Source organism: Sorghum bicolor, chromosome 8 (genome assembly GCF_000003195.3).
Source record: "Sorghum bicolor cultivar BTx623 chromosome 8, Sorghum_bicolor_NCBIv3, whole genome shotgun sequence".
In the NCBI taxonomy this organism is placed as follows: Eukaryota; Viridiplantae; Streptophyta; class Magnoliopsida; order Poales; family Poaceae; genus Sorghum; species Sorghum bicolor.
The window spans coordinates 61,353,201-61,415,918 of NC_012877.2; the positions used below are offsets into that span (position 1 = coordinate 61,353,201).

The 62,718-nt window shown below is 43.2% G+C and overlaps 3 protein-coding genes and 1 long non-coding RNA gene across 5 annotated transcripts; 1 reads left to right on the plus strand and 3 right to left on the minus strand.

The window, feature by feature from the left end:
* Positions 16,228-22,370, minus strand: LOC8071500. 2 transcript variants are annotated; one of them, XM_021445879.1, is made up of 2 exons: positions 21,250-22,370; positions 16,228-16,753 (listed from the first exon to the last, which is right to left on the minus strand). In XM_021445879.1, the coding sequence occupies exons 1-2, from the start codon at positions 21,692-21,694 to the stop codon at positions 16,698-16,700; spliced, it is 501 nt and encodes a 166-aa protein (XP_021301554.1). In that variant the 5' UTR covers positions 21,695-22,370; the 3' UTR covers positions 16,228-16,697. The 2 variants fall into 2 exon arrangements, with proteins under 2 accessions (XP_021301554.1, XP_021301553.1); XM_021445878.1 differs by lacking the exon at positions 16,228-16,753 and adding an exon at positions 16,760-17,284.
* Positions 30,520-32,949, plus strand: LOC8086108 (protein NRT1/ PTR FAMILY 2.9). The gene is made up of 2 exons (XM_002442531.2): positions 30,520-30,813; positions 30,901-32,949. The coding sequence occupies exons 1-2, from the start codon at positions 30,660-30,662 to the stop codon at positions 32,538-32,540; spliced, it is 1,794 nt and encodes a 597-aa protein (XP_002442576.1). The 5' UTR covers positions 30,520-30,659; the 3' UTR covers positions 32,541-32,949.
* LOC110429634 lies at positions 32,747-34,358 on the minus strand. The gene is made up of 2 exons (XR_002446735.1): positions 33,998-34,358; positions 32,747-33,318 (listed from the first exon to the last, which is right to left on the minus strand). It is a non-coding gene; the product is annotated as an uncharacterized LOC110429634 (long non-coding RNA).
* LOC8071501 (E3 ubiquitin ligase PQT3-like) lies at positions 34,974-40,139 on the minus strand. Its single transcript, XM_021445907.1, has 7 exons — positions 39,479-40,139; positions 38,597-38,717; positions 37,930-38,070; positions 37,760-37,815; positions 37,013-37,441; positions 36,147-36,888; positions 34,974-35,925 (listed from the first exon to the last, which is right to left on the minus strand). The coding sequence occupies exons 1-7, from the start codon at positions 39,663-39,665 to the stop codon at positions 35,451-35,453; spliced, it is 2,151 nt and encodes a 716-aa protein (XP_021301582.1). The 5' UTR covers positions 39,666-40,139; the 3' UTR covers positions 34,974-35,450.

Here is a 62,718-nt window from a genome sequence, read left to right on the forward strand (position 1 = left end):
AGGTATTCAGGCTCGATGTGTTGACGTATATCATTAATTATTAACGGGTAAGGATGTGCTACCCAATAAGCAAACGGCAAATTCTGTAGTCGAGCGCCACCGTCTGCATGTCATTTGGCTGTTTGGCTCCGTTAGGCTACATCTGCGCACGGCAGTGGCACACTCGCGAGCGCAAGCCGGAGTAGGTACACGTACGTGTACAAAGGATTTTCCATATATATATATATATATCGATCACATCATGCACTTTTGATTTATGAACAGACAACTGAGTTCTTTTAAAAGAAAGAACCTGCGTTCAGTCTGTCAAGGCAATTCCTCAAGATTTTCCAAAAGGTTTGCAAGATTCAGTTCCGCCGAGTGATTAGAAGCCATCACCAGCATCCGTTGCTCTTCCACCGAACCAAATTCATTTGTCAGGCTAGGCCGCTTAGGAAAAAGCGGCTCCATGGACCTCTTCAAGCCTGGTATCTTTTTTTTTACCTGTTGCTATGTCAATTGTATTTCCATTTGTTAAAGACAATATCTTATTTATAGATCTTTCTCAACAAAAAAGGACTAAGAAACTAAGGGGCACTTTTTTTTAGGCCCAAGGAAAATTCTCTCTATGACAAATAACCTGAGATCAAGGGAGTAGGGGGCAGAGGGTAATGGTGGCGAATTGGGTCTCTACCTCTCCGCGTTTAAGTAATTCAAAGGCCCATAGATCCCTAGCAGGATTAACTGAATGTCTAGCTAACATCTTACTATGGTTTTTATGTTGAAATAAGCAATTTGTCCCCATCGTGCTCCTTGACATGCTCCAATGCTTGGGTGGAGCAAAGGGCATGGTGATGAGATGCTTGTCCTTGATGATTATTATTTCCTTGGGCTATTACTAGGGTTTTATTTTATATGTCATGTTACGTTGCAGTTTAGACTCACCGATTGGGAAGAACTTAGTGATGGCCATGGCCTGCCAAGTTTTGGACATCTATAGACCTTTGTCCAGATCTCACCATCTATGAGCGAAAAAACAAGCATGCTGCAGCCACCACCAAACTCATAGGAAAAAGAAACAAACTGATATTAATTGCTGCCATCGGCTATAGAAAATGCTCTAAGCTTAACTAAGCAAGGATTCAACAACTGAGAGTACTCCATGTATCTAGAGCTACTGGAAAACTCGAATCTCAATCAGTGCCTAGCATCTAAGGGCTTCACCGAGTCACTATAAGGCATGCACAGTTGGGAGCACACTTTCCAATTCCCACGCAACACAAACTGCACAGTGCATGACATCACCGACCAACACAATCACCAAATTCAAATAATCTAAGTGCATATCCACCAAGTCAATAAACCACACAAGTAGCCAAAATCAAGCACACACCATGTCCGCTGATACACATAGATCAGATAAAATATACAACGTGGGACAACAACGAGTAGAACATGGTGGTGTCGTGGCAGATTGGGCTCTCCCAACAGCTGATTGCTCTTCGTAGCATGGTTTCTTGGTTTCCTTCAGTATTTTAGAGTTTCTAACTCAGTTTCTTACAAAAGAAACAAAATCATCCTATCTCTTGCAACATTTTTCAATGGCTTTCTAGATATGGGCGGGCGTAGGACTATATATATAATAGACATTAGTATTGATTTAGCTTAAAAGTTAGTAATCATGCAAACCGTTGGTGCAAGGCATACAAAAGAAGAAAACTGATCATGCATATCATTTATTTATCATGACTGCACTCCAATCTGATCCAAAAGTACCAGTGTGCAAGCCAGCAAACATTTCCATTGCCGTGGTGCTATGTCATGTGTGCTGAAGGAAATGTATTGAAGAGGGGGCTGAACCCCAATCGCACTATGTGGTTCTCTACTTTTGAGTCTCTTCACGTTTTTGCCGTGTCAGCATCAAGCACGTGGTGTGTATGATTGCTACGACAGCATCAAACTCTCCTTTAGGGTTGCTATCAAGTATGAACAACTGAATAGGAACATGCATTTGGTACGGTGTTTCCTCTTCGGTTGTGTTAGATGGGCTATACAGCCATTTGGACCTGCTAACGAGCCCAGTGACCGCATGGCTCACTGTTGAGGAATGAGAAACACACAGACCAAATTCTTGCTGACAAGCCCAACTGCCGCATCATCATGGAGGGATCCAATTCAGTCGTGGCCTCTTAATTGATTCAACCTGGCGAGCTAAACTAGAGAGCTTAACGGGAGCGAATTCACCCAAATGGTTGGCCCAGCCAATGCTAGGCGTGCCGCCACGATAGCACAGCTAGAGCACGAGGAAACTCGTGTGTTGGTGGCCATGTTCCGGCATGCACACGCGCGGACTAGTTCCCCTTCATCATTTTTTTTATTCATGAGCAGTCATCATCATTATTCAGGGGGTGTTTAGTTCCCCTTCTATTTCAAAAAAAATTTGTATTTTGGTTCATCATTTTGTAAAATGGAACTAAACATCATGCAAAATTTTTAGCAAAAATGTGATTATTCTCCATTTTAGATTTTTGGCCTCAAGAGGCCAACAAAAACCCAAAAGAGCCTCAACAAGAGGCCCTTATGAGGGCAATAAATGGAATTAATAAGACCCTGAAAAATTTGGTATTTTTTATTCCATCATTCCAAAGTAGTTGGCATTTTGCATTTTGCATTTTTTGAACTAAACACCCCCTCAGTTCCCCGGCCGATCAAAAGGCATCACGGGCGATCATTGCATCACTGCACTTGACAGAAGAAGAAGCAACTAGGGTTTCGGGGAAAAAGTGAGTAGGATGGAAACTGAAGGAGTTTTTTTAATTTTTTTTGAATTGCATCACTTCACTTGAGTCCCGAGTTACCCAAGAAATTACAAACTCTGAGAGGAGGTCAGTCCAGACATAGAATTGATCCGGGTCCCAACTCAAGCCAACACGACCAAGTTTATGAGCACAACTGTTACAAGATCATGGCGCCTAAATGAACCACATATACATGTATAAAATTCATAGAAATAAAAAAATTGCTTCTCTAATTAATGAGAACACCGGCAGCCGAGAATTGGTCTGCTCCCCTTTATTTTCATGAGGGCGGCATTGCCTTGAACTCCACTTAGACCTTAAACCAAATTTCTATTATTTTTTTTTTCAAAAAAAGTAGTTTCACTAAAAATATCATAAATGTAATTGGTTCAATCCGCAGCTAGCAAGCAACAAACGAAAATCATGCCTAAGAGATGACATATTTGTACAAAAAAATTAACAAAAAATTACAAAAAAAAACTAAAAAAACCCTTAATTTTCGGGTAACACCTAATGATTCGGTGATCCAAAAATGAAGTCACTGGATGATGCAATGATGTTTTAATCTTAGCTTAGATGCCATTCAAATCACTGATGAAGTGGTAATCCTTTGCACCGATTCATTTGACGACGCTTGAACTTCACTACTACAAAAATAATTTTGCAAGGCACCATCACCCTTTTATTAACCGAGGCGGGCATGCTGGCCGACCGTCCCTGTTAATCGGTAGCAGCTCCACCGACCGAGCACCCCCCTGCGTCAACAGTTAAGGAAGGCGGACGGATTTAAGGCGACCGCCTTCATTAATGCTTAATTAACGAAGGTGGTCAGGAAATGTTTGCCTCCAAAAATGGACTTATGGAGGCAGACATCTTAAGGCGACCTCCTCCAAAGTGCTCTATTTTTTGAGACTGTCCTCTTAAGGCGCCAGCCTCCGAAAATACTGGCTCAGCTCCAAGGTTAGGTATTGCCCATATCTATCCTTCTACCATGCTCATATATAGATAAGAGGACTTAGCGTTTCTTCTCAATTCAATCTTAGCGCTCTCTCTCTCTCTCTCTCTCTCTCAGCTCTCCATAGGTCGACACTACGCCCCTCGTTCCCCCATGCAATGGCGCCCCTCTTCCCCACATGACCGCCCCTCCCCTCTCTATCATGCAATGGCGCACGCGACGATCGTGCCCCTCCCTCTCCTCACTCTCAAATCTAGAAAAAGGCAGTAGGGCCATAGTGGCGATAGGAAAGAGGCATGCATCCCCGGTGGCAAGAGGTAGCAAGATCCCTCCCTCACTTCTCTCCCTCCCTAGCAGCAAGAGGTGCACACCCTCAGTCCAACTGCCACATGCATGGCAGTGGCTGGCTGCGCCCTAAAACCAGGAGGAGGCAATGGGCCATGCCTAGTGACTGAGGCATGCGCCTCGGGTGTAGGGGTCACGGGCACAGTGGTGGCGGGCCATGCCCCGGCTGCCAGAGGTGGTGCCCCCAACCTAGTTGGCCATGTGCCTTACAGTAGGAGATCACACCCTTCTCCAACAGAAGCGCGGCACGAGGATCTTGCCTGACCCTTCTCCAGCGACATGGGGCCTAGATCTAGCAACGTGGTAACCAGATCTAGCAACGACGACAATGACGGCCCGCAGATCCAACGAGCAGAAGTGGTGGCACATGCATGGGTTTGGCAGGACCATGGATGGGCTCGATGGGCTTGTCCACATGTTTTCTTTTTTTTATCCATTTTCGTAGACGGGCAAAGTGCCCACCACCGTAGGTCTACACTAATGTAGACATTTTTACGGAGGTGGTTGATTTCCCACCTATGAAAACCCAAAGCAACCTCCTTGCAAAAGATTATTTTGGAAGTGTTTTCTCTTGGAAATCTCTAGAATTACCAAATAAATCTGATAACCATAAATATTATTGTTGGATCGTATGCTGACACACGAGTTTTATCCAGAACCTTTTGGAAGCATAGGTTAAATCACCAAATTTATGTGCAGTACCATCAAACTTACATGAAAAAAGTACATGAGTGATGATAGTAGTTAATCAGCATTCAACACAATAGCAATACATGCATGCAAACCTTCCTAAGCCAATATTCTATGCCAACTTCATCATAATTCATTTTTTCATGATGCATGATACTATATATAAAATCTAAATGTTTATTTGAAAAATATCTATCTTTGTGGGTGACGAAGGAGGCAAGTTCACTGAAGCCCACATCACAACTTACTTTGTGAAGTTTTGTGACAATGATGGATACAACAGTTGATGATATATGATAGACTTATAAAAGAGGTAAGTTATTTTGGCTTTGTGGCCTCTGATTCTAAAGAAGATGCAAATAAGGTTTTAGAGTATAGATTTCAAGGGACTTCCTTGCCTTGTTAGGTGACTTAAGACCCGTTAGGTTTAGCCAAAATGGAATAAAAAATATTAATGTGATCATCATCATTCATCAACATGTTATGCTTAGCTGCAAACAATCTGCAGCAACAGGCACCAAAGTCTTGCTTTGGCTAGCCATCATTAGTATGGACTAAACCAGACTAAGCATGAGGCTAGCACTCAAAATGCAAATAAAAAATGTTATGTCTCCTTTTAGTTATGTTGCTAAGAACCAATAAAGTGAACTAAGTTATATGTCTGAACTGAACTAAACTCTATCGCAAGCATGTGCGCTATTGTTGTCATTGCAATTTAGAATTAGCACAATGTAGTGTTCCACAATTTGGTTTTGTAATGACTTCTCATATGACATAATTTTTTTAGAAAAGAAGAATTGTCATTTTTAGCAAACAAGAATAGTCAAACAAACAAAATAAAAAAATCAATGATGTCATATGTATATAGAAAAGTAATTGTACACAATTAATTATAGGACTAACTTCCTCACAAAATTAGTAGAATGAACCATTATCTCCTATTATTTATCTAAATTTCTCTCACAGCCATTGCAAGAACCAATCAAAGACATTAATTTCTTTGACACTCTCCCACATGTATTCCATTGTGGTGCGGGCGTAGATAGCCTTGAATAGCTTGCACTATGCCCGATGATGGTTTTGAACTCAAGCACCTTTCTTGGAAATTTTATACTGTTAAAGATCTCAAGTTTCTAAAGTTAGCACTTGGTCAAATGTAAGTATTTGTCGTTTTAACCTCATTAAGGATGCAAGTTAGCACTTGCTCAAATGTGAGTGTTTATCGTTTTGCCCTCATTAAGGATGTAACATCGTAAGGATTTAGTTGCTAGAGAATGGCATGTCAGTCAATATTTGTGGTTCACCACATTAAGGATGGAATATCATATTTAGTTAGTAAAGAATAGCATGCCACTAAATGTTTGTGGTTCACCAAGTTGGTGGCTTACAATAGTATTTTGGTTTGGCTATTGCCGCAAGAGAATGTTCAAGGCATCTGCAGATATATTCTAAAGATAGAAGACACAAAGTGATAGCCCAAATTTTTGAATATTTTATACTAACTTTGAACATTTATGAAACAAAATTTTTAGTCAAATGAGCGCAAGAAAATATTGTCAGATGATGCAGATGCTTTGGAGGAAAATGAGGATAGCTGCGGCACAATATGCTGGATATGAGAAATCTTTGGTTGCTAGATTGACCTTGAAAACAGGTAAGGTAGCGCTAGTATATATTTAGCTCTCCCTCCCAGTCTAGTATCCCAGTAATAGATCAATATTTGTGGTTCATTAAGTTAGCGGGTTGCAATATTAATAGTATTTTGGTTTCCTCCAACATTTCATAGCAAGATCCCACTCCAAGTCTGATATCCCGGTCTTCAGGCTAGGACTATATATAATAGACATAAAAGATGTAAGTTATAGGTATGGAAACTGTTGGTGCAATTCATCTAAAATTATACCTGCATCATTGATTTATCATGATTGTATGCAGTCCAAAACCTTATGCATTAAGCATCATATTTTTGTCACCACCAATGTCGTGTGAGCTGAAGAGAACGAAGAAGTGGCTGCTGAACAAATGGCACTATATATGTGCTCCCACAACCAAAATTTTCAAATTCTCCTATTAATGTAGGTTTCTCCTAGTGTTTTAGCATTCAAGATTTAGTACAAACTTTCCCTAGTAAATGTCTCCTGGTGAGGATTCTCTAGTGCTATAACTAGTGGTAATGTTTTATTACTAATTAAAAACACTAGGAGAACTCCACCAATTTGGTAGTGTCTATTCAAAATCCCGTCATATAAAATTTGCCACCCCTAGGATGAAACGGTTTGCCTCCATCTCATCATCTTGAGCAATATGGTTTATAACTTTTGAATCGCTGCAAACAACCCTGCTGCGGCAGGCAGCAAACTCCCATCTTGAATGACTAACTGAACCATAATGAACTGTATGCCACAACTCAAACTCCACCCCAACTCAGCAACACTGAAATTTGTGCTACTGCCAGCAGTCATCCAAGTAGGTAATTCAGCACATTACCAGTCTACCACCGGTGACACCCGAAAGATCCTAAAAATGATTTTTGACTTTAGAATCATCTGAGATCCCTCTGCTCATGGAACATTTATGTTGAAAGATTGATAATTCTCTCCTAGAAAGATTACTAGCTGCAAACCAGATGGATTCAGGAACTATTGAGGCATGAGGAAGCCACTGACCAAATTCGTTTGCTGACAAGCCCAGTTGCCACTTCGTCATGAAGGGACCAAACTCAATCGTGGCCTCTTAATTGATTAAACCTGGCAAGCAAATGGACACATTATCTCGATGTTTTTAGCGCTTTTTTGGATGAACTAGAACTAGTTAGTAGTTGGATTAAAAATTAGCTCAAAGTTGGTTAATAACTAGTTGACGGCTTGTCTAACAAAATAGCCTGGCTTATTAGCTCTCTTGTTTGGATACACGGCGACCAATTTTGGCTAGCTACTCCCTCCATTCCAGTATACCGGGCGGAGAGTAGTAATTAGCTCCTGTAACAAATAGGCTCTTAGTCCGGTACTGGAGAGCTTAACGGGAGCTAATTAATGCACCAAGTTGGTGGCCCAGCTAATGTTAGACGTTTCACAATGACGGCACCGGCACAACATGAAGCTGATGTGGTGGTAGCCATGTGTTCAGTGAGAAAATTGGGATTCTGCCATAAATTTGGGCTTTGCTCTTTTGCTATCCCGCAAAAGGGGATTGAGTTTTTTTGATTCATACCATTACAATTTTTGAACTATGGAGAAACACCATTACTATTCGTCTATTGTGAAACATGCCATTACAGTTATTTGTTTCCTAAAAAATACCACAGAATACGTATAGAGAACGACTTGGGCGTATACGAATACATATACTGTGCATTGCAGCCTCTTACCTGTCACTGGTATGTGGGTCCCACATGTCATCTTCTTCTTCTCATATCTCTTTGGTGAGCAGCACCGTGTATCAGTCACCGTCCATGGCGAGCAGCAGCGGCTAGCACGTGGCCGAGCAGTAAACACACGGGCGAGCAACAGCAGCAGCACGCCAGCTGCGAGACACGAGCTCGCCATCCACGAGCAACAACTGCAGTCTGCAGCACGCTGGAGCAACAGTAGCTCGCCATTGACGGGGCCACGAGCTCCACACCAGCTAGGAGCCCCGAGCCCCTAGGCTGCGAGCTCCACATGCCGTCCGGGCCGCGAGCAGCAGCAGCACGCTGCGACCTCCCTTGCTTTGCTTCCCACAAGCAGTAGCTAGCACGCTGCACACAGGCGAGCAGAAGCAGCAAGCGCCGAGCGGCCGGTGGAGGGGCGCATGTGGCTGGCGGCACGCAGCCTGCGTGGAGCTCGCCATGGACGGCGCGACCCATACGGCGCATGGAGCACGCGGCCGGCGAGGAGCTTGCGGCTTGGGTGGTGAGCGGAGCTCGCAGCCCACGCGCGCGCTCTCAGCCGGCATGCTGCTGCTGCCGCTGCTCGGCCACATGCTAGCTGCTGCTGCTCGCCATGGACAGCGACTGATGCTGCTCACCAAGGAGAGAGGAGGAAGAAGAAGATGACATGTGAGGCCTACGTGTCGGTGAGAGGGGCTGCAATGCAGTATACTTATTCGTATACGCCTGCAGCTGGGCCTAAGTCGTCTTTATACGTGTTCTGTGGCATTTTTATAGGAAACGAAGAATTGTGATGACATACTTCAAAATAGATGAATAGTAATGGTGTTTCTCCAAAGTTTGAAAATTGTAATGATATGAATCCAAAAGACCCAAAGGGATTAATTCACTACATTGCCATTATCAAACTGTGTACACCTGGTGAAATGTTTTTTGAGCTAATTTGTTCTAGAATTTAATTATTTCTTTGTTCCAAAGAGATAATGTTTATGTACAGGTAGGGGTAAAACGTAGATGAAAGTTTGGTCCTCCTTGCACATGCATGGACAAGAGTAACGTAGTCATCATTATTCAGCTCTGCCAGCGATCAGAAGCCATCAGCGACAACCAGTGCAACACTGCACTTTACAGAACAAGAAGTATAACTAGGGTTCAAGAAAATAAAAGTAGAGTAGGGTGGAAAGGAGTATTTTTGATTTGATTGTGTGTTGTCAATTATTACTCTACTCCCCTTCATTTTCATTAGGGGTCGCATGTAACACCTTAAATTTTGCTCTTTTGGAAATAGGGTTAAATTGATTTAATCTTGTATTTTTGGTACTTATAAACATAGGAAAATTAATATTTTTCATTAAATTAGAATTCATCATAGGATTAGCAACAAAGTTGTGCATACATACCGGTGCATTTGGTTTACTGTGATGAGTGGTTTGCCTAAAACTCAAAAAGATTCAAAATTCAATTTGAAAATTTATTTGGAAAAGTTTTGGAAAAAAAGAAATTCTTCACTCCCTCACTCTCTCCAGAATCTGGCTCGTTGGGCCTTTTTCCCTCATGCAGCCCAGCTGGAGGTGCAGCTTTTCCCTCCCCCTGCTTCCGGTCCGAGTGGCCCAGCTGCCCTATCACCCGCGTGGGCCTGCGGCATCACTCAGCCCAGCAGGCCGGCCCAGCCAACCGCGTGGGCGCCCTCCCTCTGCTGTTGTTGCTGACAGGCCTGCCCCACTACAGTCTCGCCAACAGGTGGGACCCACATGTCGGACTCTTCTTCGAGCAGGACTCCGCTGCGAGTTCGAACCGGCCGCGCGGATTCCTCGCGCTCGGCGTGTCCCGCACGTCGAGAGCCCCTTAAATAACAGCTGCACCTGTGCCGTCTCTCCCCTAACCCTAATCGCGAGCTCGTGTCTCCAACCAAGCTTGCAGCGCCGCCCGTAGATCTTGCCGAGCCGCCGTTGTCGTGGCCCTTGTTCTCTACTGCACCAGGGGCACTAACAACCACATACCGAGCACCCTGAAGTGGTAACGAAGTTCCCGAGCCTTTTCCCGAGCTCTCTACCGATCTCTATAGTGTTCTAACCGTCGCCAAACTTTGTAGAGCCCCGCCGTCCGCCATCCCGTGCTGCACGCCCTAACCGAGTCTTCTCCGACCCCGAAAAGTCCCTCGTGAGTTTCCCTTGCTCCCCTCTTGCTCCCTGTGCTTTTGGTTCTTTGAATCGTGCACTAAATCACCAAATTTACGAACTCTGGAGAGCTTTTCCCTCCTCCGGCCATGGCGGCACCGTGGGTGCCCTGTTCCAGCCGGCAGCCGACCGACCCTCTCCCCTGAAACCGATCTCTGTTGTCTCATCGAAAAGCGACGGTCGAGATTAGAAGATACCTCTTCAGAGGTGAATTTTGTTAAAGAGTCGAAATCCGTGTATTAACCCGCGGTCCAAAATTTGTTTTTACAAATACGCTTTTTCTTTTTGAAAACGAAGTTCACCCCGGTTTAATTGAAAATACATTTTCTGTATTTATAAAATTGCCACTGATTTTGTTTTAGTCACAAATTATTCATTTTAACTTCGATTTGACCTGTTCAAATTACGTTAGATTTGTATTTACGAGATCTACATGATAGTAATTCTATTTCACCAGTTTGAAACTATTTAATTTTTGACCTTATTTAATTAATTACTTTTCTAAAGAAAATCTTAGAAAATTCGTATCTTCTCCGTTTTAGCTCCGATTTTCGTGATCTTTACGTCTGTGTGATCGTAGTGCAACATAGATTCATTTTACAAACTTTTCATCTTTATTTGATACTGTTGGTGTATATAGATTTGTTTGCTTTGTATGATTTCCTCTGGATGATTGCTGTCTATGTGATGGTTGAATGTAGACGGTGAGCTTTACGTGGTAATCAAGAAGCAGTTCGTTGAAGGTTTGGAACTAGAAGAAGGATCCGAGTTTAAGTAAAGATTAAAGCAAGTATAGCATGAAATTATCCTTAATAACTTTAATCACACTTTATTCTTATTGCATGTGTCTCCTTGTTAAGGATTTTATAGTATTGACCTTATACCTTGTCACCTATGGTTTTGCGTTGGGTAGCTACTGCTCTACTAAACCATGATCTTGTAATTTGATTAATGGAATATGCAATAAACATTAAAAGATGACTTAACGGGGCTAGAGCATTGGGCTATCTTATGGTGCTCTAGTTTCTCTCCATAAGGACTTATCTGTATGTGATCATCCGGAGCATACAGTACAAATGTGAGGGCTACATGGATCTAGCTTTAGCTCAGTATGAGGACCTTTTCTAGCTTGTTAGAGGTTTCCCATGTGGCGCAAATGGGGGATAGTGAACCATGGATTCTCTGCGTGGTAGAATCACATGGACTGACTAATGAAACCAAGCGAGCCTAACTTGTTAGACGAACATTTGAAATGCTTCATAGTAAACCCTGCCGACCTCCCTAGGAAGGGGGTTAAGAGACTCGCGACCTCGGGCGAAAGGGTAAATCATGACTCACAGTGAAAGTGTACAACCTCTGCATAGTGTAAAATTGATATATTAGTCGTGCTCACGGTCACGAGCGGCCTTGGAACCCTTACAGAATAAATGATCGTTGATGAAAAATCATTAATATTATTGTTGTTAATATATTGTTTATGCTATTCTATTCACCTTACCTAATCATGAGTTTACTTTGGGACTTACAACTTGATGCTACTCTTACGCTAAAATTTGTGACAACTAAAAGCTACATGCAGTTAAACCAGTGTCTAGCCTTTGAGTCTCATGAACCCCACGTTACACTTGCTAAGTATGAGATGTACTTATGCTTGTTTATTTTCTTTATTTGGATAAAAATCCCGGATGGGTACCAGATTGCTAGTTTAGAGAAGAATTTAGGCTTGTGCTCAACGAGTCAGTTGTCCCTGTGGATTTGAAGTTTTCGCCTGAAGAACGGAGTGTCTTTCCACTATTTGCTATCTAAGGTTATATCTTTTATATTAAGTTTATTATACATTAAGCGTTGTCTATTGATATTACCCTTATTTGTAGCTATATGTGAGATTTGACTTTCTGGGCTCACATATGGTGTGTATCTGGTTTTGTTCTTAAAACCGAGTGCTACATCACATCGCCTTTCTCATATTGAATTTGAACTCCACTTAGACCTTGAACCAATTTTCTATTTTTTTCAAGAAAAGTAGTTTCACTAAAAAAAATCATAAATGTATGGGATTGGTTTCAATCCGCACCTAGCAAGCAACAAACAAAAATTCAACAAAAAGGACTGTTTAGTTCCCTTTTTTCCCCAAAAAATTTTGGATTTTGGTTCATTATTTTGCAAAATGGATCTAAACACCAATGCAAAATTTTTGACAAAAAGGTGGTTATTCTCTATTTTGGATTTTGATCTCATGAGGCGAAAAAACACCAAAAAGAGCCTCAAGAGGCTCTCATGAGGGCAGTAACTATATTTTTGATGAAACTAAACATGACCCTGAAAATTTTGGTATTTTGTATTTCATCACTCCAAAGTAGTTGCCATTTTGCATTTTGGATTCTATGGGGAACTAACCACCCCCTAAGAAGCCCTTAATTCAGATAACGGTGATCCAAAATGAAGTCACCGGATGATCCAATGATGTTTGATCTTAGCTTATATGCTTTTCAAACCTCTGATGAAATGGTAAAGAAAACCCACCTACTAATTCTACTTTGCACCGTATCATTTGGTGATGCTTGAATTTTCTCTTGGAAATCTGTAGAATTACCAATAAATCTAATAACCATTAATGTATGGTGAGACACCAGCTTCATCCGGAACCTTTTTTGGAAGCATAGGATAAATCACCAATTTATGTGCTACCATCAGACTTATATACATAAAAGAAGTACATGACTGTTGATAGTAATCAATCAACAAAATAGCAATACATGCATGCAAACCATCCTAAGTCATTATTCTAATCACTTTGTTATGCCAATTTCATCATAACTCATTTTATGATGCATGATATTATATAGAAAATCTAAATGTTTATTTGAAAATTATCTATCTTTGTGGGTGAAGTAGGAGGCAAGTTCACTGAAGTCCTCATCACAACTTACTTTGAAAGTTTCGAGACAATGACAGATACTGCAATTGATGGTGAATGATAGACTTATAAAAGAGTTAGTGATTTTGGCTTTGTGGCCTCTGATTCTAAAGAAGTTGCAAATAAGGTTTTAGAGTATAGATTTCAAGGGACTTCCTTGCCTTGTTAGGTGACTTAAGGCCCGTTGGGCGCTGGAGAAGGAAGAAATAACTGAGCATATTATTTAGCCTCAAGATCTTGATGCAAGAGGCTGGTTGGCCGTAGTTTTATGAAATCTTTTCAGCATGAAGACATAATTCGGGTTATTGTTACTCACAAAGATGGAAAGCAATTCACAAAGATATCTACCAAATTCCGCTTTCGACACAAAGTTTTGTTACTAATTTGTGGCTGATCTTCAATCAGTGAAACCATAAGCTAAGGAGCAACCTACAGTCCAGATAAGCTCACCCGGTGGATTCCTCCCCCATTGGGCTAATGAAGATCAACGTGTTAATGCTGCCTTGGCCAAGAGCTCAAAGTCTCCGCTGCAGCTATTTCGTGAGATTTCAATGGAAGTTTCTTAGGGGCCTCAGCAGTGGTGATGGAAGGTAACTTGGAGCCAGAAACAATGGAGGTGATGGCATGCAAGGAGGGCCTGGTTCTTGCTAGCGATTTGCTCCTACAGGACTTCAGATTGGCATGTGACAACGCTGGAGTCATCGCAAGCATTTGTGAAGGAAGTATGGGCTCTTTTGGGCCTGTTGTATAGGAAATTAGAGAAAGATCAAGTGAGTTTAGATTTGTTGACAAGTGAGTTTAGATTTGTTGAGTCAATTTATCCATGAAGGGGATTCTCAAAAAAAAATTATCCATGAAGGGAGCCAATCAAATGTGGATGTGCTCATAATTTAGCCAGGAGTTGTATCTATGCTGATTTAGGGAGACATGTTTGGTTTGTATCTCTGCCAGATGGTATTTGTACTTCCTATGAAGGTCCATAAAAGGTTCTATTCCCCTAAAGAAAGAGAAATATTTCAGATTTAGATTATCTAGAGAAACATTTTTCTAAGAAACTGTATAACTTTATGAAATTGTTTGGTTGGATATATTCTGATTCCAAAAATGTTTTTCCCCATATAAAATCATATAAATAAAAATACGCTTCAAAAAATTCTATAGTTTTTTTTGGACGAACAACTAAATACAGCCCATTTTAACTTGTCCCACTTGAAAAGGATTAATTAGAAAATACAGATGGGAGACAAGAACAAAATCCCATGATACCACTTTCTCAATGTTTTTCTACTTCACTAAAATAGCATGAAACGTTTCTCCCTTGAAACATTTCACAATTCACCCGTTTGGAACTGCATGCCAAACACACCTGCAGCACAGTACTTTGGTTTCCTCCAATATTTTATAGTTCCCTTACTAGAGAAACACAAGTTATTACTCTGTCTCTGTTACATCATTTTGGGTGACATTTGAGGCATGAGAAGGATTGTGTATATGGTAGTCATTGATTTTGATCCATCTCTGAAGCATGCAAACTGTTAGTGCGTCGTGCAAGTCATCAAAATAAATAATTCATGTACTATTCATTTATCATTAGTGGATTCAGGAACCTTTGTTCATTAGTGATCACCGATAAGTGCTTCATTTTTAGGAAATGAATTGAATAAGAGGCTAAAATGATGTCATTATATGTGATTTATCGTGAATCTTGTTAGCTTTTGCCAAAATGGAATAAAAAATTATCAGATGTAATCATCATCATTCCTCAACAATGTTATGCTTGGCAGCAACCGATCTGCAGCAGCAGGCAGCAAACTCTTGCCTTGCCTAACCATCATAAGTATGGACTAAACCAGACTAGGTGTGAGGCTGGCCATCAAAATACAAATAAAAAAATGTTATATCTCCTCTTCAGTTATGTTTCTAAGAACCAATGAAGTGAATTGTATGTCTGAACCGAAACATGAAGTGAATTGTATTTGCAAGCATGTGCTGCTAATCAAGAATGATCATTTTCAGCAAACGAGAATAGCCAAACAAACGAAATAAAAATATCAGATGTAAGAACCGATCAAAGATATTAATTTTCTTCAGAAGTTCCCAAATGTAGTCCATTGCGATGTGGATGTAGCTAGCCTTGAATAGCTTTAACCATGTTTGACTATGTTTATAAAGAATAGCATGCCACTCAATGTTTAAGGTTCACCAAGTTAGTGTCTTACAATAGCGTTTTGGTTTGGCTGTTGCTGCAAGAGAGTCTTCAAGGCGTTCGAAGGTATGTTATCAAGACAATGCTTTGTGGAAGACACAAAGTGATAACCCACTTTTTTTGAATATTTTATACTAACTTTTGACATTTATGTAATAGAATTTGTCGTGGGATGGGTGCAAAAAATATATGTTGCTAGACGTTGCATATGCTTTGGAAGAAAAATGAGGATCTGTAGATGATTTAGCCGTAGCACAAGATGTTGGATATGAGAAATCTTCGGTTGCTAAATTGGCCTTAAAGCAAAGAAAGGTAGCCCTAGTATATATTTTGGTTTCCTCCAACATTTCATAGCTCTCCCTCCCAGTCTGGTATCCTAGCCATGGGGTAGTACTATATATACAATAGACATCAAAGCTGTAAGTTATAGGTATTGTGTGATTCAACTAAAATTGTACGTGCATCATTGATTTATCATGATTGTGTGTAACCTTGATGCATTAAGCATCATAGTTTTGTTTGCTTGGTGCCACACTGCCAATGTCGTGTGAGCTGAAGGGAAAGAAGAAGGGGCTGCTGAGCTGATGGCACTATATATGTGCTCTATTGTGAATTTGATACACTGCCAATCTCGTCAGTTTAAAGTTGCCAGTTTGCCCTAGAATGAATAGGTGTACCGTGTCTGTAATTTTCTATGGCTGTGTGGCATCAACATCTTGGATGGCTATCAAAGATGAACTGAACTGGACTATGCAGCTGGACGCATATCAAAATTTGTGGTGTTTGCCCCTCATTTTTTGCTCTAAAGGGGACCATGAACTGCACTGAAGTGTATGTCTGAACTCAAACTCCGTCCCAACTCGTCAACTCCCAAATTTGTGTTGCCGCCAGCAATCTTACAAGTAGGTAACTCAATAATCTTCGTAGTAGGTAACTCAGCAATCTTCCAAGTAAGTAATTCAATTATTAACAAGCTATCACCAGTGACACCCCGAAAGATCCTAAAAAACCAATTTTAGAATCAACTGAGATCCCTCTACTCAGCAACGACTAAGTTTTTTTAGGGGTAGGAACAGCTAAGTTGAAACATCGATAATTCTCTTCTACCAGAAAGATTACTAGCTGCAAACGGATGACTAAGTATGAACTGCACTATGCATCTAGCAGCAAAGCACAATTGTAGCGTTTAGTTCCTCCTCAGATGCGCTGCTGAGAACCGTAACTTGCGCTGAATTTTGTTTGTCTGAACTGCTCAGTCCCAACTCAGCAACTCCCAAAATTGTGCTGGCCCCAGCAATCTGCACAGGTGACACCCGAACCTGATAACAATTTTAGAATCAAATTAGGCCCTCTGCTCATGGAAGAGCTATGTTGAAACACTGATAATTCTCTTGTCACAGAAAGATTACCAGCTGCAAACGAAATACTACGTACTGAACTGATACACAAATCTACTAGATTGCCACCAGTAGTTGGCTGAATTAATATACAAATCTACAGGATTTCATCCAGGCAACTTCAATCCACCATCACCAACAGACTGCAGACTAGTACAGTTTTTTTTTACCGAAGCACTCCTTGCTCTGGCGTTGAAGCTCCCGATGGTACTCCTCTATCTGCTGCTCTGTGTACCTGGACACATGCCCTGAGCCTCCGCACCTGAGCCCTCGCGCGGCAGCGCCATCTTCTTTGCCCGTAGTGCCTCCTTCTGTGCGACCGCTTGGCCGTAGCGCTACGCCTCATCACAGGCGCCACGGATGAGGTGTGCCATGATCTCCGCCTCGATCTGCTCCTCCATCGAGTCGTCGAAGGAGTCATTGCTGGTGCTGGAGGAAGGACAAGAGGACGGCCTTTTGCGGAAGGGGAGGAGGGGTGGCGCAGCCAAACCAAAGTGTGTTGCAACAATTTACAATTAGCACAATTTAGTCTTCTATTCTAAAGTTTTCTCATGATCGCCCATGTCGTATAATTAAAGAATAATATCCACAAAAGGGAAAAAATCAACAAAGGTATCATATATAGAGAATGTACATGAATCAGACAATAAATTAAAGGACTAACTTTCTCACAAAAACTGGTAAAGCTAACTATTACTCCTATTATTTTTTTTTCTGAATTTCTCTCACACGATCGACGCGAAAAGTCTTGAACTACCACCTGAAGCCATCGGTTTCTTTGAAATGGTTCCACATATAAGGGCACGTGCAACGGGTCTTTTAATCCCGTCTCTATAATGCTAGTTTTGTGAAAACACCCCCACCAACGTCAAGAGATGGGTAGAGCTAGTGGCCCGAGGCTGAATCGTCAGCTCCAGCACCACTGTATGCTCGCACGCCGACTTAAGGGGGCTCGGATCCCGTACACGCGCTCGCGGTCTAGTTTGGGCACGCGGGAACTTCGCCTTCGCCTTTGGTCATGCCGGTGTCCTCACGATTCAACCTTCCTTCTTTGGGGCCGGCAGCGCCGACCTTTGGTACCGCGCTGATGTCTGTTGGCCCGATTGTTCACCGCCTGGATGCAGCGGGTGGCATCCATCTCCACCACCGGTGACAAGCACTCAGCGACGGCGACCTCCTACATGGATCGATTAGGAGGATATGGATTTCCCAGCATCACATCGTCTATCAGTCGCTTCTACTACAGTTCAAGTAGATGAAGCCTTCTTGTGCAGTTAACAAGTCTGATTTAGAATTTAATGGGTCTGCTTCTGATTTTTGTAACTGTGAATGAACCTCATAGTTAAAGCTTCTGAATATTTGGACAGGTAGCTTCTCAATACTTGTTCTGAGTGACTTTTATTTGCTTTTTACCTAGCGACCTATTTACAAAAGACTTGTGAACAGATCTGTTAAATTTCTCTGATAAGCTTGCTCCCTGTTAAGCTTGGTGCCTATTAAATTTCTCTGATAAGCTTGCTATCATGTGAACATGTTCTCTGATAAATTTCTCTGATAAGCTTTGCTATCAGGCTGTGAAACTAGCACTAGCAGGTTCAATGGAACATGTCATCTGTTACATGTGAACATGCTTTCAGTGAACCTCTCCCCTTCCTATGTAGCGTATATTATCCTATCTGTTAGTTGCATAATTTTCAGTTAAGTTGCTGCCATGAATGTTTCTGAATTTTCAGGTAAGTTGTTGCCATGAATGTTTCTGAATTTTCAGTTAAGTTGCTGCCATGAATGTTTCTGTATTTTCAGTTAAGTTGCTGCCATGAATATTTCTGAATTTTCAATTCTGCAGGTACTGTGAACTTGATCCTATCTTCAGTTAGAGTAAGTGCGTGCCTGTGAGCATTGTGATGTTATGTGCTGATATTTCTGAATCTTCAATTAAGCTTGCTGGTGTCTGTTAAGCTACTGGTTTCTGGATGTGCTGCTATTTTTCTGAAAACAGAGACTAAGGTCACTGGTATATAGCATCTGTTATCTAATTATTTCTAAAATTAGTGTGAATCGAGCATGTCTACCCTGTATGGTCGTGTGCAGGCTGGGATGTGAACAAATGTTTTTGCCAGTTACATACCGCTTCCCTTCCACTTAGACGAAAAATGTTACACTTATAAATAATATATGATTTATATTGATGTTTTAAAAAACAGCGTAATCATGTATGCTTGATCTGTTTTCTAACAAATAGCAACAGAGTTATTTTTTGAATGCTATGAAGTGTCTTAGGAACAGAGCACATATGGCAACGCTACGGAGAAAATAGACAAAAGACATTGCAACTATATACAATACAATTATTATATTAATGGTTTTAAAAAATATTGTAATCATGTTACTCTTACTTATTCTTGATACATTTTCTACGAAATAGCCACAAAATGTTATACAAAAATTTATTTATAGTTAATCCTAGCTACATGCAAAGCATTAAACATCTTAAAGACGGACCCTTGTTTGTGGGTTGTATGACCCGTCTTTATATCTGTCTGTATGATAGATTCGAGACGCTTAGAGATGGATCTCGTCTATGGGTTGTACATGCCCAATCTAATGTGCCACATTAGATGTAATAGCCCTTAGTGGCTTGCACTATGTCCGACAATGATAGTTTCGACCTCATATATGTCGTTTTGCCTTCAGCCCTCATTAGAGCATCACCAAGAGTTCTCAATATTTTATTCCTCAAAATATGGTATTTGCCAATTCCCAAATTAATATGAGAACAAAAAAAAGAGGTCATCTTCAAAAATTTCCTATATTTTTATGCTAGGCACTTTTTCCCCATGACCTGTTTTACATCAGGAACCCTAAATTTGTTTATGTACACATTGAAACCTTTCCACTAGATCTTTCTCTTGCGCTTTTCTTGCCTGGAACCCTGTCTTCCCTTCTTTTCCTTTTTCACCTCATTCTACTTCTCCGAATGCGCGCTCCCAGACCACGCGTATATTTACGCTTAGACGATGGTTTGCCAAGTACAGAAAGATGGGGAAGATATATGAAGAAATCTTGGAGATGATTTTTTTCTCCTTTTTCCAAAAAAACATGGATGGGAAAGGAATTTAGGGGGTGACGGTGGTTTGGCAAGTGCGGAAAGATGGGGAAGAGATATGAGGAACTCTGGATGATTTTTTCTCCTTTTTTCCTAAAAACATGGATGGAAAAAAAATATGGGACAGTCTTGGAGATGCTCTTAGTATTTAGTTGGTAGAGAATATCATATCAGTCAATGTTTGTGGTTGACCACATTAAAGATGGAATATCATAAGGATTTAATTGATAGAGGGATTTAATTGATAGAGAATCACATGTCAGTCAATGTTTGTGGACCACACTAAACATGGAATATCATAGGTATTTAATGGACATGTCACTCAATACTTGTGGTCTACTCATGATAGTATTTTGGTTTCCTTAAACATTTCATAGTATTCGTGCCAATCTAACAACCTATATCTATAATTCATCTATAACACAAAGAAACACAAGTTAGTCTATTTGTTTGAAACAAGTTAGTCTATCTCTTGCAATATTTAGGATGATATAACAATCATGGGGCTAGGACTATATACAATGGACATCAAATCCAAAATTATACATGCATCATTGGTTTATCATGAGTGCACTCAAGAACCTTCATGTATTAAGGCATCACGGTTTGTTTGCTTGGTGCCACACTGCCGAATTAAGTCGTGTGACCAGTGAGCTGAAGGAAACCAAGAAGGGCCGCCTGCCCTAGTCTGAATCTGGTCAGTTTGATTTTGCCAGCCCCTGAGATAAAAGATTTGGAGCCTCCGTTGCCACCACCATCATCCTCAATATGGTTGGTTAGTAGCAAACTCTCATCTTAGATGGCTATCAAGTATGAACTGAACTAGACTATGCATGCATCCCGCCGGGAGTTGGCAATATCGATCCAAATGCCCAATTGTGGCGTTTGCTTCTCAGTTGCACTGATGACAACCACGAACTGCACTGAGTTGCATGTCTGAAACTCTGAACTGAAATACTGTCTCCAACTCGCAACTCCCAAATTTGTGCTGTTGTTGCTGCCATTAACGATATCCACAGTAGCTGGATTCGATGATTATCAGCCTACTACCAGTACCGGCAACCCAAGCAATCCTAAAATGATTTTGGAATCAACTGAGATCCCTCCTACTCATGGAAAAGGTAAGTTCAAACATTGATACTTCTCTCCTGACAGAAACATTCGTCGCTGTGCATATATACTGACTACTACCTGCTGAATTAACAGACAAATCTACTAGATCGCCACCAGTTGGCTGAATAATAGTCCTTACAGCGTTTCAGAATTCAGACAACTGAATCCACTACCAACACAACTTATTTCATTTACTTACCAAAGCACTCCTTGCTCCGGCGTTGCAGCTCCCGGCGGTACTCCTCCGTCTGCGCCTCCGAGTACCCGGTCACGTCGGTCTTGATGAGCAGGTCCGTGTACGCCCTGAGCCGCCGCGTCAGCGCACGGCTCTCCGCCACCTCGCGCCGCAGCGCCGCCTTCTTCGCCCGCAGCGACTCCTGCTGCGCGACCGCCTGGCGGTACGCCTCCGGGTCCGCGCCGCGGAAGAGGTGGGCCACGATCTCCGCCTCGATCCGTTCGTCTGTCGGGTCGTCCAAGAGGACCTCGTCCACCAGCACGTCGGAGGAGGAGGAGTCGTTGCTGCTGCTGGAGGAGGAGGAAGAGGAGGATGGCCTTTTGCGGGAGGGGGAGGAGGAGGAGGGGCGGCGCACGGAGCGCGCTTCCGCCGGGCGGGCGGCGGCCTGCCGAGACATTTGTGGTGGCATGGCGGCGGAGATTGAGGAGGGGTTGGCGAAAGAAGACGGTTATTAACGTAGTGATGAGGTTATGCAACGGCTAATTTGCGGGCCCACATAATACGACGTCTGACGTTGGTGCGTGCACAGAACGACGCGAAAATAGTCCACTGCTGTTTCTTTTATAGGGTATGTTTAGATTTGAAATTTTTTTGGTCCAAGTGATAAAAATTTTTGTAGTCAGAACATAGGAAAAATTTTAGATGTTTAGTTTAGCAAATTTTTTCCTGACACAACTTGGACCGCATGCATTTGCCGTTGTCATTGGTGGGCTTCCATAGGAGTGTGTGCATAGTTGCAGCCCAAAAATTTTTCCCTAAAATTTTTTGGCCGCGTTTAGTTTCCAGGCTCCAATTCCACAAAAAATTTCAAATCTAAACAAAACAAATTTCCAGACACCGTTTAGTTCCCAGGCTCCAATTTCACAAGATAGCAGCGTGCTCACCAAATTCCCTCAACAGGCCTCCACAAACGCCTGCCTCAGCTCAGCATGGACGTCTGGCCCGAACCGGTACGGATGAAGCAAAAACCTCTTTTCTCTTTTTTTTGAGACGAGGATATGAAGAAAAACTAAATATTCTATATAATTTTTTATTTTTTGATTTCGTGTTAAAAGTTTAATTAGATTTATAGAAAAATAAGTGTAGTATTTGTTCTCCAAATAAATTTACTATGGAAATAGATTAAACGATTCATCTGATTGGGCTGCTGTATTGCGCTGTGGGCTGAAAGTGAGGGTGGAGGGCTTTCGAAATTTGGAATTCCATATAAATAACCGACGTTGGGACTCAATATACATGTCATGGAAGATTTTGATGGTTGCAAAAGTGGAACAAAACAAAAACATAAGACTGTTGGAAGATATTTAGAAATCCCGTGTTATATATAAGTCTGTTCAAGAAAAAAAAACTTTCCATTACCTAGTAGTTAGGGAGACAGACCAAAAAATAGATAGACCAAAAAATAGGCTAAAATTTTACAGCTGAATCAGTTAAAATGTAAGTATAAAAAGTTAACATTGTTATATATAAAAATTTAATATTTATCATATTAAATAAGTATTATTTTTTCATGAGATATATTTTCTATTTAATGTTACAAGTATTAACGTTGTTATCTATATATTTGATGGAACTTTAAATACTTTTAACAAAGAATGCATCTAGATATATATTTTTTTTTTGGGGGGGGGGAGGGGGTAGGCTTGCGGTGCCTAACACTCATACCTTGTACAGATACTCCATTTAGTAGAGAGAGAGAGAGAGAACCATTTTTTGTGATCGGTTCTTTTACCCGTTTTTCATTAAGAGAAGAAGGTCAAAAGAAAGGCCGGAGGAAAATACAAAGGATTGACAAGTAATCCTAGGATTACGGGCCGAAGTCCAAAACCACAAACAAAAAGCAAGAAAACATGAGGAGGGACCCACCACATCAAAAACCTAATTGACTGAGCCTAATACATGAAGACAACACAAAAGGTCGCTAGTAGTTGTATTGAAGTCGCAGAGATGACAAAGCTCAACCTTAGCGGCAAAGCATCTGCCAAAGGCGCTAGCACAACAACAGCGGCAAAAGCATCCGTTAGAGGAGAGATCGTGGTGGCAAAGCATCCGACATAACTGCAAATTGGCCATCAAGCCGTTAGCAGCAAAGCATCTGCCATAGGGGGGAGGCCATTGCGCTCAAGGCGGCACAACGTCCACCCAAGCAACCATGACGGCAAAGAATCCGTCCAAGAACTACAACCTGACCGTCACACCCTTAGCTGCAAAGCATCTACCTTAGGGGAAAGGCCAACATGATAACGACAGTAAAAGCATCCACGCGAGTAAATAACGACAAAGCATCCGTCTAAGAAGAGAGATAGCTGCAAAGCATCCGCTACCCAGCAAGCAACTATGGAACACCAACCAACTACTAGACGAACCAAAGCGAAGGAAACATGAAGCACAAATAGGCCCAACACAACCAACAGGAACGAAACAGAGGCACGACCACAAGAGTGCTCTAACAAAGCCTCCAGGGAGGGGAATGACATCTTTAGATGCCATCATCGTTGACGAAGCACACGGGACTTTCATCCCATAACCCACTCTTATACCCCTAGTGAAGAATGGTTACGATGATGCCTTTAGGAAGGAGAATGACGCAGACTACACCACCATCGGCAGCCCAAAGCAAGATCCGAGTAGGGTAAACACCCTAGCACAACTTCAACACTAGAGGTTGATAGGGCGGGCGTTGTTGTACCAAGAGCGGCCTAGGAAGGCGATTGACCGGCCCAAGACCGAAGCTAGCCACTAGGAGATCAGCCACCACCAAAGCTAGCTGTGGTCAACCACGCTGCCAAGCCTAAAGAGGCAAGCGGGAGACGTGAGCCACCATGGCCAGCCGCATGGAGAGCAGGCATTGCCCCGACCGGCCCGAGACCTGGAGGCTAGCCACCACCGACGGAAGTAGGCAGATGGCCATCGTAGCCTCCATGTCAGGACGTTCGTGACCAGCCACGAAAGTACCTCGACCGACACTAGCTAGACCGAGCAAGCTACAGCTGGTGCGTCGTAACGAGGAGAGGGCAAGGAACGGCCGCCAGGAATGGATCCAGCGAGGAAAGATGGATCTAGTGCTAGATGGCCCCGAACTGGTGCACCAACGCTGACACGCCGCTACCAGGAATGAGACCGAAGAACCCAATGCTAGGGTGACGCCAGATCTAACCATAGGGGGAGGATCTATGTTGCTAGCCTTCTAGCGCTCGGATCTAGCCATGGCTAGAGGGGAGAGGATGTGGGTTAGAGGAGAGACGGTACTGCACACGAAAACGTTTTTTGGGCCCGATGCTGGTCGCCACCACCGCATGCAAGAGGGCGGTGACGGTGGCCGGAGGGGAGGTGGGGAGGGGGGACTACCGATGGTGGGGAAAGTCACCTTCCAAGTTGCCCAACGGGAGCGCTCAGGGGTTCAAAGGGGGTCGGGCAAAACCCGCATGAATCTGAGAGGGAAACCATGACTACACAATCTATTATCATGCATTGTTGATTCTAGCTTATTCAATTCAGAAGGTACGTAATTGGTCAATTAGCCGTGATTGTTCAGTAGATCCTGGAGTGAATCATGCGTACAGCGACTAGGTATTGTCGTTGATTGCCATGTCCGACAGTATACGTGCATATAAATAAATACTCCTGCTGTGACCTTAAAGCGCTTAGCAACCACTACTGAAAAATGGCCACAGTAGTATTATACAGTCTATAGTGTGCTTGTGATAATGACCTCGATAAAAAAATTGGCCACTTGGATACATGGAAAGCTGATTAGTTAGCTAGTTTGATTGATGCTCACATGGAGCCATCGCCAATTAAAGCGATACCTTTCGCGATCTCCGGCAGGGTGAGCACAAAACAATACACTAGGCGGGTAACTCTCACAATGAACTTGATTGGAGCCACCATACAATCACCACAAGATGCTCAATGATCCAATCAGCTCCAAGATGTAGTGACGCCAAGAGTATCAACAGCACCAAGGCCGTCACGCTCAACCAATGCCAAATCAACTATGAAAATAAACCGGAGCACTCTCAATGTCACCCAAATGTGATTTTTTGATGAACAAAGTGTCTATCAAGCTCCGAAGGGTGTAAGCATCAACAAGGAGTGCTAAAAGAGTGGCCAAGGCCAGCCACCACAGGCCAACAACAAATAAAGTCATCACCCCTTTGTGTTGCCTTTTGTGAGCAAAGACCTCTGGTTACCACACTGGAGTTCACATCAGAGCTGCAACGACTGTATTCCAACGTTGCAAGAACATGTCAATCACGTTTGTGGTGTGGCCACCTGTGTAGTGTATTGTAGGTAATGAGGGGCACAATATTTGAGCTTGAAGCTCGATAGTGAAGACTGCGGAGAGCGATTTGATAAGGCCATCTCGGAGTCCCACATACACATGGAAAAGGCCTAGGGCTATGTACAGAGTTACATGATTAGTAGCTTAATCCTCATGAGGGGCTCCAACAAAGACTAAGGCCTTGTTTGGATGTTGTCGGATTCACCTCAATCCACATGTGTTGGAGTGGATTGAGGTGGAATTTAGTTCAAGTTCCACTCCAATCCACACCAACACATGTGGATTGATGCGAATCCGACTACATCCAAACAAGGCCTAACTAGAAAAAACATAAGCTTCTTAATACCTTGGGAAAAAAACATTCTCGCATGATTCTAATACATATTGCACCATGATCTTATTAATTACTTCTTTCTTGACACCTTAATTAATGCCGGAGAAACTATCCTAGTGGACTGTTATAAGACTTAGTCAAGGAGTATGTGTACGCGTTCAATAACCAGTCGATATATTACTAATTTAAGTACCGGGTGTGAGTGTGATTCCTTTGTTTTCTGTGGCTGATGCAGGGCCGACATGCCTGCTTGCCTCTTTAGTATTTGCACGGACATATCATGAGCATCGAGAATACGCGAGACGGAATCTATCGCCTTCAGCCTTTTTAGGATCATACAGACATATGGGGGCAGCGTGGCGGCCGGCGTGCACTACACTATCTAGCAATAAGAGCAGGTGCAATAATAAACTTATACTCAACCTAAAGTTAATGTAGATAAGAGAAGATAAAAAGAGATGATAACTTGAATATCATGCAAACACCAAGCTAAGCACGGATGCATAGATAATGATGGGTCTAAATAGTAAGTGTTGTAAGAAGAAATACGAAAGAGAAAGTATCTTAAATTAAAGACAAATATGAGATAAATTACTGTATAACTTAGCTCTAATTACTTGACTTATAGTCAAGCACTTGACTCTACTATTAACATTGCTCTAATACATAGTACGACTAAGGCCCGACCGGAAAAAGACAGCAAATAAATAGCACATATAGTATATATCAACTTGCATTGCAGTGTTTCATTAATTCTCTACTCGAGCTTAGGCCTTGTTTAGTTTCTCATATGATTTTTTTATTACTATAATATTTTTATTTTTATTTGATAATTATTGTCTATCATAAACTAATTAGCTTTAAAAGATTGGTCTCGTAAATTATAGAAAAATAATGTAATTAGTTATGTATTTTGTCTATATTTAATGCTCTATATGATGTGATGGAGAATCTTAAAAAGTTTTTAGATTTTGAGGTGAACTAAACAAGGCCTTGGTACAAATGTATATGCATGTATCTCTCTGTCGCTTGAGCTGTGTATATGTATGGATTATTGGATCCGTCCATCGGTTTCTCGATCGATCGAGGATACATATATATATGCGCTCTGTCTCTCTCCTGTCGTCGTATTCGTCGAGCTCGATTCCGATCGATGCCACAAGTTAAAAGGATCGGAATATGATGGCAACCAACACAACAACGCAGTTGACGGGTGGTGCCTCGTGCCTGTATAGTGTAGCTATCTCTGTGTATCTTTTCATAGAAGATATATAGTACTTTTTCAGAGTGACTCATCGCGGCCACTTTCATTAGCTAGCTAGTCATATATCAGTCATGTATATATATCATATAGTGCGTGCATAGTGGCAAAGGCCTAGTTATTCACTTTTTTTTTGAACAGAGTTATTCACTTTAATTAATTAGCTACTCCACGCGGATGATGTGTGTACGCTAGCCGCTAGCTAACTAGTGTGTTCTTTTTTTTTCGAATACGCAGTAGGTGTGTGCATCATTTTCATTAATAAGAAACAAAATTAAGTACAAAGACCGGCTGGCTAGGGCGGCTGCTCTGGGCTATATGATTGAAACAAAAAACGATTGTGACGCTGACCGGAAGGAAGGTTAACACCTAGCTAAGACTGCAAGCCCGGCGGCGCCCACATTGATCCAACGATCAACTTCCATCGTGATGAGCTGCAGCAGATCGGTGATGGTGGCTGAGGCATCTCAAAAATACCTGACGTTCCACTCCTTCCACACATGCCAAGAGACTAGCGCAAAATTAGGAGTGTTAATCCCCTTGCGTCTTTGTCCGCTTGCCAATGCACAGATGCGCCGCCACTAGATGAGCGTAGAGGCAGTTCCTACAAGTAACAGTAGATGAAGAGCTTGTAGGATGTGGTGCCAAAGCTCACCGTTCTAGGGGCAGGCGGTGACAATATGATCAATCATCTCGGGGGCTTGGTCGCACAAGAAGCAAGCATCTCTGACTTCGAGTCCGTGTCGAGCTCGCCTGTCTGCTGTCCAGTGCCGATGTCGTAGTGTGAGCTAGAGGAAGAATCTCAATCGGAGCGGTGCCCAAGTCTTCCAGACGAGCCGATGACCTCGGGAAGCCGCCGCACCATGATAGAGCATTTTATATGCCGAGCTTGCTGAGTAGCTGCCAACTGGCGTCCATCTCCATACTAACCTGTCCGGGGCCTCGGTTAGCCAGACGTCCTCCATGATATGCTAGAGAGCCAAGTACTCCTGTAGGGCTGTCCAGGATAGAGACCACCTTCGATCTCCCTTACCCATCCCCTATTTTGGAGTGCTTCCTTCAGTTTGGCAGGAGCGCTTAGCTTTATGGATCTTCTGGTGTATGAGGTGCGCGATGTCAAGGATGCATTCTCCATCTATGCACTTGTCCTCCTAGAATGTTTGTGACAGATAAAAACGATATGATCTGTTGATGACATCGATCGATATACGGGTGATCCAATGCAAACTGCACATGGATACATGCTACACTATCCATTGACATGGATAGCTAGCTAACGTGTGTGTGGCTGCTAGAGATATCTCTGCCACTTACGGCTTATCAGACATATGGCAAATATTATCTTTTTCTTACAGCAAATCAATATCATTAGCAGGCTTATCAGTCATAAAAAGCATCAGCTGAACAACTTAATACTATATGCTACTATACGCTGGTGCAACGAACTAACGTATCCTGCAACCTGAACCTGCATGCAATACATACCCGCTTGACGTAAATATACATCATACATATATATGGACATAGGCAGGTAGACACACCACCAAACTAGCTAGTACTCCCTCAGCTCTGGCCTAAATACAAGATACCCTAGCAAGAGTTCTGTTTAGTATTTGGTAAGACTTTTTTTCTTTACGAATTAATTAGGTAGTTTGGCTACTAACTTATTACTTAATTTTTTAGTGAAGAAGTATGTATCAACCTTATGAGTATATCCGGCCTATATAGAACAGTTCCGATGAACAATCACTCACTTTTGATAGTTATAGGATTCCAGAAGATGGTCCAGAATTGGGTCAATCACGCTTATTATTTTTGCAAGTTGACGATAGAGTGGTTGTACTAGCCAAAACTCATGTATGTATGACTGTACCGCCATTGATATCAAATCTTTTCAGTGCAGTGAGATTTATGGAGCTAATCATATCTTTACGCATATCGTCGTAGAATTTATGTATGTATAAATGTGAAGGTACGTAGCAAAAGGTGGTCTTGTACTGTATTCATCTATATCTAATAATTAAGATCACTAGGTAGCAGTAGTATATAGTAATTAATAAGGGACCGTTTGGTCGGGCTAGCGTCTACCTGCTATGACGACTCTCACATTGTAGTGTTATTAATTGTAGCGCACCGGATCGAGCATGAGGAGCCATATCAAAGAAGTCCTAATAATCTGACAGTAGTTGTAGTGTAGAATAACAAATTAAACGTGTGCGAAGTATGCCACGCACGCACGGGAGTGTCCGCGCTGTGTGCATATATATGCATTGCATGTGTGATGGGGTCTGAAACGCATGTGCGCCTGATCGGCCTCTCCCTCTCGATCTATTTGGCCATGGTTTCTGCGGCTAAAACTAAAATCTGATACGAGGGAAAGAAAAAAAAAACGTACGCTGAGACTAGGTAGGTGCTGAAGCCAGGTATGGTATGGCACTGCCGGCCTGTTTAATAATTCTTGTCGCTTTCTGCGGCGTCTCTCTGGTTGTACGTACGCTTTGGTGCCGACGACGACGACGACGGATTGTGATAGCTAGGCGCACTATAGGCATAGCTAGCTAGCAGCTCCATCGGATTGCATTAGGCTAATCTTAATTCTTAATGCATGTTTGATGAGAGTGTCATGCATATTAAATAGAGTGCTACATAAGCAAATTGCTGACTTGGCAGGGTCATTAAATGAAGGAGTTTCATCAGATGAGAGAGGAGTTTCATCCCCATGAAACTCATATGGCTCGGTTAACTAGTCTTGGTAACTGTGCCATGAAACTTTGCATTGAGACTGGCCTTATGTTGGCCGGGGTATAATATAATCTATCTCATAGCAGACCATGAATCCTTCGCCTGGCGCTTGCTTAGGTCATCCGCAATGGTTATCAAAATAGCTAGCTAGGAGGAATTCTATTGGCTCTCAATAGCACTTTACAAATAGCTAGCGAGATGACGTATGAAAATAATAAAAAAAATAGCACTCTCATTGGCTATCGAGGAGATAGATCAAATAGCTAGCGATTTCCTAATAGCAACTCATAAATAGCTAATCTAGCTAATCTAGTACGATCTTCTAGAAATAACTCTATCACAATACTCTCCACAATAGCTAGCGACTTTCTAATAGCTAGCGACTTCCTAAGGGAGCTATTTGCAAATTGCCATTGAGAGCCAATAACATTATTCCTAGAGACCAAATAACTAGCGATTTAAATACCATTACGGACGTCTATTTATAAATAGGTACGGCCGTGCCTCCGATCCTCCTCGCTCTCCTCAGACCACCTTAATTATTTTTTTTCAAGCTCCGATCGCTCGCTCAAAACAAACCACGAACCAGCAGAGAAGAAGACCAGCTAGCTACTACCTTAGGAGATCCATCCATGAGCAGCGTTTAAGTTTGAGCACTGCTTAGTAGCTCTAGCTAGCCTGCCCGTCGTCAGACGTCACTCCTCGATCCCAGCACGTACGACAGAGCCGACGAGGATCAGCGGCAGCTGGAGATGGCGCAGCAGCACGACAAGGCATCCACATTCGCCGCCGCCCAGGAGATGGCGACCACCACCAAGACGAAGCAGCAGCTCTCCGATGATGAATCCGACGCCGGCGAGCCAGAGGAGAACTACCGCGGATGGAAGTCCATGCCCTACGTCATAGGTGAGCTCATGCGATGCATGCAATGGGTAATTAATCGATCCTAATCGATATCCATCATGCATTATGCATTCATGGGCCTGCATGCAGGGAACGAGACGTGCGAGAAGCTGGGCACCATCGGCACGACGGCCAACCTGCTGGTGTACCTCACCACCGTCTACGGCATGACCGGCGCCAGCGCCGCCACCTTGCTCAACCTCTGGTCGGGCACCGTCAGCATGGCGCCGCTCCTGGGCGCCTTCCTCAGCGACTCCTACCTGGGCCGCTACACCACCATCGCCTTCGCCTCCGTCGCCTCCTTCCTCGGCATGATCATCCTCACCCTCACCGCCGCCGTGCCGTCCCTCCACCCCAACGACCCCACCGCCGGCGCCCCCCACCCCAATAACGGACCCTCGTCGCTCCAGATGGCCGTGCTCCTCGCCTCCTTCGCCCTCCTCGCCGTCGGCGCCGGCGGCATCCGCCCCTGCAACCTGGCCTTCGGCGCCGACCAGTTCGACCCGCGCACCCCGGCGGGTCGACGGGGCATCAACAGCTTCTTCAACTGGTACTACTTCACCTTCACCATCGCCATGATGATCTCCGCCACCGTCATCATCTACCTCCAGAGCGACGTCAACTGGGCGCTGGGGCTCGCCGTCCCCGCCACGCTCATGGGCGTCTCCTGCGTCCTCTTCTTCATGGGCACGCGCCTCTACGTCCGCGTCCGCCCCGACGGCAGCCCCTTCACCAGCTTCGCTCAGGTCCTCGTCGCCGCCGCCCGCAACCGCCGTCTCCCCGCGCCGCCTTCCCCCGCCGACGACCTCTACGACCCGCCGCACCGGAGCAGCCTCGTCTCCAAGATCGCCTACACTCACCAGTTCCTCTGCCTCGACAAGGCCGCCGTGCGCACCAGCACCACCTCCGACGACCACCACCCGTGGCGCCTCTGCACGCTGCAGCAGGTGGAGGAGGTCAAGTGCCTGGCGCGGCTGCTCCCCGTCTGGTCCTCCGGCATCGTCTACTACATCGTGCTCACCAACCTCGGCAACTACAACGTGCTCCAGGCCATGCAGACGGACCGCCACGTCGTCGCCGGCGGCAGCTTCCAGATCCCCGCGGGCTCCTTCGTCGTCTTCAACATGCTGGCGCTCACGCTCTGGCTCCCTTTCTACGACGGCGTGCTCGTGCCGGCGATGCAGCGCGTCACCAAGCGCGAGGGCGGCATCACCCAGCTGCAGCGGATCGGCGTCGGGATCGTGCTCTCCATCGTCACCATGCTCGTCGCCGCCGCCGTCGAGAGACACCGCCGCAGGGTCGGCGACGCCACCTCCTGCTTCCTGCTCGTGCCGCAGCAGATGCTGGCCGGACTCTCCGAGGCGTTCGCCATCATCGGACAGGTCGAGTTCTACTACAAGCAGTTCCCGGAGAACATGCGCAGCGTCGCGGGGGCGCTGCTGTCCCTGGGCTTCGCCATAGCCAGCTACGCCAGCGGGCTCATGGTCAGCGTCGTGCACCGGACCACCGGCGGCGGCCGCGACGGACGCCCCGACTGGCTGGCGCAGGACCTCAACCAGGGACGCGTCGACCTCTACTACCTGCTCATCGCCGCCATGGCGGCCGTCAACCTCGTCTACTTCGTCGTCTGCGCGCGCTGGTACAGGTTCAAGAAGCCGGCGGCAGCCGCCCACGCCGACGCCGACGTGGAGCTGGAGCTGGAGGGGAAGGCCGCAGCGCCTCCTGTCTGAAGTCTGAACGCTGTGGACTAGGAGCTATTTTCTTTTCCTTTTTCCTCATCGACCAAAAGAAAAGGACGAACTTGCCGTGAAGTGCAGGGTATGAAGAAAAATACGTAGTACAGTACTGTAGTAGTAAAGAGTACTAGTATAGGTTGAAATAGACGTATAATAATTGAAGGCCACAACAGGTTGCAAAGCAAATCCAAATCGATGTATAATTGGTTGATGACTCCTCCATTCATGATATCAACATGATTAGCATCCATCTCAATTTTGGAGACTGACTGACAGCAATTAATAAACACAAGGAGATAACAGAGCATGGCATAGCAGATGCAGAGCAATCACCTATTCACAAGGCTCAGAACAGAAGCTCCATTCACACACACACACACACACACAAAAAAAAAAAAAAAAACCGCTGATTTGAAACCATGTCATCCCGTTTGCAAGCCCTGCTCTACCTGGACTGGAACCCGGGTTTCTCCATTGTTATAACATCTATCCTCAGAGTTTCAGTAGATGAATTTCAGTTGACACAAACATTTAAAACCAGAGTCTCCAAATGGGATGTAAAGATGGATAGAATTGAGCAAAGAGCGGCTGCTTCATTTCTCTATTGCAGATGCGGGTAGCAGAAACATACCACACTTTATTGCCGAATTAACTTAAGAAGAATGTTCAGCAAGCTACAATACTAAACATACATCGATGTAATGTCATCCAAGGTTGAAAACCCGGTCCACTTTCGACGTGTGGCAGTGGCGCCATTGGCATTGCTCCCTTCCTGAAGGTGACACATTTGGATTAGTCATGGCTTCGCATTTCGAAACGATTTTTAGAATCAACTGAGATCCCTCTGCTGATGGAGCAGCTAATTTGAAACATGCATATAGTTCTTTTTAAACGAAACATCCATAACTGTATGCATAACGATTACCACGTGCTGAACTAATACACAAATATACTACTAGTAGATTACTACTAGTTGGCTGAATAATACACAAATCTACATACATGAGCTGCCGGCAGCAAACTCTCGGCTTGGATGGCTATCAATTATGAACAGGAGTGGACTATGCATCTGGCCCGGAGTTGGCAGTATCGTCAAAATACACAGTTCTGGCATTTGCTACTCAGTTGAGGTGTACTACTGAATTGTCTGTCTACACTGAAACTCAGTCCCAATTCTGGCAAAAACTCCCAAATTTGTGCTGCCACCAATAATGCTTGAAGTAGGTAATTCGATGATTACGAGCCTACCACCTCTGACCCCAAACAATCCTAAAACGACTTTCAGAATCAACTGAGAGAAACGTTCATAGCTGCATACGGATTACTGCAACTGAATCAATAATGCACAAATCTACAGGATTCCATCCATGCAACTCTACTCAATTCATTCATCACCAAACAGAATGCGGATTGCACTGCACCTACTGCTTTATTTTAATTTTAATTATTACCAAAGCACTCCTTGCTCCGTCGTTGGAGCTCCCGGCGGTACTCCTCCGTCTGCGCCTCCGAGTACCCGGTCACGTCGGTCTTGATGAGCAGGTCCGTGTACGCCCTGAGCCGCCGCGTCAGCGCCCGGCTCTCCGCCACCTCCCGCCGCAGCGCCGCCTTCTTCGCCCGCAGCGACTCCTGCTGCGCGACCGCGGAAGAGGTGGGCCACGATCTCCGCCTCGATCCGTTCGTCTGTCGGGTCGTCGAGGAGGACCTCGTCCACCAGCACGTCGGAGGAGGAGCAAGAGGGGGACGGCCTTTTGCGGGAGGCCTGGCGGCGCACGGAGCGCGCTTCCGCCGGGCGGGCGGCGGCCTGACGAGACCTCAATTTCTCTTGACCGAACATCGTACATATACACATGATAAATATTGGTAATTTTTGCATGAACTGATCTAAATTTAGTCCCATACTGGGGAACCAATGTGGCGTGGCAATGTCCAAATGTGTGGGCAAGTACAGCCAAGGCGTGCCGCATGACCTATCCATGACAGCACACCCAGAGCACGAGGAAACTCGTGAGCTGGTGGTCTCTCGTGCTCGGTAAGCGCACGCTGCAGCCATACTGAATTACAAGGAAAAGATTCAACCCCGGCCACCACCTCTAACTCTTTGGGCTCATGACAAATCAGCCTAGCTTTTTTTTTGTGCCAATTTTTTGCCCCTAATTAATATCTTTCGTGTTCATACACTTATTTAAGGCCAATGATCCAATCCAACACAAGAACTTGTGCAGCACTGTTTATTGTGTTGGTGCAGCCGCCTTTGGCTGTCCTGAACAGGGAGCAAAAGTAGAATTAGGATTCCACCATCACCATCATACACCCATTCTATATCCACTTGCCATCATCCGCTACATTCCACTATATCCATCTTGATTTGTTGCTGGAATCAAATCATCCACTATATCAGCCCGGAACCAATACACACACATCCACTATATGCACATCTCGTCGTTACATTCTTGTTGCTGGAACCAAACAGGAAGAGGGGAGGCCTGCAATAATCGGTGCAAAAACCTAATGCAACGACGAGACCAACTGACCAACGCATATAAAAATCCCTTGGACAAACAAACATCGAGCCCGGTGACAGCTGCTAAGCTATGCACGCTCCGTGTTTCAGGCAAGGCAAATTCAGATGGTACTACACCGGCAACACGCGCCCAGTTACACACACGTTTACGCGAATTGATCTCCAGGCGAAGAATCCAATTACACAAGTCGCTGTCCAATCAGCGAGCTCATTGGACAACTGATAACAGTCCCAGTGGCCATTGCACCTCTCTAATAAAGTCGTCGCTTTCTTCTGACGTCAAATTAACATATATACATGCTAGCAAACACCAGATCGTGGTTCGTGGCGCTTCAGAAGTTCCAAAATTCAGGACAACATATTGTGATGACCTGCGTGCGCTACCATCTTCGCTTGAAGTTGATCTCCTCATCGGCGTCATCAGCGCTTGAAGTTGTCGAGCCCTCGTACGCGTGTCGCTTGTACGAGTGCCTGGAGCTGGATCTCGGACTTCTTGAACGCGCTCGAGCTTCCTCCCTGCCATGGGGCTCCTCATTGTTGTCAGGTAACTCGGAGATACTACTGTCCTGGTCATGTCGACGCTGACCACCGTCCCTAGGACTGGTAGTAGGATGCGCTCCCACCTTCTTCTGACCATGAATCTCCTCATAGTCGTCAGACTCAATGCTGCTGTCCAACGTTGTCGTCTCCTGAAACGACCTGCCCCCTCTCTTGGATCCTCCTTTCTGAGTTGAGGTGTGGGGACGATATCGTTCTGGTTTGTGAGATCGTGGTCCTGCACCTTTGCTTCTCTTGGACTGCCTTGCGTGTGCAGAAGCTTCAGTGTCCTGGAGATCTCTGGGCTGGAATTCATTGCTGAAGAAATCAACAGTAAAAACAGTTAGTGACGTGTGGCAGTTCAAAGTTGAGAGACGATACAGACAATGGGATGGAAGGTAAGGAACTGATAATCTAGTGAATCTCTAGTGCTTCCACACTTCGGTTTTCTAGTGACTACTGTGTGGTACAATATCTAGTTATTAACGGTTTGCTCTGGATTTACCATTTCGACTCAACTGACCTGCAACTCTACATACCTGTAATGGATTGCTGGGACAGCTGGGTAGCCTTGCAATCCAGGACCGTGCAGCGGTAAGTTACTGATGTCATTGACATTATAAGGGCCCAGAGGGTAGCTGAACGAAGGCATATTCATATAGTACATGTAAGGATTGGCTCCCCAAGGCTGTCCTCCCAGTCCAAACAAAGAGTCATAACATGGTGGTTCAAAAGGACTGTTGAAACCATATTCAGCACAGTTGGTGTTTACATTTCCAGTGGCGCCAGCCTTCTTTTGCTTAGTCCTAACCACTTTTTGCTCAAGCTTCCCTGAAACTATTGCTACACCATCAGGTTCCAGCTGTTTCTGGCATCTTGGTTCAGGAAAGGTTTCCGTGGCACCTGCCGCGGCTTTGGTCTTCTTCACTGATGTTTTTTCAGTCTCTTCAGTTTTACTCTGGAGATCAGAATGTGTTGATTTCTCCACTGGATTCTTGCACGCAGTTACCAAGCAACTGCCTTCAGTAGTAGCCGATGGTGCACTATCCATTTGTTGCTTAGTGTCCCATTTTAACACAGCGGAAGCGGTGACAGAATTGCCATCCAAATTGCTGCTATTGGAGCTTGCAAGATTCCCTGTGCCACTGGAAAGGCCACCAGCCCTTGATGATAACAAGCTTGAGATTGTAATTCTAAGGGTTGGATTGGGAATTAGGTCATCTGCAAGTATTTCGACACCACAAAGGCACTTCGATTGAGTAATAATGTAGTCCCGAATGCCTGAAGACAAAAAAAGAAGTAGGTCACGGTTATTTATCATGCAGCACGAAACTTATACTGCGATTATCAATAAAGATTCCAAGGATACACATGAAACCCACTTTACAAAAAATGCACCACTTACATTTATCACAGAAACTATCATAACAGCACTTGCTTGACAACATTGCATCTATCATGACCTTCTTGCATAGTGGGCAGTGAAGTTCTGCTGGCAAACTATCAGCTACACTGCTAGACATGTCCTGGGCCAGTTCTGCTAGGATGACATCATCAAAGCTAGATACAATGGGGATCAATGAACTGGTTCTTCTGCAATCATATTTCCTGTTGCCATAGTTTGGGCAAGAATTTTTTTTTCTAGAACACGACTTCACACGTATTTCGTTTGGGCAAGAATGAATAAAGTGCCCTGGGACTCCACATTTGTGACAGATATAACCAGGTGGAGGCGGCTTGCTCCCTGTTGGGCACTGCCAAATGAAATGTCCAGGAATACAACAAACACGGCAAACATAGTCAGGAGGGGGTGCCTCCCCTTCCATTGGACGACCTTCAGATAAATATTCAGAGTCAGAGAGTGCATGGAAATAATATTAAAAATAAGGCAAATTAAAAACATAGTATGCAAAATGTGAACAATCTCCTGAGGCACTTATATAGTTACAATTCTCTCAGTCAAATCATCATCATTTCGCAAGAATGTTGTTTAAATATACCATACCAGCCTATCAGCATTGAACAATAGATTATGAGAGCATTGCACTTAAACCAGGCTAGTGTAATTGGCTTGAAAGTGACTAATCATAAGTAAATGTCAAGGCAATGTCAAAGCAGAAGTGAAAAGTATATGCATGCATTAGTATATTACCACAATGGTGGCCCAACTGTCCACCATCATATCCACCTCCAGATAAAGAACCTCCCCTACATAAGTAGGCAAAATCAATCAATATTACAGAATGTATTTACAAACAGAAATATCAATTCAATTCTTCCAGGCTACTACCACAAAAGGGTCCAGGAACATCTATATCTTACCACTTAATCTCAGCTGCATTAATGACAGTTCTAATTGCTGTGATCTCTTCATCATCTGTTCCAGTAAATGCACCTGATTTCTGCATTGATTCAGTAACTGGCTTGTTGGATGCCACCTCATCATTCTCTAAGATTATGGGCCTGAACATAAATACATGTTCAGTGACACAGAAATATAGATGTGTATTCATATTTATTGCCTACGCAAGGTTTTCCCTCGATACAAATTAAATTGGATAAAGAGGATCAGAAAGACTTTATAGAATGGCAAGACAATCTTCTGTTTCCAGCAAGATTATGAGAATTCTCAGAAAGGTTGGCAAACCACTTTGACATTTTAACCAGTCCTTGTACAGAACAAGAGACATTGCCATTTTCTGTCTGAATTATGCATCATCAGGTATTTACAAACTACAAAGCTATCTTGACTGAATTGGAAACACATGCATTTTAAATATGCATTAGTTTGCAAGAAAATAATTAGATAATGATCGACAGGACACCAAGGTCCAAATGCGAACCCTGCCCAATGATGTACACCCAGTATGAACCTTGATCCCCTGCCTCACTCGACTTTTCTCTCACAAATACTAGAAATACCTCCATGCGAACAGAGTAGCAACAAATGAAATTCTGGAGATCTATAGGATGAGGAGTGGGGCAATACGATGCAGTAATCGCGTCTGTCAGACTTCCAGCAATCTGGATCACGTCTGTCGAGAGTCGAGCAATCCGGTGCACCAGCACCGTGGAATTCTGAGGTATCATGGTATCCTCATCGACATACTCTGTAGCCACCAGCAACAGACATAAAAGAAAAACATTAGATCATGATAGTAGATGAGCACTCTTCTTGGAATGTGAAATTACATTATTATATATAAAACTACCTATAACATTCCAAGAAGACACAGTCTAAGAGCAAGGTCAATAATAGAGCCAAGTGCTTGGTTATAAGCCAAATGATTAGAGCCAACTTATACAATAAGTTGTCTCATACTTGTCTCTAAAACACCTTTTCTTTCCTATTCCTTCTCACGACACTTGTTATTTAGACCCACCACTACCTATGCATCCGTGTCCAGCTTGGTGCTTACATAAGTCAAGCTATCATCTCTCTCCTCTCTTCTCTCCTCCATGTCAGCATTCTCCATGTCAGCATTAGCTTGGCTATAAGTCAATTATGTACCTGCTCTAAAGCGAACACCTCGAGATACACTGTCACTCAGTGTCGTATACTGATATACTATGCATTTCTCTCCTGCAAACTTGGGCCAACACAAGGCAACATTTCGGCATACAGCAGAAATAGATGTCCCCCAAATCCCGACCAAGGACACGACGAACGACCTGCCCTGTACCCTCTTATCAGCCTATCTACAGCACGATCGATGGCTTTAAGAAGGAAATAATTGGATTTTTTTTTAAAGCACGATCGATTTTGTTTCCGCACGTGGTGGTCTCTTGAGTCAGTCGGCTCAATTCAGCACTACACGCTTTGCTGCTTGCAGTAACGAAGCGGGGCGCCGCCGAATCGGATCGCACGCACCTTGCCCGGTGCGGGGGTCGCAGAGCGCGATGCCGTCCCGCGGGCCGCGGCCCCTGGTCCGGCCGCTGCCGTGGCGCGCCGTGGCGGCGATCAGGCGCTTGAGGTCGGCGACGGAGGCGAAGGCGCCGGGGATCGGCAAGGAGAAGGTCTGGACCCCGCTCCGGTACCTATAGTGCACAACCCCCATGCTGACCCCGCGGGAAGAACAGCAGCCCTCCCGCGGCGCCGAACCCTAGCCCCGCTCTCCGGCGCCGGGGGTGCGGTCGCGACGAGGGCCTGGGGAGTGAAATGCTGCGGGCGGCGGTGGCCGGGGAGGCGAAGGCGAGGGGTTTGGGGAGAGGGAGCGAGTGAGTCGGCCCACTCTGCCGGTTTTTTTTTCCTTTGTCTTTTTTCCAAACGCTAACGCTATAGAGCGTCCAGACTGAGACTCGCAATGCGCTCCGTCTTCTTATCGGTTGAGGCCTTCTTTAGTTCAAAAAAATTCGGATTTCATTTTTATTTCACAAATATTGTTTAATCATAAACTAATTAGACCCCTCCCTGCTTTCTTTCCTTTCTCCGTGACCTCCATACAACTGGAGAAGAGAACGGTGGTGGCAATTTTTGCGAGATAGGTCTGGATCTGAGCCATACTCCTTCCCCTCACCCACCTTCTCCTCTAGATCTAAGCTCTTCTTCTGCTCCTTCTTCTCATCCTCCTCCTCCTGCTTCTATTCTAGATCTGGATCTCAGGGATGTCGCGGTGTCTAGGGTTTCTTTGACCTCTGTTGCAATAGGCTTGTTTTGTTGTTTTAACAAGCAATATTTCTTTGCTGTATTAGTATTTTCTCTGACATTGCATCTAACATTGCATTTTTGTTTTTGTTGTTGCAGTAGTGTTGTTTTGCTATTGCAACAATTAATTTTTCTTTGTTCCATTACTCTTTTTCTATCTGATGTTGCATCTTGAATTTGCCCTTTTGTTTCTGTTGTTACAGTATCGTTTGTGTTGTTTTTGCAACATGTAACTTTTTTTGTTGCATTAGCCTTTTTCTGATGTTGTCCTCTTTTTCACATTTGCTTTTTTTGTTTTGTTTTTGTTGCGCTAGTCTTTGTTATGGTGTTGCAACAAGCAATGTTTCTTTGTTGCATTTGTTTTTTTTCTGTTCTTGCATCTCGTGTTGCAGTAGCTTTTGTTATGTTATTGTAGTCGTTTTCTTGTGATATTGCAGTAAAGTTTGTTCCATGGTCAGGATATGAGGCACCTGCTGCGGGGGATTGGGCGGCGCAACGGAATGACAGTGTGATGGCTGGCGGGGTGGGATGGCGGATGGACACACGCTCGCCTTATTCGCCGATGCAGCTCAACTCCATCCCATCCCGCTCTGCATCGAGCCTCCCTTCTAACCTGCTCTGCTCTGTCCTGCGCCTCTCTGTCATCCCGCTAGTAGCACCATATGAGGTGGGCGTGAATTGAATTTATTAAGCCTAACTAATCCGCCATTAGCACATGTATGTTACTATAGTAATTATGGCTAATCATGAACTAATTAGGCTTAAAAGATTCGTCCTAAAGTTTTCATACAAACTTGCAATTAATTATTTCTTATCTATATTTAATGATCCATTCATATGTCTAAATATTTGATGGGACAGGCTGAAAAGGTTTTAGGTGGGAATTAAAGTGGGCCTGAAAAAAAGGTCTATTTCTGTGACCGGAGAATATCGTCCAAGAAGTCTAGAGATTTTTTGAGAAACTCTAAAATCAGACAAAAATATATCTCCATTAAACCACAAAATCATTCAAATTGTATCTCTATCGCACTTAAAAGTGATTTTCATGGCGGTTTGATTCTTCTTTTAAATAAAAAATAGATAAATATCTAACAAGGTTTTAAACAGCGGCAAATATCTCTAACTACCAAAATTTGAGGGAAACATTATGGGCCACAACCACAATTGAGAACAGGCTGAAACTCCACATCCAACCTAGGGAGAGAGCTGACATGTTAGCCACAAACGGATTGTAAATCAGTTAGTTAGTTGGATTTCTTGTGATAGAACCTCCTATATGGATTCAAGTCCTCGACATATCATGGATAATCGTATTTTCCTGAATTTATTCATAAAGATAAACAATATAGTGTGCCGCAACAGCAACAACAACGATCTTGGGAACCAGCCCCATATCTTTGCTTCAACCTCAACAATCCAGGTCATCACAAAATCTCAGTGCACTAATCCTCCTTATTTACTGTTATAAATGCAAGTTCTGTGGACATATAAATTGCCAGATGTTAGAAGTGATCAAGTGACAACCGACCCCTTGGAATAACTATCAACCGCCTCCAGGAACTCCTCTACACCCATGCATGGTAAAACTCGAGATCTTGGGTGCCAGGGTAAAAGACAGCAAGTGTTAATGGTCTGCCGAGATTATATATGGAACAAGAGAGTAAAAAATCGAGATCTTTGTCGCCTAGGCTTCGTTTTCAGCAATACATTTTAGCGAAGAAACAATGTCAGCAGCACAATCAGCAGCCAAGATCAGAGCCTAAATATAACTTCAGTGCACCCGGGCACCGGAACTATATATGGAAAAATAAATAAAAACTCAAGATCAAAACACAGACAACTTTTCTGCACCTGTGGCCCATTGAAATTATATATGGAAAAATAATAATAATAACTTGATATACTGGTCGTCAGAGTAAAATGTAGCCATCTTTACCGTGCCAAAAATTATAAACTTTTGAGAAAAAAGCAAAACACTGCCATGCCTGGTTAAATTACATATACTGCACCCAAGACCTGCCAAAATAATATATGGAAATTCCTTTCCAGATGTAGCTATCCCATGTTATATATTTGTATATATCAAGTTTTATTATGATGCATATAGCCTGACAAAGTGTATGCATACACAGTATATGATCATATTTATATATATGAATAATAAGAAAGAGTTTTACAAGCACCAGAGCAGTGTACCTCTTCCACACGGTGGAGGTGTTTTATTTGTGGATCATGATTGAAGTCATATATAGCTGCAATAGCTATTTTTAGTTCTGTGTACAGTACTTTGTAGACGGTAAATCGTAGTTGTCGCTGTAGCTTATTAAAGCTGTAGTGGCATCCGCTGTAGCTGGGCTGTAGCTTAAAGCTGTGGTAGCAGCCACTGTAGGTGGGGCGGTGTTCGAATCAGCCACAACGGCTGCAGCTGCCGCTGCAAACAGTGCCAGGTTTAGCCCAGGCTTTTCATGAGAAGCGAGGAGGACGACCCCCGTAGCGGTAGCGGTAGCGGTAGGTGTAGCTGTAGTCGCAGCCGCTGTAGCTGCAGTGAATATACGTAGAGCAGCCACCAGGAGAGCAGCAGTTGGAGCTAGGCAGAGTGGCAGCATCTGTAGCATTTCCATCCAGTTACGAGAGTATGTTTCTGCAACGGAAAGAACGAAGCCGCCATAGGAAACGCCTGCGCCTAACATTATCAGTAGCTGCAAATTACAAGATGAGACGAAGAGTCCATCACCGGATCGAAGTTGTTGTATGAGGCAATTGGTGTGCAGTGTGTTGCGTATCGTCCATGGATCGATCAGAAGCAGCACAATGAAAATCTGTGTTAGAATATTATTGTACACCGCAAGTCAAAACTAATAATGTTCAGTATCATCCAGTTCTACACACCATGAAATATTGTATGTGTGTGTGCGATTCTCTCTCATCGAAAGCAGACGTAAGAGAAATCTAACGTTGCATGCACATAGAGGGGGGTTCACGTGAATTGATGGAAAAGAACCCTAAACCCTAAATAATAATTCAAAAAAGAACACCTAACAACTAAATATAGATTGACAAGGTAGAAAAACATCATTGATGGAATCAACTAAATATATATCTTGATTTCACTAAAATAAATTTGAGAAGGAAACATGGAAATTGTGAGAGGAGAGGCATCGTCTCACCATCTTAAGCAACCACATATATGAAAAATCCATATTGCATAATTAAATCAAATTTACATAAAAATAACATCATAAACGTTATAATTTAAAAAACTAAAAAAACCTATCTTTCTCTCTCTTCCCAAGCATGGAAATGGGGAGATGAGAGACATCATCTAACCATCTTAAGTAACCTCATTTGAGCAAATATAGTGCATACCTAGCTAGTCTACTCTCTCCCTCTCATGGTGAAACCATAGATCCAAAAAGTAGCTCAATTGAGCAAGAGGGCACAAAAAGAGGCATTAGAGGCATGAACTAACCTTTCTTAGCCCACTCCTTCCAAGAAATGAAGATCAAAACTTCCCCCTTGTATTTTGGAAAATCTAGACCTCCAAGATGGCCTCCAATGGAAGATGGCTGCTAGCAACAGTTCTGCCCGAGGAGGAAGAAGGAAAGCTAGGGGATATTTATAGACAAAATAGCACAGACGGTTTCTTAAGCAAACCGTATGTGTAAATAGATTAGCACAGGCGGTTCACATAACAGAACCGTCTGCGTAAAAGGAGCATTAATACAGGCGGTTCAGTTATATGAACCGTCTGTGTTAATCTATTTACCCATGACAGTTTCTAATCTTCGTCGTACAAGTTTACAACACAGACGCATAATAATTAAAACCGCCTGTAGAAAATTTTTACCACCACCAGCTTAGAGGATATGTGTACTAGTGCACAAGCTAAGCTCGCGCAGATGGATTGCCTACTCGATCAAGCGTGGTAATCCTACTCGCAGACTGCATGCATGCATGCTGCCGAGTTCGTGGTACAAACGCAATGCAAGTGAATCAAAATCAAATGAAAACTTGGTTTATTAAAGGGAGGAGGGATATATAAATATGTATGTTTACTGACCGGGACAATGAAGCTTATGATTTGGGCACAACGGCGCCATGTCGTCGTCCCTACCGCCGGCGTGCTGTATTCCTTCTCCTTCCTCGCTCCACCGCCGTCTAGCAACAACAAACCGTTTTCCATTAATTTGTCAATACGGTGTTGCCCCTCTAATAGCTACTAGCAGTGTGTAGTGGTGAAAATGTGTGGGGGTGTCGCTGTCCGATCGATCCCCTTGTGAAAGCAACGTCATCGTCGTCGTCTCGCGTCTCGTGTGCCATTGTTGGTCCGTAAACAACTCGAGCGGCATTTGCATTGGGTTTTTGGTTTGTTCCTAGGCGGCGTTGCTCCCAACTCGTAAAATTATATATATATATAGGCGTTGAGTTTAACGCGGTTTTTTGGATGCAGGGCGGAGCCACAGAGGGATCGATCATATGATTAACCGGGCGGAGCACAGGATACTCACAGTGCAAGACTCTATCATAGAGTCCAAGACAATTAATTACATATTATTTATGGTATTTTACTGATGTGGTAGCATATTTATTGAAGAAAGAGGTAGAAAAAATAAGACTCCAAGTCTTATTTAGACTCTAAGTCCACATTGTTCGAGTTAATAAATAACTTTAGACTCTATGATAGAGTCTGCATTGTGAGCGCCCTAAGACGTGCGCAGGGCGGTTATTTTGACTCTTATACGTAGGAAAGTAGCGTTTGGATCATATGATTAGTGCCCGTCTTCAACCAGTGTAGGCCGGTTTGAGACAGCACGCAGGAGCTGCGCCGCCGGGTGCCGGGTGTACTGGACTTTGCAATAATTCATCCGCTCATGGCGCCGAGCGAACCTCGTCACACGGCCGGATCCGCCAACTCGGACAGTACTCCTGCTTCGGTACGGTAAATCATGCATCACACGTTATTAAGATAGTCATCCCCCACCGTACGTTATTACTACATCTATCACTAGCTAGCTGCTTTCTTCAAGTCATCAGCTATAGCTAGGTTAATTATATGTGCCGATTCTTTGTACATACAGCACGGGTAACAAGCAAGTACCTCAAACGATGATGCAGTACAAAGAATCCATATGTAACAAATTTGCTAGTGTGATAGATGTAGTAATAACGTAGGACAGTACTTTATCGTCAAACGATGACGAAGGATCGGCATATAACAGATTTAATTTGCTATATCTCCATTCTCGACAGTTAATAGTATAGCTGAGATTTTGCATAATAATCTCGCTTACAAGCCTCATCAGGACAACGTACGGCCTTCATCTTCAACCACAAGCTGGACGCCAACAAGATGCCAAGAATATATAAATGCTGCAAATATTCGGCCTTTTATTTTATTTTATTTTTTTGTAAATCTTTTTTAGCTCAATTATTAATTACTTGATTATTGCATGTATTTTAAAAGTTAAGGGTTATAGTTTATATGAATTTATTAGAATGTGATATCCCTAGTTATACACAGTAGCCTTCAGATCTTTGAAGAAGATTGTCAGCATGACATAACCTTACACTACCATATATCAAGTACGATATAGCCATGGATATAGACGGATCTCATAAAAACCCTAAAGGGCAATGTTGAAGCAAGCACAATCGAGAAGATATTAAGATTTTGGCAAAGTAACCTTAAGATAGTTGTTCGCTTGGCTGATAAGCCATAGCTAATTAAAAATATTGTTCAATGATTTGTTATGAGACAAAAACACTTGACAGATTCGGCATATAAACTTAAGCAAATATGCTCTAAAAGAGTATAAATGATTGTTGTTCCCTCACAAATCCTACTTTGATTCTTTATTTAGGACCCATTGATATTAATGGTAACTTCTATCATTTCAGGGCATCGCAGTTCCAAGTGTATTGCATGGCTACTCTTCGGAAGCTACTCATCAAGTTACAGGATGGCGAGTTGGACGACCAAACCATCACAGACAAATTGTCCCGCCCCCCATCCGAATTCGGACGCCCGACAACACACAACAGTTGAACGGCGCCCAACAGCTTCTCTTTTTTACCTTTCTGAGATCATTTTTCGGCCGTCCTCGTCCTCGGCGGGCTAATCATCATTTCGCGCATGACCTGGAGGAAGGAGTAGCTCAAGGATCTCCTGTCGGCATCGCTCAAAATAGTGTCATTAGGCGCGGAGGCGCTAGCAGCGCGCAGTGCCGCTCTATCTGAACAAGCACTATCGGTAAATTCTTGCTCCCACATCCATTCGGCAAAAATAGCTGTGTTCAAGCATCGATATGTTAATTACTGTATGTGATTCTTGTTCCCACATCCATTCGGCCAGCACACTCCAATTCACCTTCTAACTAATGTGATTCTTATTCTAAAAAACCTTGCCGTACGTGCACTTAAATTCCTTTTTTGATCTCACCTCTACATAAATAAAAATGTTAATGTTACCACACACTTGCTAATATAAAGGCAGCCTACCTCCTAAGGTAATAGGAAAAATATTTTATATATTATTTTATGTTGGAAAGGCTTGGATTTTATTTGAAATGTTATCTCTTACTGGGTAATAATATATCGGAGCACCGTAGCAATGCCCAAAACAAAAATCACCTCTCCTTTTTCTTGCAGGAGGTTGCAAAAAGAGTCGAAGGTATGCTGAGCCAATGTTACGCGGCATGCCTACCTACGTACGTGCGCCATGTCGTACCCCCTGCTAAAGGACGCTCCTGATAGCGTCAAGCTCGTCATGTATGGAGGCCTGGTGCTCATCACCCTCATCGTGTACATCGGGATGCTGTCCAAGTCGGAGGCTCGTCTCATGTTGGCCATCCGACTGGTTTCTTGTACAGCTGTGACAGTCTTGACATTCTGCGTCGTATCCCTGCTCTCTGTGCCAACCTACATCCTGCTTCTCACTGCACTTGCTGCAGGCGCCATGAACTTGATCATATTGCTGCTGCCGATCTAGGCAGACCCGACCTTAGCTTTTTCTTGGTATACGAATTATGAAACAACATCATTAAAATATTTCTTTATGCTGTTAGATATATAGCAACAAACATGTATATTGTCTTTCACATATTGTTGTGATATGATTGGATGATCACCGTGATATGCTATCTTGTTTTCCGAGTGAACGGGAGCTGAAATTTTATTAAAGGGTAACCAAGAGAGTTACAAAAGAGAACACAACAAAGCAAAACAGCAGAAACAACATTTCTCAGGTGTTCAAGAGACAAAGAAATTAAAATTAAGCAGATCACACAAGCGCTGCTCTAGCCATGAAAGAATATGTGGGAAGTATTTCTTCTTAGCCCCCAAAGGAGCTGCCGAAAGGTTGCCTTGAAGATCTTCATCATTTCTTAGGTTCCAGATACTCCAACTCATGATGATTATAATTTCCATGAAGAAAGGTACACTCAATTGTCTTCTAAAATCTTCAAAGACTTGAGAGGGGCTGCTGTAGTCATTATTTGTGATTCCAATTAGACTCCAACAAGCCTTGGCCAAATCACAATCCGGGAAGAGATGCTCAACTATTTCTTCAGAGTTGGTAGCACAGAGCACACAATTGTAAGATGGTAGATGGAAATTAATGTGCTGACAAGCCTCCTCTCACATCTAGTTACTAATGGCAAGAAGTCTTCAACCTTTGGCTTGGTTAGCCCAAGAGGCAAGCCTAAGTAGGTAAATGGTAGTGACCTAGTGGAACAACCAAAGGTTGCTGCTAGGTGTTGAAACTTATCATCAAAAATATTAATAGGCACCATCATGGATTTTGAGAAATTTAGATGTTGCAAAAGAGTTTAGGAGAGCTTTTAGAAAGGCCAGATGCCTTGCGTAACCCTCCATGATGATTAGAGTGTCATCAATATATTGGAGGATTGGGAAATCACCAATGTATTGGAGTGGGATTGGAAGATTGATGAGATTCTGGTATTTGGCTTTGTTGAGTAAAAACTGGAGGAGATCTACTACTAGCACAAAGAGTAGGAGGGAGAGGGGGTCTCCTTGCCTAACCCCCTTTATACAGTGGAAAACCTTTGACATTGGGAATGGATCTCGAGGACCTCGCGTAATGCCAGCTGGGAAAGGATGTCTTGGAAGCCGGAGAAGGAGGTGATCGCTATGGCTGCTGTGAGTATGATAGTCAAGGTTGGTGACAAGACATCTGTGCGCTTGTGGACAGATAACTGGGCACCGGTTGGGTCACTATGTCACTTCGCCCCACAACTGTTTGTTGCCATCTCCAAGGCCGGTAAGATGCAAACGATTGAGGATCGGGTCTTCTAGCACAGATGGGCGAGAGATATTGTTGGGGCGCCAACTACTCAGGTACTCTGCCAATACTTACAAGTCTGGAGCGTTATCTGTGCTTTGGTCCTCGACCCGCTGCAGGAGGACAGATTTGTCTGGCGATGGACGACCGATGGCATGTACTACGCGTCCTCAGCATACTGGGCATACTTCATCGGGTCTGTGTCACTCCTTGGTGCGAAAGAACTATGGTGGACAAAGGCCCCAGAGTCAGTCAAGTTTTTCTTCTAGATTGCTCTACATCGTTGTCTTTGGACAACACATATACATTTTAGGCATGGGCTGCAAGACAATGACACCTGCGTTCTATGTGATCAGCAGCTCGAGACCGGTGACCACCTCCTTGTTGTCTGTGTCATTGCGTGTGAGCTATGGGCATCATTGCTAGCATCTTTTGGTAAGCTAAGACTATGGTGAACTTGTGCCTTGGTGGCTATCCAAAAGACAAAGGATCGATGGAGCTGCACGTCTGACTTTTGACTCCATGGTTTTGCTGGTCTCCTGGATCTTGTGGAAGGAGCCGAATAGCAGAACCTTCTGACAAACGTCAAATGCCAATGATGCCTTGCTGCAAAAGGTTTTCAAGGAAGCTAGCGAATGGGTCCTAGCTGGATTCAAACCGCTTCGGGTCTTCTGCACCTTGTTGTTGTGTAACTCGGTTTTCTTGTAATCAAACTGTAATTGGAATGTAATAGTTAGGTTGTGTTTGGGAGCAACTTGTTGGTTGCTCGCCATCAAGGAGCCTCCCTTCTGTTGTTGTCAAGTTTCCCTCTTAATGAAATACAAGTGAATGGCCCGATTACGGAAAAAGGTCCTTCTTTTTCGCTGCATTATCTTATATATGTTAGCAAACTTAACATATTTTTTGTTCCTGAAGTGTACGTGCTGTCCTGCAGGTGAATTTGGCACGTCAAACTGCATGAACCATCCCCATTACCAAGTCCAAATGGAACAAAAAAGAGGTCTATGATGATTTAGCAACACGACTGAAACAATGGTGATTTTTGCTCCGTCATCATCATCATCATCATCATCATCATCATCATCATCATCATCATCATCATCATCATCTTGTTTTAGTATACCGGTTACTAGCGAGTTTACATGTGTTATGATTTAGTAGCAAATGGGCATGAACCAACACGGCCGTGGGGATGGAATGTTGGCTGGTTCTGCTCGCCATGGTCCACGTCCAAGGAACATGGTATGCTGGGCTTTCAGGACCATGTTTTGCTCTCGCTGCGGGCCGATATGGAATTAGAAAGGAAATCACTGAACTCTCTGGTCCAAGTTTAGATTTCTCTAGCCATAGCATATTCGTTCAAGAATTGGAGTTGTCTTCTGGTGGAAAGTGGAAACCCTAGCCAATAGCATCCATCCACCGATGGAGTACAGATCCATCGCGAGGCCAGAGCCAAAAGTACCCAGAGGGCCATGTCCTCCAGCACGGCTGCCAGCGCCATCATCGTGTTGCTTTAGTATGCCAGCAAATGTGTGTTTTTAGAAACATATTATATATACTCATATATAGTCCAACAAAATTAGATTTTTTTTATTTTATGATTTTTCTATGATTTTTCAAAGTTTCAGCCAAAGAAATTAAAAAAAAAAAGAAAAAGACAAAACTTTTATAGCGAAAACTTTGTACTAAAGCATACCATATTATATATGTTTACTTTGTAGATCTACTTACATGGAGTCCAAAAAATTATATTTTTCATTTTATGATGTTTTTGTGATTTATTATGATTTTTTAAAGATTCAACCGAAATAATTAAAAAGAAAAATACAAAATCATCGTCACCGTAGCAAAACCATCGATCACACGGTAGCAAAATCATCTTTCTCTAGAGAGGTAAAGTACATGGTTTAAAAATTTAAGAAGGTGATTTGCTCGGTTTTAAAGTCAAGAGAAAAAAAAAAGAACCTTATGTGAATGTTGAGAGAAGAAAAGAAGATTTTTTTTTTCCCTTTTAGCAAATGGGCACGACCGAGGTGGGCCGTGGGGAGGGGGCTGTGGATGGAATGTTGCCTGCTTTACAGGCCCATATGATTCTTGTCGCCATGGTGTGCTGGGCTTTTAGGACAACGTTTTGCTCTCTCGGCGGGCCGATGTAGAATTGGAAATCTTCAGATTTGTGCTCCAAAGTCGGGACTAGCATGCACCGATCGACAGCTCCCATGGATCCATCGTCGAGAGGCCAAAGCCAAACCCAGAGGGCCATGGCCTCTACCTCGTCATCCGGCGGCGGGGTGCTGTCCGATGAGTCGGCGGCGGCGGCGGCAATGTCGGAGTGCATCGGCTTGCTGTTCGGGAGGTGGACGGCGCTGCAGCTGGCGGTGCGGAACCGGTGGGGCGGCCGCGACTCGCAGGCCAAGGCCGACCAGCTCGCCTCCTCCGTCCTCTCCTGGTTCACCCGCAACGCCGCCAGAGGTCTATACGGTGGTCTCCATCCATCTCCATCTCCATCTCCATCCTGCTGCACTGCATTGCATTGCATTGCATTGCATTATTGTTGTCTTTTAAAATTAATTAATCTGGAAACGAAAATCGTCCCATCTGTTTTGATGAATTACGATTGATTTTTTTTGTTTGTTTCGTTTGTGCGCGATCGTCGATGGATTGAATATTACTGAAGGCGCCGGCCCGCTCGACCAGGACGAGCTGGAGGAGTTGCTGTACGACGGCATGGACGAGTCCTTCAACGCAGACATTTTTCGGAACTAAACAAGACGAATGAAACGCTAGCAGCAGCAGCTTTTGGAGGCTAGTTGAGGGCTTGATGAGGCCGAATCGGAGTCGGCATCTATATTATGAGTCCAGGCACATATATAGGTTTCTTCATCGCTGTCCTAGTCACGTACGTGACTGGCAAATCATCTGGAAAATGAAGCTCGCTCGCTCTTGTTTGCTTCCAGCGAGCAGAGATGGCGGATCATGGCAACTAGATCCTCGAGACCACCGTCCGTATTGTACGATACCAAAGCCTGTGTCCAGTCGATCCCGTCTTGCTTTGTTTTTGGCAGGATCGATATATATGATGATGATCTATCTGGGGACGACTAACTAAGGAATGGGTCGCCGGATAATTAAGCAAGCTTTAGTGAAGTCAAGTGGATCGGCGCAGCAAGTGACAAGTGATTATTACATAGTATATATAAGTACTGGTTACTCCAATACAATGCTGAGGTTTGGCCATACGTAATTAAGTTCGATCAGTGAGCAGCAGCCGGCCAGCTGCAACAAGCTAGGTTTAGTGAAGGTGCTGCAGGCAGTATCAGTCATGTCACCAGTTGGCCTCGATCGATGATCTCAGATCTGCTTGTGTTTAGTGCTACAAGTAGGTTTGATTTTGTCGCTTGCGTGGCGATGCTAGAGAGAATATAATTCAGAGCTCACAACATCTTATCGTGCGCGCGTTTGCGCGCCTAACTTGCTCTTTCTTTGGTCTTGTTTAGTTTCAAAAAATTTTACGAAATGAACACACGGCAACAAACATCTTTGGCCCTCAACAAAAAAAGTTCGACGATGGATTGAAAGCGTGGGCACGTACGTAGCAGCCCGCTGTGATGTCACGCTGATTGTGTGACCCTAACTGAAGGAGTGGCCGGTACGACTCATTAGGTAATTAACGATAATCACCGGTGCAGATAGAGCAAGAGAAATTGGAGACAGTAGCGCATTATGACAGCATGTCCATGGAACAGGGTGCACATATATAGTATTATAATAATAACAAAATGTGTGCAGCCTGCACATTAACAATTACGTGTTGATGATGACTACTTCAAGTCGAGTTGCTGTCTTGCTGACAAAATGTGGGCAACTTGCGTACGTACTCCTATTGATGCCTTAAGATTGATTATTCTTCCCAGACTGAGGTCTTATGATTGGCTTTTCATGGATGGCATGTCCTGAATCATTTTTGCAGAATGATCAAGATTTTCTGTCACAGTAAATCTTGCAGCACATATATAGAACATTAAATATAGATAAAAAATAACTAATTACATAGTTCATTTATAATTTATGAGACGAATTTTTTGAGTCTAATTAGTTTATAATTGGATAACAATTGTTAAACACAAACGAAAGTGTAAAGTAGCATTTTATAAATTTTTTCACCAACTAAATAAGGCCTTGTGTGATGAATTGACTTGAATAAAAAAGTCGAAGTCCAAAAATTAAAGAGTCGTCGGGCACTCGCTTTGCATGACACGGAGGCGGGCGTCTGATGTGTTATAGTATTATAAGGCCGTGTTTAGTTTCTCAGTGAAAAAATTTTGCGACATTGTAACACTTTCGTTTGTTTGTGATAATTATTGTCACACTATAAACTAACTAGGCTTAAAAGATTCATCTCGTCAATTCCAACTAAACTATGCAATTAGTCTTTATTTTCGTCTATATTTAATACTTCATGCATACGTATAAATATTTGATGTGACAGAGAATTTTGAAAATTTTTAATTTTATAGGTGGAAGTAAACAAGGCCTATATATATATATATAATATGATACGATGAAACGCTGCAGCTTGGCGGCTAGTTGAGGGCTTGATGCATCTATCTATGATGAGTCACGTAACGTACATAAGTTTCTTCATCTATCGCTAGCTGATGTGATTGGTAATCTCATATGGAAAATAAAGCTCGCTCTTGTAAGCTTCGATCGAGACCACCGTACGTACCGTACGTACGATCCCAATGCAAAGCCACATGTCCGGTCGATCCCGTCTTGCTTTGTTTTTGGCAGGATCGACAAGGGATCGGATAAGCAAGCGAAGTCTCGCACCAAGTGGCACCTAGCAGGCCCAAGCGCATATTCGTTTCATTAATAAAAATAAACTCATATCACATATTCGTACGTATATATCTTGTTAAAGTTATGCTTTTTTTTGTCAGTAGGTTGTCCGCCTCATTTTTCTTTTTAGGAAAACAGGGGCCTCTACTGAAAATTTTTATTAAAAACCAAGAGTAACCAAGAAGATTACAACTCAAGAGAAAAAAAAACAAAAACTACTACTAGAGCGTGAAGGGAAGAACAGGTTCGAGAGACAAAGAAAGAAAAAAAGAAAATTAAGAAGATTACACAGTGAGCTCTAGCCATGATTCAGTATCCGAGAAGTACTTCTTCTTGGCTCTGGAGCAACTCTAACCCACCTCCTAAACAAGTCCCTATTCTAAATCTAGGGACTTGATTTAAAAAAATCAACTCCAACCCACCTTCTACTTGGGCTCCCATTTTTCATGCCCTCCTAAACTATAGTTTCAACCCCTCACATCTAGAACCCCCTATCCTACTTGTTTAGGAGGTGGGTTAGAGTTGGGTCTTAATTTGAGCTCCTACTTTTTTTATCATAGCATGTAAATAAAAATTTAAGGGTTTAATTTAGGGACTTGGGTTGGAGTTGCTCTAAAGAATGTCTCAAAATTAACTTGAAAAGCTCAAGCCCACGTAGACAACAAGCGGGGATACCTCTGGAAATGGTGTCATTCCTTATGGTCCAGATGCAGCACATGATGATTATGATTTCCATAAAAAAGGGAGTTTTGATCTGCATCTTGAAGCTTCTGAATTTGAGCAAGATATCTGGAGAACTAATTACCGTAAGACCAATGAGACCCCAGCATGATCTAGCCATGTCACATTCAAGGAAAAGGTGTTGTCCACCCCATGGCTGTCGAGGTAGGTATGTAGTAGCCTGCAGGGTCTGTTATTATTCTTAGGCTCTAATAATCATCGTCATTTGCAATGCAGGTATATATATTCTTGAACATTGGCCACAAATGTACTTGGGGTCAGTGACCGCTCAAAGAAATTTATTTATATTACTGTAATTGTTAGGCTGCAAAATAAACCAGGCCGGACCAATAATCGACCAAAAAAAAAGCGTCCATCAACAAAAGTACAGTGACGAAATCGTCATTGACGAGCGAGACTGACATGCATGTTGCTGTCCCTGTCCTGTGGCTTACTTCGTTATCGGAAAAAAAGCTTGGAGAATAATAAGCTGGTGAGCAAAGCCACAAAAGCATTTACGGAAATTTACAGGCAACCTCGGCTCACGCACTCGCTACTGAGTTGGCTTAAGCTTATCAGCCGAATTTATCAGCCAAAGCTTATCAGCTAAATCTATCAACCATTTAACAATGGTTTTTTCTCATAATTAATCAGCCAACAATACTTTATACAATGACTTGTACTTGTCAGCCAAACGAACAAGGCAGACACCATGTAACGTAGTAGTAGCTCTCTACGGTGCTCGTGGTCGAGCGCGTAAAAAGTATTCCAGCGTAATACCACGAGCACCATGTGGTATTATCTATGGCAATTGTAGTCAGAGATCAAGCAGGATTCTAGTCGGTTAGAATAGAAATCGATATCGTACTATCTATGGCAATTGTAACCGACTAGAATTAGTTTCCAGATTTGTAACCCTACCCTCTGGACTATATAAGGAGAGGCAAGGGACCCCCCTAAGACAGATCATCTCAACACAATTCAATACAATCAGACGCAGGACGTAGGTATTACGCCCATACGGTGGCTGAACCTGGATAAAAACCTTGTCCGTGTCTTGCGTCACCATCAAATTCGTAGCTTGCGCACCGTCTACCGATAAACTACTACCGTGGGTATACCCCAAGGTAGACTGCCGACTAGCTTTCGTCGACACTTTTTTAACTGCGGCTTTGACACTTTTCTAAACGATATACATAACAAATTTAATGTATCAAAAAAGTCAAAAATGACTTATAATTTAGAACAGAGAGAGTACATAATTTTCACCTAAAACTGGTAGATTGTTGTGAAACTTTAGTAGTAGTATGAGTTGTGTACACAATAATGATTATTTCCTAATCAGTCCCCGGTAATATACACTAATACATAAAAATTTACGCAGACAATCGTTTTCAATTTCTGCTGGCAGTTACTTGAACCGCCTGCAACGAAAAGGTCTGGGTTAATTAGGAACACACAGGAGGCCTCTCTATCCGCCTGCAAAAATAGAACTACCCAGGCAGGCTCCTTACAACGTCTGCCTCAATTAATAGATAACAAAAGAAAAAAAATAAAATACAGCCCACCGGTGAGCTCGTTCTTGAGCCCACCAGCGAGCCCACTCCAGCCGAATCCGCCACCACTGAGGTTGTGCCGCCGCTTGGGGTTGGGAAAGTCATGTCACCTCGCCCTAGATCCACCGCTCAGGGATTGGTAAGGGGCATCGCCACGCCAGATCTGCCACAAGCCTGCCACGAGATCACATGATGTAAACCCCGTCGCAGAGGGGAAGCCCACTAGATTTGGAGCTAGAGAAGGTTGCGGACGTCCGATCCGAAAGGATCTACAGCTCGAGAAGGCTACTGACGCTGGATCTTGAAGGGGTGAGGCCTGCAGCCGCGTGCGTGCCCCCAGCCAGGCGTGGCCCAAAGTCGCCATGAGCGCGTAGCTAGTTGCGGCGTGCCTGGGCCCCCGGGTGCGGCCCTCCCACTCCACGCGCCGCCACTGTACCTCCTCGTGTCGGAGGTGAGTCATCGGGAGGAGGGCCGCCGGGAGGGGAGTCACGTCCCTGGGTGGGCACACCGGGAAGGAAGGATTGGGGCACCGGGCGAGAAGAGGCAGTCTGGTAGAGAAACTAGGAGAGGGACGAGGCTTGGGAGTGTGAGCTAGGGTTAACGCTATGTCTGGCTTATATATAGCCTAGTTGAAGGATAGATATCAGTTTTGCCTAGGTTGGGAGCCAGGCCACCATTTCGGAGGTAGGTCTTATACTGTGTCCGTCTCTGCAAATGGATTTACGGAGATAGATGCCTTAAGTCAACCGTCTTTGGAAATATAATATTTTTTGAGGTGGCTGTCTTAAAACTATGTCTCTATAAATCTATGTTAAGAGGCGGGTGTTTTCCAACCGTCTCCATAAATAAAATAACCATCTTCGTAAATCAATTTTGTGAGATGGTCATTTTTTTGGTTCCTTAAATAAAACGACCACCTTCGCTAATCGCCGGATATTTTATGAGACGGCTAGATTTTATGACCGCCTTGTCTCGTAAAATCATTTTTATATTAGTGATAACACCACATTTGATCATTGTCATTATTCGAAGTGCGCAATTCACCGTAAACTGACAGACTACATGGCCACCTAGCTTTTATCGGCCGGGACGGACGGTACATCTACCTAATTTTAACCGCTACTAGCCGCACGCCATTCCTGACGAAAACCGGCCATGAGAATAAACGTATGTACACCGGTAAAAAAAGAATGAAGAAGAGGAAGGAAGGACACAAGAAAAACCTATGTCCACCAAAATGGCCACTGAATATTCGATGACACGAGGACGATCAACCACGTCAACAAGATCTTTGCCCCTAGCTCCCACAACAAAAGTACGACGACGACGACGACGACGACGACGACGACGAAAACGTCGACACGTAGTTATCTCTGTATCTCCGTATACAGGCCACACATTATACGGGCTACGAGAAGCGTATCTCCGAGCTAGACTGGCAGACAGCATGCATGTAAGCCGGGGCAAGGAGCGAACAATGCAAGGTGGCTGTGTGGCGTCTGCATGTTCAATCGAAATTAATAAATAAAGGCATTAGTTTGCTACCGACGCGGCGGCGGCGACCGGCGACCGGCGACGGCGACGTGGCAGAGGCCATGGCCCGTCGCCTTCCTTGTGGACGAGAGGAGAATTGATCGAATCGAAGCAGCGGCAGGAATGACCGGCCGGAGAGCGATCGAGAAGACGACACTCAGGGATAGCGAGCGAACCAAGGAGAGCATTTTGATTGGATTATTGGATCCATGATGATTTGGTTGATGATGGATGAAAACCAGGCACATCCTACCTGCGATTGATTGCTTGCTTGCATGAGTAAAATTGTTTTAGGTAAAATATTTAATTATCTTACCGTTGGGTAAAATTGTTTTTTTCTTCTTTTTTTTGCTTATATTGTGTTGTGTTAGGTCAGTCTCAATGGTGAGTTTTAGGGCGTTGTTTCGAAGACTGTTGTATCATAGAAAATAAAATCAAACTATGATGAAACACTCATTTTCAATGGACAGTTTCATTCTCTAGTTTCAAAATCATTTAATTTCAAGACTTATAGAGAGTTGGTAACTATGCCAAGAGAAACTCATTCCTTCTCTTCTTTTTAAAAATACACTATCATGTTATAAAAATGTCTATATGGTAATTTATTTAATACAAATAAAACTTACTTGAAACTTTCACTGTGACTAACCTTATAGTTACTTTGATGTTCTAGTAGAAATCTTATTTTCATTTTCTAATGATAGATTCGTTATGCCGTTGAGAATGTTCTAATTTTGTGCGTTTATCGGCTTATGCAAATATGCATTATCTATTATGATTCAATAAATTTGCCATATATATATACACCCTAGGTCTAGAATAATATTCTACACCTAGGGCGTAGAATAGTATATATATATATATATATATATATATATATATATATATATATATATATATATATATATATATATATATATATATATATATTCCTTTGTACACGTACGTGTAGTTACTCTCATCTTCAATAAACTATATTGTGTATGTATTCATATTTATTTATCAGTTTGAGTATGTTTATATACTCATATTAAGATACTCTAGATCTTACCACGCGAAAAATTTTCAAAAAAAATTATATTTTAAATATATTACTAAAATGCCACTATTATATTATATACAATAAGTATAACCATATACTCTATGTATGTATGCATACTTAACATACATATCACTCTAGATGGTCTAGTATGATCATATACTTTGTCTATATACATTTCGTCCGGTCATATACACCTTAAATCTAGAGATACATAGATGAGAGTAACTACACGCGCGTGTAAAAGAAACGCGTCCTATATATACTATGGAACGAAAATAACTTATTGCCACAAATGCTGTTGGTGCTCATATATATACCAAGCAATCGGCATATTCCATGTCAGAAAGCTACTCCATTCATTTTAGATTATAAGACATATTTTTTCTATTCACTTAGATATACGTAATTTATATCATTCAGATACATAGTAAAAATAATGTGTTTTGATTTTTAAAAGCACTAGAAAACATCTTTTAATTTAAAACAAAGAGAGAAATAACAACTCTAAACCCTAAATAATTTAATTCAGGCCACCACAGCATCTTTCTTGCGTCTGCCTAACTTGCTCTTTCTTTATATCATTATGAAATGCATGATGGAATGTCACTGTATGTTTATCTTGTTAAACTGGTGTTCCTAGGCACTTCTAATGCTATAAATTATATGTAGTTTCTATACCTATTAATTTCTATGGACACTATATAGAAACTATGGTCCTAATAGATAGTTTCTATAGAATAATTTTTTATCCAATCACATTCATTCTTTCTTCATTCTCAACCAATCATATCACTTCATGTTTTGGATCTTGTGTAGACATGATTTCTAATTTAGACCCAGTTTCTATGATTTTTGCTCTCGGTCTCTCCAATAACTACCTTGTCATATCAGCAAAATGTTTAGATGACACTGCAATTAATGTTTATAGAAACTATGATGGTTTCGGCATTGGGAGTGCCCTCAGTAGTTTGTCCACCCCATGGCGGTTATCGAGGTAGCTAGAGTGGATTTGTGATAGATTTTTGATGAATTTACGATATATATATATATATAAGCGTTTTTTTACACGCGCGTGTAGTTACTATTATCTATATATTTTTTTTGCCGAGTGCCATCAGTAATATCAAGAACATATCGATCATCGTCATTTGCATTAATACATAAATGATTTATTTGTACTCACTGGCCCAATAGTATATTTGGTCCATTCATATAGCTGAAAAGCAATCGTTGAAAGTATTATTCGTTAATTTATTGTAAGATTTGTTTGGCTTATCAGCTGAATCTGTCAGTCATTCAGTAGTGTTTTTTTCTCAGAATAGATCAACCAGCAATACTTTATGCCATGGCTTATCAACAGTAGGCCCGGCTGGCTGCAAAACCAGGACCAATATATAATCGACAAAAAGAAAAGCGTCGTTCATCAACCTAAAGTACAGTGACGAAAGCGTAGGAGCGAGACTGACATACATGTTGCTCTCCTGTGGTCTCCGTCTCTCGGAAAAGGGCCTTGCATTGGAAAATAGTAAGCTGGCCTGCAGGTGAGCACACAGCCACAGAAGCATTATTATTTACGAAATTTGACTTTGCGATTTGGGTTCGCTCCCTACCAAGTTTTCCCGGAATAAATTCACGAGGAGTTGTTCTCTGTTTTTACTCGTCTAATAAAAAACCGGCAAAGTTCTTACCGCGAGCTAGTAGTAGCTAAAGCGGCAAATTATGGTGGCCACGACAACAAGTTATTAGTTGTTGGTATCATCGTCATTATTCACAACGTACTCATCACAGTATAATTAACCGTATGTACCGTGGATATTGCTACATAGTATCCCTGAAACTGACAGCCACACACGTACAGCTATAGTATATAGATTTTACCGGGGCGACGTACGGTAGATCGATGCAGCTAAATTTTAACTGCTGGCGTCGCCGGCCGCCGCACGCACGCCATTTCTGAAGACAAATAAAACCCATGAGAATAAACGTACGCCGGTAAAAAAACAAGAAGATGAAGAAAAAAAAGACAAGAAATTAAAATCTATGTCCACCAAAAAATGGCCGCTGAATTTTCGAGGACCACGTTATGAAAATCTCTGCCCCTCGACGACAATAAAAGTACAACGCCGATAAAAAAGCGATATATATATATATATATATATATATATATATATATATATATATATATATATACAGACAGCTGGACCACATATGGCTAGGCATCACCAGTTCTTGTTGGCCACAGTTTTTTTCGTTATTGTTAGCCACGAGAAGCAGCTAGCGTATCTCGGAGCATGTGCCGGGAACGATCGAACGAACAATGATAGGTGGTGGTGGCATCTGCAGGTTCAATCGAAATTAATAATAAATAAAGGTATGCATTTTTGCTACCGACTCGGCGACCGCAGCTGCGGCGGCGACGACTACAACAACGACGACGTGGCGGAGGCCATGGCCTGTCGCACTATCATATTACTGAAGTTCTTCTAGTATTTTTAATTAGTAATAAAACACTATCACTAGTCATAGCACTAGAAAATTTTTACTAAAAGATATTTATTAAAAAAAGTTTATACTAAATTTTAAATACTAAAACATTAGAAGACACTACTACAGAAATGAACTTCCGTGACATTGCTACTGTTCACTCCGTGGCGGGCGTGTTTTTTGCCCGCTGTGATAAATCATGCGATTTACCGCAGCGGACACTTTTAATTAACTGTGACAGACATTTTTGCCCGCTGCGGTAAATCGATTTACCGCAGCGGGCATCTTAATACGTCCGCCACGAAAAATATATATTTTCCGTGGCGGACGTATTAAGATGCCGGCTGCAGTAAATTAATTTACCACAGCGGGCAACCTATTATGCCCGCCACAGTAAATTATTTTTAGTGGAGGAGCACTTTAAATGAACCGCTGGAAAGAGAGAAGCAACCCAGTCCCTTCCTTCCTTCCTTCCTTCCCCACTCGCGACTCGACTCTTCTATCTTCTCTCGCAGAAACAGCAATAGCACCAAGGAGGAGCAGGAGGAGAGGAACACCGAGAAGAACAAGGCCTCCAAAGGCACATCTATCCCCATCCATCCCTACCCTGATTCCTCCTCCCTTGCTCACCTCACCATCCAATCCCCATCTAATCTGACTTCGTCCATCGATTTCGTCTCTGTGTTTGCTTACAGGCAGCTAGCTAGAGACCAACAAGAAGGTCATGAACATCCAGGTGCGTACCCAGTCGTCACCGCCGGTCACGCCCTCCCAATCTCCCTCTCTTTTTCACTCATCTCACTATTCTTCCTTCTCTCTTTCCAGATCCGGTGAAGGAGCCACCACGAGCCAGATCTGAGAGGTGGAGGCCGGTCATGCCCATCTCCGGTGGCGGTGGGGGTCGTGGCTCTCCCTCCTATGTGGGGGCTTATTGGTTCCAGCGTGAGAAGGTGGATTAGAGCAGATCATTGGACGACGACGGCGACGACCCTGACCGGCGGCGCTAGGGTTTCCCTGGTGGCGCCGGCAACAACCTGGATGGTCTCGGCGGGTCTGTCTAGGTTTTTTTGTTTTTTAAATCATTAACCGTGACGGGCAACATAAGGCGCCCACTGCGGTTAATGGGATTAACCGCAGCGGACACCTTATGTTGCCCGCTGCGGTAATTCCATTTTCCGCAGCGGGCACAGGCGCCCGCCACGGTGAGGCCACAATTAACCGTGACCTTTCATTCGTGGCGGACACCAATGCTCGCTGCGGTAAATGTAAAGTGCCCGTCACGATTAACAGTTGTGTAGTAGTGAGAAACTCACATTACTAGGAGAAGTTGAAAATTTTGGTTGTATCGCCTTCCTTGTGGACGAGAGGGAATTGAGATGGAAGTAGCGACGGAGTGTACGTCGTCAAAGAAGACACGCGGGACAGCGAGTGAACCAAAGAGCATTGCATTGATTGGATCCATGATATATGATGTGGTTGATCCATTGTTGAACAGCAGCGCGCCGTCCCTGGACAAGACACGTCAATCCTGCCTGCGATTGGTTGCTTGCTTTACATGATTCTTACCTTTCATTCCAAATTGTCAAGCTAAGCTATGTAATAGAAAAGTCAAAACGACTTAAAATAGTTCAGGATATAGGAGGAGTACAACACGATCGATGCAGCCTAAGATAGTATATGAAAACATGTTATGTTTTAGTGTTGGTTATACTATGCATGTCTAATAATTTTGTTTTGTTGCTTATATTGTGTTGCGCATGTACATGTATATAGTTACATTCATGTTCTAGTAGAGATATTATTTTAACTTTTAATATATCTGTTACAGGAGTAAGAATAATATGTCAATTTTATGTTGTGCCTATCGGCTTATGCAAATATACATTGTTTAATATGATCCAACATATATATCTTGCGTACTAGCTAATGTTGTATTGGGTCTAGGTACTTTCAAGTTTGAACATCTAAATATGCATTGTAATTAATAAGC

Coding starts and splice junctions, on each gene's coding strand:
- LOC8071500 (XM_021445878.1), bottom strand. CDS start 21,694: ATGCCACCACAAATGTCTCGGCAGGCCGCCGCCCGCCCGGCGGAAGCG. Junction 17,285..21,249: donor CCGGAGCAAGGAGTGCTTTG/GTAAGTAAATGA, acceptor CTTCCGCAAAAG/GCCGTCCTCTTGTCCTTCCT.
- LOC8086108 (XM_002442531.2), top strand. CDS start 30,660: ATGGCGCAGCAGCACGACAAGGCATCCACATTCGCCGCCGCCCAGGAG. Junction 30,814..30,900: donor GTCCATGCCCTACGTCATAG/GTGAGCTCATGC, acceptor GCCTGCATGCAG/GGAACGAGACGTGCGAGAAG.
- LOC8071501 (XM_021445907.1), bottom strand. CDS start 39,665: ATGGGGGTTGTGCACTATAGGTACCGGAGCGGGGTCCAGACCTTCTCC. Junction 38,071..38,596: donor ACAGACGCGATTACTGCATC/GTATTGCCCCAC, acceptor ATTTATGTTCAG/GCCCATAATCTTAGAGAATG. Junction 37,442..37,759: donor ACAGTTGGGCCACCATTGTG/GTAATATACTAA, acceptor ATTTATCTGAAG/GTCGTCCAATGGAAGGGGAG.